This window comes from Scyliorhinus torazame, unplaced genomic scaffold (assembly GCF_047496885.1).
Source record: "Scyliorhinus torazame isolate Kashiwa2021f unplaced genomic scaffold, sScyTor2.1 scaffold_398, whole genome shotgun sequence".
In the NCBI taxonomy this organism is placed as follows: domain Eukaryota; kingdom Metazoa; phylum Chordata; class Chondrichthyes; order Carcharhiniformes; family Scyliorhinidae; genus Scyliorhinus; species Scyliorhinus torazame.
Genome location: NW_027308125.1, coordinates 98,987 through 171,075, shown reverse-complemented (window position 1 = coordinate 171,075; position 72,089 = coordinate 98,987).

Below are 72,089 nucleotides of genomic sequence, written 5' to 3'. Positions count from 1 at the left end.
CTCTGCCGCTCGCTCTCTCTCCCCCTCTGCCGTTCGCTCTCTCCCCCTCTGCCGTTCGCTCTCTCACCCTCTGCCGCGCACTCTCCCACCTCTGCCGCACGCTCTCCCCCTCTGCCGCGCACTCTCTCCCCCTCTGCCGCTCGCTCTCCCCCTCTGCCGCTCGCTCTCCCCCTCTGCCGCTCGCTCTCTCCCCCTCTGCCGCTCCCTCTCCCCCTCTGCCGCTCGCTCTCTCTGCCTCTGCCGCGCACTCTCCCACCTCTGCCGCACGCTCTCCCCCTCTGCCACACGCTCTCTCTCCCCCTCTGCCGCGCATTCTCCCACCTCTGCCGCACTCTCTCCCCCTCTGCCGCTCACTCTCCCCCTCTGCCGCTCCCTCTCCCCCCTCTGCCGCTCCCTCTCCCCCTCTGCCGCTCGCTCTCTCCCCTCTGCCGCGCGTTCTCTCCCCTTCTGCCACACGCTCTCCCCCCTCTGCCACTTGCTCTCCCCCCTCTGCCGCTCGCTCTCTCCACCTCTGCCGCGCTCTCTTCCCCCTCTGCCGCTCGCTCTCTCCCCCTCTGCCGCTCGCTCTCCCCCCCCCCTCTGCCGCTCGCTCTCTCCCCCTCTGCCGGTCGCTCTCTCCCCCTCTGCCGCTCGCTCTCTCCCCCTCTGCCGCTCGCTCTCTCTCCCTCTGCCGCTCGCTCTCTCCCCCCTGCCGCTCGCTCTCTCTCCCCCCTGCCGCTCGCTCTCTCTCCCCCCTGCCGCTCGCTCACTCCCCCTCTGCCGCTCGCTCTCTCCTCCTCTGCCGCTCGCTCTCTCCTCCTCTGCCACACCCTCTCCCCCCTCTGCCGCTCGCTCTCTCCCCCTCTGCCGGTCGCTCTCTCCCCCTCTGCCGCTCGCTCTCTCCCCTTCTGCCATTCGCTCTCTCCACCTCTGCCGCTCGCTCTCTCCCCCTCTGCCGCGCTCTCTCCCTCTCTGCCGCTCGCTCTCTCCCCCTCTGCCGCTCGCTCTCTCCCCCTCTGCCGCTCGCTCTCTACCCCTCTGCCGCTCGCTCTCTACCCCTCTGCCGCGCTCTCTCCCCCTCTGTCGCTCGCTCTCAGGGAGATATCTGTACACTGACTGGTGTCTCTCAGTCCCTCTCTCAGGGAGATATCTGTACACTGAATGGTGTCTCTCAGTCTCTCTCTCAGGGAGATATCTGTACACTGACTGGTGTCTCTCAGTCCCCCTCTCAGGGAGATATCTGTACACTGACTGGTGTCTCTCAGTCTCTCTCTCAGGGTGATATCTGTAAACTGACTGGTGTCTCTCAGTCCCTCTCAGGGAGATATCTGTACACTGACTGGTGTCTCTCAGTCCCTCTCTCAGCGAGATAACTTTACACTGACTGGTGTCTCTCAGCCTCTCTCTCAGGGAGATATCTGTACACTGACTGGTGTCTCTCAGTCCCTCTCTCAAGGAGATATCTGTACACTGACTGGTGTCTCTCAGTCCCTCTCTCAGCGAGATAACTTTACACTGACTTGTGTCTCTCATTCTCTCTCTCAGGGAGATATCTGTACACTGACTGGTGTCTCCCAGTCCCTCTCTCTGAGGGAGATATCTGTACACTGACTGGTGTCTCTCAGTCCCTCTCTCTCAGGGAGATATGTGGACACTGACTGGTGTCTCTCAGTCCCTCTCTCTCAGGGAGATATCTGTACACTGACTGGTGTCTCAGTCTCTCTCAGGGAGATACCTGTACACTGACTGGTGTCTCTGAGTCCCTCTCTCTCAGGGAGATATCTGTACACTGACTGGTGTCTCTCAGTCCCTCTCTCAGGGAGATATCTGTACACTGACTGGTGACTCTCAGTCTCTCTCTCAGGGAGATATCTGTACACTGACTGGTGTCTCTCAGTCTCTCTCTCTCAGGGAGATATCTGTACACTGACTGGTGTCTCTCAGTCCCCCTCTCAGGGAGATATCTGTACACTGACTGGTGTCTCTCAGTATCTCTCTCAGGGAGATATCTGTACACTGACTGGTGTCTCTCAGTCCCTCTCTCTCAGGGAGATATCTGTACACTGACTGGTGTCTCTCAGTCCCTCTCTCAGGGAGGTATCTGTACACTGAATGGTGTCTCTCAGTCTCTCTCTCAGGGAGATATCTGTACACTGACTGGTGTCTCTCAGTCCCCCTCTCAGGGAGATATCTGTACACTGACTGGTGTCTCTCAGTCTCTCTCTCAGGGTGATATCTGTACACTGACTGGTGTCTCTCAGTCCCTCTCTCTCAGGGAGATATCTGTACACTGACTGCTGTCTCTCAGTCCCCTCTCTCAGGGAGATATCTGTACACTGACTGGTGTCTCTCTGTTCCTCTCTCAGGGAGATATCTACACTGACTGGTGTCTCAGTCCCTATCTCAGGGAGATATCTGTACACTGACTTCTGTCTATCAAACTCTCTCCCTCAGAGAGATATCTGTACACTGACTGGTGTCTCTCAGTCACTCTCTGTCAGGGAGATATCTGTACACTGACTGGTGTCTCTCAGTCTCTCTCTCAGGGAGATATCTGTTCACTGACTGGTGTCTCTCAGTCCCTCTGTCTCAGGGGGATACCTGTACACTGACTGGTGTCTCTCAGTCTCTCTCAGGCAGATATCTGTATACTGCCTGGTGTCTCTGTCCCTCTCTCTCAGGGAGATATCTGTACACTGACTGGTGTCTCTCAGTCCCTCTCTCATGAAGGATATCTGTACACTGACTGGTGTCTCTCCGCCCCTCTCTCTCAGGGAGATATCTGTACACTGACTGTTGTCTCTCAGTCCCTCTCTCTCAGGGAGATATCTGTACACTGACTGGTGTCTCTCTGTCCCTCTCTCTCAGGGTGACATCTGTACACTGACTGGTGTCTCTCAGTCCCTCTCTCTCAGGGAGATATCTGTACACTGACTGGTGTCTCTCAGTCTCTCTCTCTCAGGGTGATATCTGTACACTGACTGCTGTCCCTCAGTCCCTCCCTCACAGAGATATCTGTACACTGACTGGTGTCTCTCAGTCTCTCTCTCACAGAGATATCTGTACCCTGACTGGTGTCTCCCAGTCTCTCTCTCAGCGAGATAACTTTACACTGACTGGTGTCTCTCAGTCTCTCTCTCAGGGAGATATCTGTACACTGACTGGTGTCTCTCAGTCCCTCTCTCTGAGGGAGATATCTGTACACTGACTGGTGTCTCTCAGTCCCCCTCTCAGGGAGATATCTGTACACTGACTGGTGTCTCTCAGTATCTCTCTCAGGGAGATATCTGTACACTGACTGGTGTCTCTCAGTCCCTCTCTCTCAGGGAGATATCTACACTGACTGGTGTCTCAGTCCCTCTCTCAGGGAGATATCTGTACACTGGCTGGTGTCTCTCAGTCCCCCTCTCTCTGGGAGATATCTGTACACTGACTGGTGTCTCTCAGTCCCCCTCGCTCAGGGAGATATCTGTACACTGACTGGTGTCTCTCAGTCCCCCTCTCACAGAAAGATATCTGTACACTGACTGGTGTCTCTCAGTCCCTCTCTGTCAGGGAGATATCTGTCCACTGACTGGTGTCTCTCAGTCTCTCTCTCAGGGAGATATCTGTACACTGACTGGTGTCTCTCAGTCCCCCTCTCGCTGGGCGATATCTGTACAGTGACTGGTGTCTCTCAGTCCCTCTCTCTCAGGGTGATATCTGTCCAATGACTGGTGTCTCTCAGTCTCTCTCTCAGGGTGATATCTGTACAATGACTGGTGTCTCTCAGTCCCTCTCTCAGGGAGATATCTGTACACTGACTGGTGTCTCTCAGTCCCCCTCTCGCTGGGAGATATCTGTACACTGACTGGTGTCTCTCAGTCCCTCTCTCTCAGGGAGATATCTGTGCACTGACTGGTGTCTCTCAGCCCCCCTCTCTCAGGGAGATATCTGTACACTGACTGGTGTCTCTCAGTCCCTCTCTCTCAGGGAGATATCTGTACACTGACTGGTGTCTCTCCGTCTCTCTCTGACAGAGATATCTGTACACTGACTGGTGTCTCTCAGTCCCTCTCTCAGGGAGATATCTGTACACTGACTGGTGTCTCTCAGTCTCTCTCTCAGGGAGATATCTGTACACTGACTGGTGTCTCTCAGTCCCCCTCTCGCTGGGAGATATCTGTACAGTGACTGGTGTCTCTCAGTCCCTCTCTCTGAGGGAGATATCTGTACACTGACTGGTGTCTCTCAGTCCCTCTCTCTCACGGAGATATGTGGACACTGACTGGTGTCTCTCAGTCCCTCTCTCTCAGGGAGATATCTGTACACTGACTGGTGTCTCAGTCTCTCTCAGGGAGATACCTGTACACTGACTGGTGTCTCTGAGTCCCTCTCTCTCAGGGAGATATCTGTACACTGACTGGTGTCTCTCAGTCCCTCTCTCAGGGAGATATCTGTACACTGACTGGTGTCTCAGTCTCTCTCTCAGGGAGATATCTGTACACTGACTGGTGTCTCTCAGTCTCTCTCTCAGGGAGATATCTGTACACTGACTGGTGTCTCTCAGTCCCCCTCTCAGGGAGATATCTGTACACTGACTGGTGTCTCTCAGTCCCTCTCTCTCAGGGAGATATCTGTACACTGACTGGTGTCTCTCAGTCCCTCTCTCAGGGAGATATCTGTACACTGACTGGTGTCTCTCAGTCTCTCTCTCAGGGAGATATCTGTACACTGACTGGTGTCTCTCAGTCCCCCTCTCAGGGAGATATCTGTACACTGACTGGTGTCTCTCAGTCTCTCTCTCAGGGAGATATCTGTACACTGACTGGTGTCTCTCAGTCCCTCTCTCTCAGGGAGATATCTATAGACTGACTGGAGTCTCTCAGTCCCTCTCTCTCTGGGAGATATATGTACACTGACTGGTGTCTCTCAGTCCCTCTCCCTCAGGAAGATATCTGTACAATGACTGGTGTCTCCCAGTCTCTCTCTCAGGGAGATATCTGTACACTGACTGGTGTCTCTCTGTTCCTCTCTCAGGGAGATATCTACACTGACTGGTGTCTCAGTCCCTATCTCAGAGAGATATCTGTACACTGACTTCTGTCTCTCTGTCCCTCTCTCTCAGGGTGACATCTGTACACTGACTGGTGTCTCTCAGTCCCTCTCTCTCAGGGAGATATCTGTACACTGACTGGTGTCTCTCAGTCTCTCTCTCTCAGGGTGATATCTGTACACTGACTGCTGTCCCTCAGTCCCTCCCTCACAGAGATATCTGTACACTGACTGGTGTCTCTCAGTCTCTCTCTCAGGTAGATATCTGTACACTGACTGGTGTCTCTCAGTCCCCCTCTCGCTGGGAGATATCTGTACAGTGACTGGTGTCTCTCAGTCCCTCTCTCTGAGGGAGATATCTGTACACTGACTGGTGTCTCTCAGTCCCTCTCTCTCACGGAGATATGTGGACACTGACTGGTGTCTCTCAGTCCCTCTCTCTCAGGGAGATATCTGTACACTGACTGGTGTCTCAGTCTCTCTCAGGGAGATACCTGTACACTGACTGGTGTCTCTGAGTCCCTCTCTCTCAGGGAGATATCTGTACACTGACTGGTGTCTCTCAGTCCCTCTCTCAGGGAGATATCTGTACACTGACTGGTGTCTCAGTCTCTCTCTCAGGGAGATATCTGTACACTGACTGGTGTCTCTCAGTCTCTCTCTCAGGGAGATATCTGTACACTGACTGGTGTCTCTCAGTCCCCCTCTCAGGGAGATATCTGTACACTGACTGGTGTCTCTCAGTCTCTCTCTCAGGGAGATATCTGTACACTGACTGGTGTCTCTCAGTCCCTCTCTCTCAGGGAGATATCTGTACACTGACTGGTGTCTCTCAGTCCCTCTCTCAGGGAGATATATGTACACTGACTGGTGTCTCTCAGTCTCTCTCTCAGGGAGATATCTGTACACTGACTGGTGTCTCTCAGTCCCCCTCTCAGGGAGATATCTGTACACTGACTGGTGTCTCTCAGTCTCTCTCTCAGGGAGATATCTGTACACTGACTGGTGTCTCTCAGTCCCTCTCTCTCAGGGAGATATCTATAGACTGACTGGAGTCTCTCAGTCCCTCTCTCTCTGGGAGATATATGTACACTGACTGGTGTCTCTCAGTCCCTCTCCCTCAGGAAGATATCTGTACAATGACTGGTGTCTCTCAGTCTCTCTCTCAGGGTGATATCTGTACAATGACTGGTGTCTCTCAGTCCCTCTCTGTCGGGGAGATATCTGTCCACTGACTGGTGTCTCTCAGTCTCTCTCTCAGGGAGATATCTGTACACTGACTGGTGTCTCTCAGTCCCCCTCTCGCTGGGAGATATCTGTACACTGACTGGTGTCTCTCAGTCCCTCTCTCTCAGGGAGATATCTGTGCACTGACTGGTGTCTCTCAGCCCCCCTCTCTCAGGGAGATATCTGTACACTGACTGGTGTCTCTCAGTCCCTCTCTCTCAGGGAGATATCTGTACACTGACTGGTGTCTCTCCGTCTCTCTCTCAGGGAGATATCTGTACACTGACTGGTGTCTCTCAGTCTCTCTCTCAGGGAGATATCTGTACACTGACTGGTGTCTCTCAGTCCCCCTCTCGCTGGGAGATATCTGTACACTGACTGGTGTCTCTCAGTCCCTCTCTCTGAGGGAGATATCTGTACACCGACTGGTGTCTCTCAGTCCCTCTCTCTCACGGAGATATGTGGACACTGACTGGTGTCTCTCAGTCCCTCTCTCTCAGGGAGATATCTGTACACTGACTGGTGTCTCTGAGTCCCTCTCTCTCAGGGAGATACCTGTACACTGACTGGTGTCTCTGAGTCCCTCTCTCTCAGGGAGATATCTGTACACTGACTGGTGTCTCTCAGTCCCTCTCTCAGGGAGATATCTGTACACTGACTGGTGTCTCAGTCTCTCTCTCAGGGAGATATCTGTACACTGACTGGTGTCTCTCAGTCTCTCTCTCAGGGAGATATCTGTACACTGACTGGTGTCTCTCAGTCCCCCTCTCAGGGAGATATCTGTACACTGACTGGTGTCTCTCAGTCTCTCTCTCAGGGAGATATCTGTACACTGACTGGTGTCTCTCAGTCCCTCTCTCTCAGGGAGATATCTGTACACTGACTGGTGTCTCTCAGTCCCTCTCTCAGGGAGATATCTGTACACTGACTGGTGTCTCTCAGTCTCTCTCTCAGGGAGATATCTGTACACTGACTGGTGTCTCTCAGTCCCCCTCTCGCTGGGAGATATCTGTACAGTGACTGGTGTGTCTCAGTCCCTCTCTCTGAGGGAGATATCTGTACACTGACTGGTGTCTCTCAGTCCCTCTCTCTCACGGAGATATGTGGACACTGACTGGTGTCTCTCAGTCCCTCTCTCTCAGGGAGATATCTGTACACTGACTGGTGTCTCTGAGTCCCTCTCTCTCAGGGAGATACCTGTACACTGACTGGTGTCTCTGAGTCCCTCTCTCTCAGGGAGATATCTGTACACTGACTGGTGTCTCTCAGTCCCTCTCTCAGGGAGATATCTGTACACTGACTGGTGTCTCAGTCTCTCTCTCAGGGAGATATCTGTACACTGACTGGTGTCTCTCAGTCTCTCTCTCAGGGAGATATCTGTACACTGACTGGTGTCTCTCAGTCCCCCTCTCAGGGAGATATCTGTACACTGACTGGTGTCTCTCAGTCTCTCTCTCACGGAGATATCTGTACACTGACTGGTGTCTCTCAGTCCCTCTCTCTCAGGGAGATATCTGTACACTGACTGGTGTCTCTCAGTCCCTCTCTCAGGGAGATATCTGTACACTGACTGGTGTCTCTCAGTCTCTCTCTCAGGGAGATATCTGTACACTGACTGGTGTCTCTCAGTCCCCCTCTCAGGGAGATATCTGTACACTGACTGGTGTCTCTCAGTCTCTCTCTCAGGGAGATATCTGTACACTGACTGGTGTCTCTCAGTCCCTCTCTCTCAGGGAGATATCTGTACACTGACTGGTGTCTCTCAATCCCCTCTCTCAGGGGGATATCTGTACACTGACTGGTGTCTCTCAGTCTCTCTCTCAGGGAGATATCTATAGACTGACTGGAGTCTCTCAGTCCCTCTCTCTCTGGGAGATATATGTACACTGACTGGTGTCTCTCAGTCCCTCTCCCTCAGGAAGATATCTGTACAATGACTGACTGGTGTCTCCCAGTCTCTCTCTCAGGGAGATATCTGTACACTGACTGGTGTCTCTCTGTTCCTCTCTCAGGGAGATATCTACACTGACTGGTGTCTCAGTCCCTATCTCAGAGAGATATCTGTACACTGACTTCTGTCTATCAAACTCTCTCTCTCAGAGAGATACCTGTACACTGACTGGTGTCTCTCAGTCACTCTCTGTCAGGGAGATATCTGTACACTGACTGGTGTCTCTCAGTCTCTCTCTCAGGGAGATATCTGTCCACTGACTGGTGTCTCTCAGTCCCTCTCTCTGAGGGAGATATCTGTACACTGACTGGTGTCTCTCAGTCCCTCTCTCTCACGGAGATATGTGGACACTGACTGGTGTCTCTCAGTCCCTCTCTCTCAGGGAGATATCTGTACACTGACTGGTGTCTCTGAGTCCCTCTCTCTCAGGGAGATACCTGTACACTGACTGGTGTCTCTGAGTCCCTCTCTCTCAGGGAGATATCTGTACACTGACTGGTGTCTCTCAGTCTCTCTCTCTCAGGGTGATATCTGTACACTGACTGCTGTCCCTCAGTCCCTCCCTCACAGAGATATCTGTACACTGACTGGTGTCTCTCAGTCTCTCTCTCAGGTAGATATCTGTACACTGACTGGTGTCTCTCAGTCCCCCTCTCGCTGGGAGATATCTGTACAGTGACTGGTGTCTCTCAGTCCCTCTCTCTGAGGGAGATATCTGTACACTGACTGGTGTCTCTCAGTCCCTCTCTCTCACGGAGATATGTGGACACTGACTGGTGTCTCTCAGTCCCTCTCTCTCAGGGAGATATCTGTACACTGACTGGTGTCTCAGTCTCTCTCAGGGAGATACCTGTACACTGACTGGTGTCTCTGAGTCCCTCTCTCTCAGGGAGATATCTGTACACTGACTGGTGTCTCTCAGTCCCTCTCTCAGGGAGATATCTGTACACTGACTGGTGTCTCAGTCTCTCTCTCAGGGAGATATCTGTACACTGACTGGTGTCTCTCAGTCCCCCTCTCAGGGAGATATCTGTACACTGACTGGTGTCTCTCAGTCTCTCTCTCAGGGAGATATCTGTACACTGACTGGTGTCTCTCAGTCCCTCTCTCTCAGGGAGATATCTATAGACTGACTGGAGTCTCTCAGTCCCTCTCTCTCTGGGAGATATATGTACACTGACTGGTGTCTCTCAGTCCCTCTCCCTCAGGAAGATATCTGTACAATGACTGGTGTCTCTCAGTCTCTCTCTCAGGGTGATATCTGTACAATGACTGGTGTCTCTCAGTCCCTCTCTGTCGGGGAGATATCTGTCCACTGACTGGTGTCTCTCAGTCTCTCTCTCAGGGAGATATCTGTACACTGACTGGTGTCTCTCAGTCCCCCTCTCGCTGGGAGATATCTGTACACTGACTGGTGTCTCTCAGTCCCTCTCTCTCAGGGAGATATCTGTGCACTGACTGGTGTCTCTCAGCCCCCCTCTCTCAGGGAGATATCTGTACACTGACTGGTGTCTCTCAGTCCCTCTCTCTCAGGGAGATATCTGTACACTGACTGGTGTCTCTCCGTCTCTCTCTCAGGGAGATATCTGTACACTGACTGGTGTCTCTCAGTCTCTCTCTCAGGGAGATATCTGTACACTGACTGGTGTCTCTCAGTCCCCCTCTCGCTGGGAGATATCTGTACACTGACTGGTGTCTCTCAGTCCCTCTCTCTGAGGGAGATATCTGTACACTGACTGGTGTCTCTCAGTCCCTCTCTCTCACGGAGATATGTGGACACTGACTGGTGTCTCTCAGTCCCTCTCTCTCAGGGAGATATCTGTACACTGACTGGTGTCTCTGAGTCCCTCTCTCTCAGGGAGATACCTGTACACTGACTGGTGTCTCTGAGTCCCTCTCTCTCAGGGAGATATCTGTACACTGACTGGTGTCTCTCAGTCCCTCTCTCAGGGAGATATCTGTACACTGACTGGTGTCTCAGTCTCTCTCTCAGGGAGATATCTGTACACTGACTGGTGTCTCTCAGTCTCTCTCTCAGGGAGATATCTGTACACTGACTGGTGTCTCTCAGTCCCCCTCTCAGGGAGATAGCTGTACACTGACTGGTGTCTCTCAGTCTCTCTCTCAGGGAGATATCTGTACACTGACTGGTGTCTCTCAGTCCCTCTCTCTCAGGGAGATATCTGTACACTGACTGGTGTCTCTCAGTCCCTCTCTCAGGGAGATATCTGTACACTGACTGGTGTCTCTCAGTCTCTCTCTCAGGGAGATATCTGTACACTGACTGGTGTCTCTCAGTCCCCCTCTCGCTGGGAGATATCTGTACAGTGACTGGTGTGTCTCAGTCCCTCTCTCTGAGGGAGATATCTGTACACTGACTGGTGTCTCTCAGTCCCTCTCTCTCACGGAGATATGTGGACACTGACTGGTGTCTCTCAGTCCCTCTCTCTCAGGGAGATATCTGTACACTGACTGGTGTCTCTGAGTCCCTCTCTCTCAGGGAGATACCTGTACACTGACTGGTGTCTCTGAGTCCCTCTCTCTCAGGGAGATATCTGTACACTGACTGGTGTCTCTCAGTCCCTCTCTCAGGGAGATATCTGTGCACTGACTGGTGTCTCAGTCTCTCTCTCAGGGAGATATCTGTACACTGACTGGTGTCTCTCAGTCTCTCTCTCAGGGAGATATCTGTACACTGACTGGTGTCTCTCAGTCCCCCTCTCAGGGAGATATCTGTACACTGACTGGTGTCTCTCAGTCTCTCTCTCACGGAGATATCTGTACACTGACTGGTGTCTCTCAGTCCCTCTCTCTCAGGGAGATATCTGTACACTGACTGGTGTCTCTCAGTCCCTCTCTCAGGGAGATATCTGTACACTGACTGGTGTCTCTCAGTCTCTCTCTCAGGGAGATATCTGTACACTGACTGGTGTCTCTCAGTCCCCCTCTCAGGGAGATATCTGTACACTGACTGGTGTCTCTCAGTCCCCCTCTCAGGGAGATATCTGTACACTGACTGGTGTCTCTCAGTCTCTCTCTCACGGAGATATCTGTACACTGACTGGTGTCTCTCAGTCCCTCTCTCTCAGGGAGATATCTGTACACTGACTGGTGTCTCTCAGTCCCTCTCTCAGGGAGATATCTGTACACTGACTGGTGTCTCTCAGTCTCTCTCTCAGGGAGATATCTGTACACTGACTGGTGTCTCTCAGTCCCCCTCTCAGGGAGATATCTGGACACTGACTGGTGTCTCTCAGTCTCTCTCTCAGGGAGATATCTGTACACTGACTGGTGTCTCTCAGTCCCTCTCTCTCAGGGAGATATCTGTACACTGACTGGTGTCTCTCAATCCCCTCTCTCCGGGGGATATCTGTACACTGACTGGTGTCTCTCAGTCTCTCTCTCAGGGAGATATCTATAGACTGACTGGAGTCTCTCAGTCCCTCTCTCTCAGGGAGATATCTGTACACTGACTGGTGTCTCTCAGTCCCTCTCTCAGGGAGATATCTGTACACTGACTGGTGTCTCTCAGTCTCTCTCTCAGGGAGATATCTGTACACTGACTGGTGTCTCTCAGTCCCCCTCTCAGGGAGATATCTGTACACTGACTGGTGTCTCTCAGTCTCTCTCTCAGGGAGATATCTGTACACTGACTGGTGTCTCTCAGTCCCTCTCTCTCAGGGAGATATCTGTACACTGACTGGTGTCTCTCAATCCCCTCTCTCAGGGGGATATCTGTACACTGACTGGTGTCTCTCAGTCTCTCTCTCAGGGAGATATCTATAGACTGACTGGAGTCTCTCAGTCCCTCTCTCTCTGGGAGATATATGTACACTGACTGGTGTCTCTCAGTCCCTCTCCCTCAGGAAGATATCTGTACAATGACTGACTGGTGTCTCCCAGTCTCTCTCTCAGGGAGATATCTGTACACTGACTGGTGTCTCTCTGTTCCTCTCTCAGGGAGATATCTACACTGACTGGTGTCTCAGTCCCTATCTCAGAGAGATATCTGTACACTGACTTCTGTCTATCAAACTCTCTCTCTCAGAGAGATACCTGTACACTGACTGGTGTCTCTCAGTCACTCTCTGTCAGGGAGATATCTGTACACTGACTGGTGTCTCTCAGTCTCTCTCTCAGGGAGATATCTGTCCACTGACTGGTGTCTCTCAGTCCCTCTCTCTGAGGGAGATATCTGTACACTGACTGGTGTCTCTCAGTCCCTCTCTCTCACGGAGATATGTGGACACTGACTGGTGTCTCTCAGTCCCTCTCTCTCAGGGAGATATCTGTACACTGACTGGTGTCTCTGAGTCCCTCTCTCTCAGGGAGATACCTGTACACTGACTGGTGTCTCTGAGTCCCTCTCTCTCAGGGAGATATCTGTACACTGACTGGTGTCTCTCAGTCCCTCTCTCAGGGAGATATCTGTACACTGACTGGTGTCTCAGTCTCTCTCTCAGGGAGATATCTGTACACTGACTGGTGTCTCTCAGTCTCCCTCTCAGGGAGATATCTGTACACTGACTGGTGTCTCTCAGTCCCCCTCTCAGGGAGATATCTGTACACTGACTGGTGTCTCTCAGTCTCTCTCTCACGGAGATATCTGTACACTGACTGGTGTCTCTCAGTCCCTCTCTCTCAGGGAGATATCTGTACACTGACTGGTGTCTCTCAGTCCCTCTCTCAGGGAGATATCTGTACACTGACTGGTGTCTCTCAGTCTCTCTCGCAGGGAGATATCTGTACACTGACTGGTGTCTCTCAGTCCCCCTCTCAGGGAGATATCTGGACACTGACTGGTGTCTCTCAGTCTCTCTCTCAGGGAGATATCTGTACACTGACTGGTGTCTCTCAGTCCCACTCTCTCAGGGAGATATCTGTACACTGACTGGTGTCTCTCAATCCCCTCTCTCAGGGGGATATCTGTACACTGACTGGTGTCTCTCAGTCTCTCTCTCAGGGAGATATCTATAGACTGACTGGAGTCTCTCAGTCCCTCTCTCTCTGGGAGATATATGTACACTGACTGGTGTCTCTCAGTCCCTCTCCCTCAGGAAGATATCTGTACAATGACTGACTGGTGTCTCCCAGTCTCTCTCTCAGGGAGATATCTGTACACTGACTGGTGTCTCTCTGTTCCTCTCTCAGGGAGATATCTACACTGACTGGTGTCTCAGTCCCTATCTCAGAGAGATATCTGTACACTGACTTCTGTCTATCAAACTCTCTCTCTCAGAGAGATACCTGTACACTGACTGGTGTCTCTCAGTCACTCTCTGTCAGGGAGATATCTGTACACTGACTGGTGTCTCTCAGTCTCTCTCTCAGGGAGATATCTGTCCACTGACTGGTGTCTCTCAGTCCCTCTCCCTCAGGAAGATATCTGTACAATGACTGACTGGTGTCTCCCAGTCTCTCTCTCAGGGAGATATCTGTACACTGACTGGTGTCTCTCTGTTCCTCTCTCAGGGAGATATCTACACTGACTGGTGTCTCAGTCCCTATCTCAGAGAGATATCTGTACACTGACTTCTGTCTATCAAACTCTCTCTCTCAGAGAGATACCTGTACACTGACTGGTGTCTCTCAGTCACTCTCTGTCAGGGAGATATCTGTACACTGACTGGTGTCTCTCAGTCTCTCTCTCAGGGAGATATCTGTCCACTGACTGGTGTCTCTCAGTCCCTCTCTCTGAGGGAGATATCTGTACACTGACTGGTGTCTCTCAGTCCCTCTCTCTCACGGAGATATGTGGACACTGACTGGTGTCTCTCAGTCCCTCTCTCTCAGGGAGATATCTGTACACTGACTGGTGTCTCTGAGTCCCTCTCTCTCAGGGAGATACCTGTACACTGACTGGTGTCTCTGAGTCCCTCTCTCTCAGGGAGATATCTGTACACTGACTGGTGTCTCTCAGTCCCTCTCTCAGGGAGATATCTGTACACTGACTGGTGTCTCAGTCTCTCTCTCAGGGAGATATCTGTACACTGACTGGTGTCTCTCAGTCTCCCTCTCAGGGAGATATCTGTACACTGACTGGTGTCTCTCAGTCCCCCTCTCAGGGAGATATCTGTACACTGACTGGTGTCTCTCAGTCTCTCTCTCACGGAGATATCTGTACACTGACTGGTGTCTCTCAGTCCCTCTCTCTCAGGGAGATATCTGTACACTGACTGGTGTCTCTCAGTCCCTCTCTCAGGGAGATATCTGTACACTGACTGGTGTCTCTCAGTCTCTCTCTCAGGGAGATATCTGTACACTGACTGGTGTCTCTCAGTCCCCCTCTCAGGGAGATATCTGGACACTGACTGGTGTCTCTCAGTCTCTCTCTCAGGGAGATATCTGTACACTGACTGGTGTCTCTCAGTCCCTCTCTCTCAGGGAGATATCTGTACACTGACTGGTGTCTCTCAATCCCCTCTCTCAGGGGGATATCTGTACACTGACTGGTGTCTCTCAGTCTCTCTCTCAGGGAGATATCTATAGACTGACTGGAGTCTCTCAGTCCCTCTCTCTCTGGGAGATATATGTACACTGACTGGTGTCTCTCAGTCCCTCTCCCTCAGGAAGATATCTGTACAATGACTGACTGGTGTCTCCCAGTCTCTCTCTCAGGGAGATATCTGTACACTGACTGGTGTCTCTCTGTTCCTCTCTCAGGGAGATATCTACACTGACTGGTGTCTCAGTCCCTATCTCAGAGAGATATCTGTACACTGACTTCTGTCTATCAAACTCTCTCTCTCAGAGAGATACCTGTACACTGACTGGTGTCTCTCAGTCACTCTCTGTCAGGGAGATATCTGTACACTGACTGGTGTCTCTCAGTCTCTCTCTCAGGGAGATATCTGTCCACTGACTGGTGTCTCTCAGTCCCTCTCTCTCAGGGGGATATCTGTACACTGACTGGTGTCTCTCAGTCTCTCTCAGGCAGATATCTGTACACTGCCTGGTGTCTCTCAGTCCCTCTCTCTCAGGGAGATATCTGTACACTGACTGGTGTCTCTCAGTCCCTCTCTCACAGAAGGATATCTGTACACTGACTGGTGTCTCTCAGCCCCTCTCTCTCAGGGAGATATCTGTACACTGACTGTTGTCTCTCAGTCCCTGTCTCTCAGGGAGATATCTGTACACTGACTGGTGTCTCTCAGTTCCTCTCTCTCAGGGAGATATCTGTACACTGACTGTTGTCTCTCAGTTCCTCTCTCTCAGGGAGATATCTGTACACTGACTGGTGTCTCTCAGTCCCTCTCTCTCAGGGAGATATCTGTACACTGACTGGTGTCTCTCAGTCCCTCTCTCTCAGGGTGACATCTGTACACTGACTGGTGTCTCTCAGTCCCTCTCTCTCAGGGAGATATCTGTACACTGATTGGTGTCTCTCAGTCTCTCTCTCACAGAGATATCTGTACACTGACTGGTGTCTCTCAGTCCCTCCCTCTCAGGGAGATATCTGTACACTGACTGTTGTCTCTCAGTCTCTCTCTCAGGGAGATATCTGTACACTGACTGGTGTCTCCGTCCCTCTCTCAGGGAGATAACTACACTGACTGGTGTCTCTCAGTCTCTCCCTTAGGGAGATATCTGTACACTGACTGGTGTCTCTCTGTCCCTCTCTCGGAGATATCTACACTGACTGGTGTCTCAGTCCCTCTCTCAGGGAGATATCTGTACACTGACTTCTGTCTCTCAATCTCTCTCTCTCAGGGAGATATCTGTACACTGACTGGTGTCTCTCAGTCACTCTCTCTCAGGGTGATATCGGTACGCTGACTGGTGTCTCTCAGTCCCCCTCTCTGGGGAGATATCTGTACACTGTCTGGTGTCTCTCTGTCCCCCTCTCTCTGGGAGATATCTGTACACTGACTGGTGTCTCTCAGTCTCTCTCTCTCTCAGGGAGTTATCTGTACACTGACTGGTGTCTCTCAGTCTCTCTCTCAGAGAGATATCTGTACACTGACTGGTGTCTCTCAGTCTCTCTCTTTCAGGGAGATATCTGTACACTGACTGGTGTCTCTCAGTCCCTCTCTCCGGGAGATATCTGTACACTGACTGGTGTCTCTCAGTCTCTCTCTCAGAGAGATATCTGTACACTGACTGGTGTCTCTCAGTCCCTCTCTCTCAGGGAGATATCTGTACACTGACTGGTGTCTCTCAGTCTCTCTCTCAGGGTGATATCTGTACACTGACTGGTGTCTCTCAGTCTCTCTCTCAGGGTGATATCTGTACACTGACTGGTGTCTCTCTGTCTGTCTCTCTCTCTCTCTCAGGGAGATATCTGTACACTGACTGGTGTCTCTCATTCCCTCTCTCTCAGGGAGATATCTGTACACTGACTGGTGTCTCTCAGTCCCTCTCACAGGGAGATATCTGTACACTGACTGGTGTCTCTCAGTCACTCTCTCTCAGGGAGATATCTGTACACTGACTGGTGTCTCTCTGTCTGTCTCTCTCTCTCTCTCTCAGGGAGATATCTGTACACTGACTGGTGTCTCTCATTCCCTCTCAGGGAGATATCTGTACACTGACTGGTGTCTCTCAGTCTCTCTCTCTCAGGGAGATATCGGTACACTGACTGGTGTCTCTCAGTCCCTCAGGGAGATATCTGTACACTGACTGCTGTCTCTCAGTCCCTCTATCTCAGGGAGATATCTGTACACTGACTGGTGTCTCTCAGTCACTCTCTCAGGGAGATATCTGTACACTGACTGGTGTCTCTCAGTCTCTCTCTCAGGGAGATATCTGCACACTGACTGGTGTCTCAGTCCCTCTCTCAGGGAGATATCTACACTGACTGGTGTCTCTCAGTCTCTCTCTCAGCGAGATATCTGTACACTGACTGGTGTCTCTCAGTCCCTCTCTCAGCGAGATAACTTTACACTGACTGGTGTCTCTCAGTCTCTCTCTCAGGGAGATATCTGTACACTGACTGGTGTCTCTCAGTCCCTCTCTCAAGGAGATATCTGTACACTGACTGGTGTCTCTCAGTCCCTCTCTCAGCGAGATAACTTTACACTGACTGGTGTCTCTCAGTCTCTCTCTCAGGGAGATATCTGTACACAGACTGGTGTCACTCAGTCTCTCTCTCAGGGAGATATCGGTACACTGACTGGTGTCTCTCAGTCTCTCTCTCAGGGTGATATCTGTACACTGACTGGTGTCTCCCAGTCTCTCTCTCAGGGAGATATCTGAACACTGACTGGTGTCTCTCAGTCCCTCTCTCTCAGGGAGATATCTGTACACTGACTGGTGTCTCTCAGTCCCCCTCTCGCTGGGAGATATCTGTACACTGACTGGTGTCTATCAGTCCCTCTCTCTCAGGGAGATATCTGTACACTGACTGGTGTCTCTCCGTCTCTCTCTGACAGAGATATCTGTACACTGACTGGTGTCTCTCAGTCCCTCTCTCAGGGAGATATCTGTACACTGACTGGTGTCTCTCAGTCTCTCTCTCAGGGAGATATCTGTACACTGACTGGTGTCTCTCAGTCCCCCTCTCGCTGGGAGATATCTGTACAGTGACTGGTGTCTCTCAGTCCCTCTCTCTGAGGGAGATATCTGTACACTGACTGGTGTCTCTCAGTCCCTCTCTCTCAGGGAGATATGTGGACACTGACTGGTGTCTCTCAGTCCCTCACTCTCAGGGAGATATCTGTACACTGACTGGTGTCTCTCAGTCCCTCTCAGGGAGATACCTGTACACTGACTGGTGTCTCTCAGTCCCTCTCTCAGGGAGATATCTGTAGACTAACTGATGTCTCTCAGTCCCTCTCTCAGGGAGATATCTGTACACTGACTGGTGTCTCTCAGTCCCTCTCTCTCAGGGAGATATCTGTACACTGACTGGTGTCTCTCAGTCCCTCTCTCTCAGGGAGATATCTGTACACTGACATGTCTCTCAGTCTCTCTCTCTCAGGGAGATATCTGTACACTGACTGGTGTCTCTCAGTCCCTCTCTCAGGGAGATATCTGTACACTGACTGGTGTCTCTCAGTCCCTCTCTCAGGCAGATATCTGTACACTGACTGGTGTCTCTCAGTCCCTCTCTCTCAGGGTGACATCTGTACACTGACTGGTGTCTCTCAGTCCCTCTCTCTCAGGGAGATATCTGTACACTGACTGGTGTCTCTCAGTCTCTCTCTCTCAGGGTGATATCTGTACACTGACTGGTGTCTCTCAGTCCCTCTCTCTCAGGGAGATATCTGTACACTGACTGGTGTCTCTCAGTCCCTCTCTCTCAGGGAGATATCTGTACACTGACGTGTCTCTCAGTCTCTCTCTCTCAGGGAGATATCTGTACACTGACTGGTGTCTCTCAGTCCCTCTCTCAGGGAGATATCTGTACACTGACTGGTGTCTCTCAGTCCCTCTCTCAGGCAGATATCTGTACACTGACTGGTGTCTCTCAGTCCCTCTCTCTCAGGGTGACATCTGTACACTGACTGGTGTCTCTCAGTCCCTCTCTCTCAGGGAGATATCTGTACACTGACTGGTGTCTCTCAGTCTCTCTCTCTCAGGGTGATATCTGTACACTGACTGGTGTCCCTCAGTCCCTCCCTCACAGAGATATCTGTACACTGACTGGTGTCTCTCAGTCTCTCTCTCACTGAGATATCTGTACACTGACTGGTGTCTCTCAGTCCCTCCCTCTCAGGGAGATATCTGTACACTGACTGGTGTCTCTCAGTCCCTCTCTCAGGGAGATATCTGTACACTGACTGGTGTCTCTCTGTCCCTCTCTCGGAGTTATCTACACTGACTGGTGTCTCAGTCCCTCTCTCAGGGAGATATCTGTACATTGACTTCTGTCTCTCAATCTCTCTCTCTCAGGGAGATATCTGTACACTGACTGGTGTCTCTCAGTCACTCTCTCTCAGGGTGATATCGGTACGCTGACTGGTGTCTCTCAGTCCCCCTCTCTGGGGAGATATCTGTACAGTGACTGGTGTCTCTCAGTCCCTCTCTCTCAGGGAGATATCTGTACACTGACTGGTGTCTCTCAGTCTCTCTCGCAGGGAGATATCTGTACACTGTCTGGTCTCTCTCTCTCTCTCTCTCAGGGAGATATCTGTACACTGACTGGTGTCTCTCATTCCCCCTCTCTCAGGGAGATATCTGTACACTGACTGGTGTCTCTCAGTCCCTCTCTCTCAGAGAGACATCTGTAAACTGACTGGTGTCTCTCAGTCTCTCTCTCAGGGTGATATCTGTACACTGACTGGTGTCTCTCAGTCTCTCTCTCAGGGTGATATCTGTACACTGACTGGTGTCTCTCTGTCTGTCTCTCTCTCTCTCTCTCAGGGAGATATCTGTACACTGACTGGTGTCTCTCATTCCCCCTCTCTCAGGGAGATATCTGTACACTGACTGGTGTCTCTCAGTCCCTCTCTCTCAGGGAGATATCTGTACACTGACTGGTGTCTCTCAGTCGCTCTCACAGGGTGATATCTGTACACTGACTGGTGTCTCTCAGTCACTCTCTCTCAGGGAGATATCTGTACACTGACTGGTGTCTCTCAGTCCCTCTCTCTCAGTGAGATATCTGTACACTGACTGGTGTCTCTCAGTCTCACTCTCTCAGGGAGATATCTGTACACTGACTGGTGTCTCTCAGTCTCTCTCTCAGAGAGATATCTGTACACTGACTGGTGTCTCTCAGTCTCTCTCACAGGGAGATATCTGTACACTGACTGGTGTCTCTCAGTCACTCTCTCTCCGGGAGATATCTGTACACTGACTGGTGTCTCTCAGTCCCTCTCTCTCAGGGAGATATCTGTACACTGACTGGTGTTTCTCTGTCTCTCTCTCAGGGTGATATCTGTACACTGACTGGTGTCTCTCAGTCCCTCTCTCTCAGGGAGATATCTGTACACTGACTGGTGTCTCTCAGTCCCTCTCTCAGGGAGATATCTGTACACTGACTGGTGTCTCTCAGTCTCTCTCTCAGAGAGATATCTGTACACTGACTGGTGTCTCTCATTCCTCCTCTCTCAGGGAGATATCTGTACACTGACTGGTGTCTCTCAGTCCCTCTCTCTCAGGGAGACATCTGTACACTGACTGGTGTCTCTCAGTCTCTCTCTCAGGGTGATATCTGTACACTGACTGGTGTCTCTCAGTCTCTCTCTCAGGGTGATATCTGTACACTGACTGGTGTCTCTCTGTCTGTCTCTCTCTCTCTCTCTCAGGGAGATATCTGTACACTGACTGGTGTCTCTCATTCCCCCTCTCTCAGGGAGATATCTGTACACTGACTGGTGTCTCTCAGTCCCTCTCTCTCAGGGAGATATCTGTACACTGACTGGTGTCTCTCAGTCCCTCTCTCAGGGAGATATCTGTACACTGACTGGTGTCTCTCAGTCCCTCTCTCAGGCAGATATCTGTACACTGACTGGTGTCTCTCAGTCCCTCTCTCTCAGGGTGACATCTGTACACTGACTGGTGTCTCTCAGTCCCTCTCTCTCAGGGAGATATCTGTACACTGACTGGTGTCTCTCAGTCTCTCTCTCTCAGGGTGATATCTGTACACTGACTGGTGTCTCTCAGTCCCTCTCTCTCAGGGAGATATCTGTACACTGACTGGTGTCTCTCAGTCCCTCTCTCTCAGGGAGATATCTGTACACTGACGTGTCTCTCAGTCTCTCTCTCTCAGGGAGATATCTGTACACTGACTGGTGTCTCTCAGTCCCTCTCTCAGGGAGATATCTGTACACTGACTGGTGTCTCTCAGTCCCTCTCTCAGGCAGATATCTGTACACTGACTGGTGTCTCTCAGTCCCTCTCTCTCAGGGTGACATCTGTACACTGACTGGTGTCTCTCAGTCCCTCTCTCTCAGGGAGATATCTGTACACTGACTGGTGTCTCTCAGTCTCTCTCTCTCAGGGTGATATCTGTACACTGACTGGTGTCCCTCAGTCCCTCCCTCACAGAGATATCTGTACACTGACTGGTGTCTCTCAGTCTCTCTCTCACTGAGATATCAGTACACTGACTGGTGTCTCTCAGTCCCTCCCTCTCAGGGAGATATCTGTACACTGACTGGTGTCTCTCAGTCCCTCTCTCAGGGAGATATCTGTACACTGACTGGTGTCTCTCTGTCCCTCTCTCGGAGTTATCTACACTGACTGGTGTCTCAGTCCCTCTCTCAGGGAGATATCTGTACATTGACTTCTGTCTCTCAATCTCTCTCTCTCAGGGAGATATCTGTACACTGACTGGTGTCTCTCAGTCCCTCTCTCAGGGTGATATCGGTACGCTGACTGGTGTCTCTCAGTCCCCCTCTCTGGGGAGATATCTGTACAGTGACTGGTGTCTCTCAGTCCCTCTCTCTCAGGGAGATATCTGTCCACTGACTGGTGTCTCTCAGTCTCTCTCTCTCAGGGTGATATCTGTACACTGACTGGTGTCTCTCAGTCCCTCTCTCTCAGGGAGATATCTGTACACTGACTGGTGTCTCTCAGTCCCTCTCTCTCAGGGAGATATCTGTACACTGACGTGTCTCTCAGTCTCTCTCTCTCAGGGAGATATCTGTACACTGACTGGTGTCTCTCAGTCCCTCTCTCAGGGAGATATCTGTACACTGACTGGTGTCTCTCAGTCCCTCTCTCAGGCAGATATCTGTACACTGACTGGTGTCTCTCAGTCCCTCTCTCTCAGGGTGACATCTGTACACTGACTGGTGTCTCTCAGTCCCTCTCTCTCAGGGAGATATCTGTACACTGACTGGTGTCTCTCAGTCTCTCTCGCAGGGAGATATCTGTACACTGGTCTCTCTCTCTCTCTCTCTCAGGGAGATATCTGTACACTGACTGGTGTCTCTCTGTCTGTCTCTCTCTCTCTCTCTCAGGGAGATATCTGTACACTGACTGGTGTCTCTCATTCCCCCTCTCTCAGGGAGATATCTGTACACTGACTGGTGTCTCTCAGTCCCTCTCTCTCAGGGAGATATCTGTACACTGACTGGTGTCTCTCAGTCGCTCTCACAGGGTGATATCTGTACACTGACTGGTGTCTCTCAGTCACTCTCTCTCAGGGAGATATCTGTACACTGACTGGTGTCTCTCAGTCCCTCTCTCTCAGTGAGATATCTGTACACTGACTGGTGTCTCTCAGTCTCACTCTCTCAGGGAGATATCTGTACACTGACTGGTGTCTCTCAGTCTCTCTCTCAGAGAGATATCTGTACACTGACTGGTGTCTCTCAGTCTCTCTCTTTCAGGGAGATATCTGTACACTGACTGGTGTCTCTCAGTCCCTCTCTCCGGGAGATATCTGTACACTGACTGGTGTCTCTCAGTCCCTCTCTCTCAGGGAGATATCTGTACACTGACTGGTGTCTCTCAGTCTCTCTCTCAGGGTGATATCTGTACACTGACTGGTGTCTCTCTATCTGTCTCTCTCTCTCTCTCTCAGGGAGATATCTGTACACTGACTGGTGTCTCTCATTCCCTCTCTCTCAGGGAGATATCTGTACACTGACTGGTGTCTCTCAGTCCCTCTCTCTCAGGGAGGTATCTGTACACTGACTGGTGTCTCTCTGTCTCTCTCTCAGGGTGATATCTGTACACTGACTGGTGTCTCTCAGTCCCTCTCTCTCAGGGAGATATCTGTACACTGACTGGTGTCTCTCATTCCCCCTCTCTCAGGGAGATATCTGTACACTGACTGGTGTCTCTCAGTCCCTCTCTCTCAGGGAGATATCTGTACACTGACTGGTGTCTCTCTGTCTCTCTCTCAGGGTGATATCTGTACACTGACTGGTGTCTCTCAGTCCCTCTCTCTCAGGGAGATATCTGTACACTGACTGGTGTCTCTCAGTCCCTCTCTCAGGGTGATATCTGTACACTGACTGGTGTCTCTCCGTCTCTCTCTCAGGGTGATATCTGTACACTGACTGGTGTCTCTCTGTCTGTCTCTCTCTCTCTCTCTCAGGGAGATATCTGTACACTGACTGGTGTCTCTCATTCCCTCTCTCAGGGAGATATCTGTACACTGACTGGTGTCTCTCAGTCCCTCTCTCAGGGAGATATCTGTACACTGACTGGTGTCTCTCAGTCCCTCTCTCCGGGAGATATCTGTACACTTACTGGTGTCTCTCAGTCTCTCTCTCAGGGTGATATCTGTACACTGACTGGTGTCTCTCTGTCTGTCTCTCTCTCTCTCTCTCTCTCTCAGGGAGATATCTGTACACTGACTGGTGTCTCTCATTCCCCCTCTCTCAGGGAGATATCTGTACACTGACTGGTGTCTCTCAGTCCCTCTCTCTCAGGGAGATATCTGTACACTGACTGGTGTCTCTCAGTCGCTCTCACAGGGAGATATCTGTACACTGACTGGTGTCTCTCAGTCACTCTCTCTCCGGGAGATATCTGTACACTGACTGGTGTCTCTCAGTCCCTCTCTCTCAGGGAGATATCTGTACACTGACTGGTGTCTCTCAGTCTCACTCTCTCAGGGAGATATCTGTACACTGACTGGTGTCTCTCAGTCCCTCTCTCTCAGGGAGGTATCTGTACACTGACTGCTGTCTCTCAGTCCCTCTCTCTCTGGGAGATATCTGTACACTGACTGGTGTCTCTCAGTCCCTCTCTCTCAGGGAGATATCTGTACACTGACTGGTGTCTCTCAGTCCCTCTCTCAGGGAGATATCTGTACACTGACTGGTGTCTCTCAGTCTCTCTCTCAGAGAGATATCTGTACACTGACTGGTGTCTCTCAGTCCCACTCTCTCAGGGAGATATCTGTACACTGACTGGTGTCTCTCAGTCTCTCTCTCAGGGTGATATCTGTACACTGACTGGTGTCTCTCTCTCTCTCTCTCTCTCAGGAAGATATCTGTACACTGACTGGTGTCTCTCATTCCTCCTCTCTCAGGGAGATATCTGTACACTGACTGGTGTCTCTCAGTCCCTCTCTCTCAGGGAGACATCTGTACACTGACTGGTGTCTCTCAGTCTCTCTCTCAGGGTGATATCTGTACACTGACTGGTGTCTCTCAGTCTCTCTCTCAGGGTGATATCTGTACACTGACTGGTGTCTCTCTGTCTATCTCTCTCTCTCTCTCTCAGGGAGATATCTGTACACTGACTGGTGTCTCTCATTCCCCCTCTCTCAGGGAGATATCTGTACACTGACTGGTGTCTCTCAGTCCCTCTCTCTCAGGGAGATATCTGTACACTGACTGGTGTCTCTCAGTCGCTCTCACGGAGATATCTGTACACTGACTGGTGTCTCTCAGTCACTCTCTCTCAGGGAGATATCTGTACACTGACTGGTGTCTCTCAGTCCCTCTCTCTCAGTGAGATATCTGTACACTGACTGGTGTCTCTCAGTCTCACTCTCTCAGGGAGATATCTGTACACTGACTGGTGTCTCTCAGTCCCTCTCTCTCAGGGAGGTATCTGTACACTGACTGCTGTCTCTCAGTCCCTCTCTCTCTGGGAGATATCTGTACACTGACTGGTGTCTCTCAGTCTCTCTCTCTCAGGGAGATATCTGTACACTGACTGGTGTCTCTCAGTCTCTCTCTCTCAGGGAGATATCTGTACACTGACTGGTGTCTCTCAGTCTCTCTCTCAGAGAGATATCTGTACACTGACTGGTGTCTCTCAGTCTCTCTCTTTCAGAGAGATATCTGTACACTGACTGGTGTCTCTCAGTCCCTCTCTCTCAGGGAGATATCTGTACACTGACTGGTGTCTCTCAGTCCCTCTCTCAGGGAGATATCTGTACACTGACTGGTGTCTCTCAGTCCCTCTCTCAGGCAGATATCTGTACACTGACTGGTGTCTCTCAGTCCCTCTCTCTCAGGGTGACATCTGTACACTGACTGGTGTCTCTCAGTCCCTCTCTCTCAGGGAGATATCTGTACACTGACTGGTGTCTCTCAGTCTCTCTCTCTCAGGGTGATATCTGTACACTGACTGGTGTCTCTCAGTCCCTCTCTCTCAGGGAGATATCTGTACACTGACTGGTGTCTCTCAGTCCCTCTCTCTCAGGGAGATATCTGTACACTGACGTGTCTCTCAGTCTCTCTCTCTCAGGGAGATATCTGTACACTGACTGGTGTCTCTCAGTCCCTCTCTCAGGGAGATATCTGTACACTGACTGGTGTCTCTCTGTCCCTCTCTCGGAGTTATCTACACTGACTGGTGTCTCAGTCCCTCTCTCAGGGAGATATCTGTACATTGACTTCTGTCTCTCAATCTCTCTCTCTCAGGGAGATATCTGTACACTGACTGGTGTCTCTCAGTCCCTCTCTCAGGGTGATATCGGTACGCTGACTGGTGTCTCTCAGTCCCCCTCTCTGGGGAGATATCTGTACAGTGACTGGTGTCTCTCAGTCCCTCTCTCTCAGGGAGATATCTGTACACTGACTGGTGTCTCTCAGTCTCTCTCGCAGGGAGATATCTGTACACTGGTCTCTCTCTCTCTCTCTCTCAGGGAGATATCTGTACACTGACTGGTGTCTCTCATTCCCCCTCTCTCAGGGAGATATCTGTACACTGACTGGTGTCTCTCAGTCCCTCTCTCTCAGGGAGACATCTGTAAACTGACTGGTGTCTCTCAGTCTCTCTCTCAGGGTGATATCTGTACACTGACTGGTGTCTCTCAGTCTCTCTCTCAGGGTGATATCTGTACACTGACTGGTGTCTCTCTGTCTGTCTCTCTCTCTCTCTCTCAGGGAGATATCTGTACACTGACTGGTGTCTCTCATTCCCCCTCTCTCAGGGAGATATCTGTACACTGACTGGTGTCTCTCAGTCCCTCTCTCTCAGGGAGATATCTGTACACTGACTGGTGTCTCTCAGTCGCTCTCACAGGGTGATATCTGTACACTGACTGGTGTCTCTCAGTCACTCTCTCTCAGGGAGATATCTGTACACTGACTGGTGTCTCTCAGTCCCTCTCTCTCAGTGAGATATCTGTACACTGACTGGTGTCTCTCAGTCTCACTCTCTCAGGGAGATATCTGTACACTGACTGGTGTCTCTCAGTCTCTCTCTCAGAGAGATATCTGTACACTGACTGGTGTCTCTCAGTCTCTCTCTTTCAGGGAGATATCTGTACACTGACTGGTGTCTCTCAGTCCCTCTCTCCGGGAGATATCTGTACACTGACTGGTGTCTCTCAGTCCCTCTCTCTCAGGGAGATATCTGTACACTGACTGGTGTCTCTCAGTCTCTCTCTCAGGGTGATATCTGTACACTGACTGGTGTCTCTCTATCTGTCTCTCTCTCTCTCTCTCAGGGAGATATCTGTACACTGACTGGTGTCTCTCATTCCCCCTCTCTCAGGGAGATATCTGTACACTGACTGGTGTCTCTCAGTCCCTCTCTCTCAGGGAGATATCTGTACACTGACTGGTGTCTCTCTGTCTCTCTCTCAGGGTGATATCTGTACACTGACTGGTGTCTCTCAGTCCCTCTCTCTCAGGGAGATATCTGTACACTGACTGGTGTCTCTCATTCCCCCTCTCTCAGGGAGATATCTGTACACTGACTGGTGTCTCTCAGTCCCTCTCAGGGAGATATCTGTACACTGACTGGTGTCTCTCTGTCTCTCTCTCAGGGTGATATCTGTACACTGACTGGTGTCTCTCAGTCCCTCTCTCTCAGGGAGATATCTGTACACTGACTGGTGTCTCTCAGTCCCTCTCTCAGGGTGATATCTGTACACTGACTGGTGTCTCTCCGTCTCTCTCTCAGGGTGATATCTGTACACTGACTGGTGTCTCTCTGTCTGTCTCTCTCTCTCTCTCTCAGGGAGATATCTGTACACTGACTGGTGTCTCTCATTCCCTCTCTCAGGGAGATATCTGTACACTGACTGGTGTCTCTCAGTCCCTCTCTCAGGGAGATATCTGTACACTGACTGGTGTCTCTCAGTCCCTCTCTCCGGGAGATATCTGTACACTTACTGGTGTCTCTCAGTCTCTCTCTCAGGGTGATATCTGTACACTGACTGGTGTCTCTCTGTCTGTCTCTCTCTCTCTCTCTCTCAGGGAGATATCTGTACACTGACTGGTGTCTCTCATTCCCCCTCTCTCAGGGAGATATCTGTACACTGACTGGTGTCTCTCAGTCCCTCTCTCTCAGGGAGATATCTGTACACTGACTGGTGTCTCTCAGTCGCTCTCACAGGGAGATATCTGTACACTGACTGGTGTCTCTCAGTCACTCTCTCTCCGGGAGATATCTGTACACTGACTGGTGTCTCTCAGTCCCTCTCTCTCAGGGAGATATCTGTACACTGACTGGTGTCTCTCAGTCTCACTCTCTCAGGGAGATATCTGTACACTGACTGGTGTCTCTCAGTCCCTCTCTCTCAGGGAGGTATCTGTACACTGACTGCTGTCTCTCAGTCCCTCTCTCTCTGGGAGATATCTGTACACTGACTGGTGTCTCTCAGTCCCTCTCTCTCAGGGAGATATCTGTACACTGACTGGTGTCTCTCAGTCCCTCTCTCAGGGAGATATCTGTACACTGACTGGTGTCTCTCAGTCTCTCTCTCAGAGAGATATCTGTACACTGACTGGTGTCTCTCAGTCCCACTCTCTCAGGGAGATATCTGTACACTGACTGGTGTCTCTCAGTCTCTCTCTCAGGGTGATATCTGTACACTGACTGGTGTCTCTCTCTCTCTCTCTCTCTCTCAGGAAGATATCTGTACACTGACTGGTGTCTCTCATTCCTCCTCTCTCAGGGAGATATCTGTACACTGACTGGTGTCTCTCAGTCCCTCTCTCTCAGGGAGACATCTGTACACTGACTGGTGTCTCTCAGTCTCTCTCTCAGGGTGATATCTGTACACTGACTGGTGTCTCTCAGTCTCTCTCTCAGGGTGATATCTGTACACTGACTGGTGTCTCTCTGTCTATCTCTCTCACTCTCTCTCAGGGAGATATCTGTACACTGACTGGTGTCTCTCATTCCCCCTCTCTCAGGGAGATATCTGTACACTGACTGGTGTCTCTCAGTCCCTCTCTCTCAGGGAGATATCTGTACACTGACTGGTGTCTCTCAGTCGCTCTCACGGAGATATCTGTACACTGACTGGTGTCTCTCAGTCACTCTCTCTCAGGGAGATATCTGTACACTGACTGGTGTCTCTCAGTCCCTCTCTCTCAGTGAGATATCTGTACACTGACTGGTGTCTCTCAGTCTCACTCTCTCAGGGAGATATCTGTACACTGACTGGTGTCTCTCAGTCCCTCTCTCTCAGGGAGGTATCTGTACACTGACTGCTGTCTCTCAGTCCCTCTCTCTCTGGGAGATATCTGTACACTGACTGGTGTCTCTCAGTCTCTCTCTCTCAGGGAGATATCTGTACACTGACTGGTGTCTCTCAGTCTCTCTCTCTCAGGGAGATATCTGTACACTGACTGGTGTCTCTCAGTCTCTCTCTCAGAGAGATATCTGTACACTGACTGGTGTCTCTCAGTCTCTCTCTTTCAGAGAGATATCTGTACACTGACTGGTGTCTCTCAGTCCCTCTCTCCGGGAGATACCTGTACACTGACTGGTGTCTCTCAGTCTCTCTCTCAGAGAGATATCTGTACACTGACTGGTGTCTCTCAGTCCCTCTCTCTCAGGGAGATATCTGTACACTGACTGGTGTCTCTCAGTCTCTCTCTCAGGGTGCTATCTGTACACTGACTGGTGTCTCTCAGTCTCCCTCTCAGGGTGATATCTGTACACTGACTGGTGTCTCTCTGTCTGTCTCTCTCTCTCTCTCTCTCTCTCTCTCTCAGGGAGATATCTGTACTCTGACTGGTGTCTCTCATTCCCCCTCTCTCAGGGAGATATCTGTCCACTGACTGGTGTCTCTCAGTCCCTCTCTCTCAGGGAGATATCTGTACACTGACTGGTGTCTCTCTGTCTGTCTCTCTCTCTCTCTCTCAGGGAGATATCTGTACACTGACTGGTGTCTCTCATTCCCTCTCTCTCAGAGAGATATCTGTACACTGACTGGTGTCTTTCAGTCTCTCTCACAGGGAGATATCTGTACACTGACTGGTGTCTCTCAGTCCCTCTCTCTCAGGGAGATATCTGTGCACTGACTGGTGTCTCTCAGTCCCTCTCTCTCAGTGAGATATCTGTACACTGACTGGTGTCTCTCAGTCTCACTCTCAGGGAGCTATCTGTACACTTACTGGTGTCTCTCAGTCACTCTCTCTCTCAGGGAGATATCTGTACACTGACTGGTGTCTCTCAGTCTCAATCTCAGGGAGATATCTGTACACTGACTGGTGTCTCTCAGTCACTCTCTCTCAGGGAGATATCTGTACACTGACTGGTGTCTCTCAGTCCCTCTCTCTCAGGGAGATCTCTGTACACTGACTGGTGTCTCTCAGTCCCCCTCTCTCAGGGAGATATCTGTACACTGACTGGTGTCTCTCAGTTCCTCTCTCTCCGGGAGATATCTGTACACTGACTGGTATCTCTCAGTCCCACTCTCTCAGTGAGATATCTGTACACTGACTGGTGTCTCTCAGTTCTCCTCTTTCAGGGAGAAAACTGTACACTGACTGTTGTCTCTCAGTCCCTCCCTCTCAGCGAGATATCTGTACACTGACTGGTGTCTCTCAGTCCCTCTCTCTCAGGGAGATATCTGTACACTGACTGGTGTCTCTCAGTCTCTCTCTCAGGGAGATATCTGTACACTGACTGGTGTCTCTCAGTCCCCCTCTCTCAGGGAGATATCTGTACACTGACTGGTGTCTCTCTGTCTGTCTCTCTCTCTCTCTCTCTCTCAGTGAGATATCTGTACACTGACTGGTGTCTCTCATTCCCCCTCTCTCAGGGAGATATCTGTACACTGACTGGTGTCTCTCAGTCCCTATCTCTCAGGGAGATATCTGTTCACTGACTGGTGTCTCTCAGTCCCTCTCTCTCTGGGAGATATCTGTACACTGACTGGTGTCTCTCAGTCCCTCTCTCTGTGGGAGATATCTGTACACTGACTGGTGTCTCTCAGTCTCTCTCTCTCAGGGAGATATCTGTACACTGACTGGTGTCTCTCAGTCCCTCTCTCAGGGAGATATCTGTACACTGACTGGTGTCTCTCAGTCTCTCTCTCAGAGAGATATCTGTACACTGACTGGTGTCTCTCAGTCTCTCTCTCAGAGAGATATCTGTACACTGACTGGTGTCTCTCAGTCTCTCTCTCTCAGGGAGATATCTGTACACTGACTGATGTCTCTCAGTCCCTCTCTCAGGGAGGTATCTGTACACTGACCGGTGTCTCTCAGTCCCTCTCTCAGGGAGATATCTGTACACTGACTGGTGTCTCTCAGTCTCTCTCTCAGGGAGATATCTGTACACTGACTGGTGTCTCTCAGTCCCTCTCTCAGGGTGATATCTGTACACTGACTGGTGTCTCTCCGTCTCTCTCTCAGGGTGATATCTGTACACTGACTGGTGTCTCTCTGTCTGTCTCTCTCTCTCTCTCTCAGGGAGATATCTGTACACTGACTGGTGTCTCTCATTCCCTCTCTCTCAGGGAGATATCTGTACACTGACTGCTGTCTCTCAGTCCCTCTCTCTCAGAGAGATATCTGTACACCGACTGGTGTCTCTCAGTCTCTCTCACAGGGAGATATCTGTACACTGACTGGTGTCTCTCAGTCCCTCTCTCTCAGGGAGATATCTGTGCACTGACTGGTGTCTCTCAGTCCCTCTCTCTCAGGGAGATATCTGTACACTGACTGGTGTCTCTCAGTCTCACTCTCAGGGAGCTATCTGTACACTTACTGGTGTCTCTCAGTCACTCTCTCTCTCAGGGAGATATCTGTACACTGACTGGTGTCTCTCAGTCTCACTCTCAGGGAGATATCTGTACACTGACTGGTGTCTCTCAGTCACTCTCTCTCAGGGAGATATCTGTACACTGACTGGTGTCTTTCAGTCCCTCTCTCTCAGGGAGATATCTGTGCACTGACTGGTGTCTCTCAGTCCCCCTCTCTCAGGGAGATATCTGTACACTGACTGGTGTCTCTCAGTTCCTCTCTCTCTGGGAGATATCTGTACACTGACTGTTGTCTCTCAGTCCCTCTCTCTTAGGGAGATATCTATACACTGACTGGTGTCTCTCAGTCCCTCCCTCTCAGGGAGATATCTGTACACTGACTGGTGTCTCTCAGTCCCTCTCTCTCAGGGAGATATCTGTACACTGACTGGTGTCTCTCAGTCCCCCTCTCTCAGGGAGATATCTGTACACTGACTGGTGTCTCTCTGTCTGTCTCTCTCTCTCTCTCTCAGGGAGATATCTGTACACTGACTGGTGTCTCTCATTCCCTCTCTCAGGGAGATATCTGTACACTGACTGGTGTCTCTCAGTCCCTCTCTCAGGGAGATATCTGTACACTGACTGGTGTCTCTCAGTCCCTCTCTCCGGGAGATATCTGTACACTTACTGGTGTCTCTCAGTCTCTCTCTCAGGGTGATATCTGTACACTGACTGGTGTCTCTCTGTCTGTCTCTCTCTCTCTCTCTCTCAGGGAGATATCTGTACACTGACTGGTGTCTCTCATTCCCCCTCTCTCAGGGAGATATCTGTACACTGACTGGTGTCTCTCAGTCCCTCTCTCTCAGGGAGATATCTGTACACTGACTGGTGTCTCTCAGTCGCTCTCACAGGGAGATATCTGTACACTGACTGGTGTCTCTCAGTCACTCTCTCTCCGGGAGATATCTGTACACTGACTGGTGTCTCTCAGTCCCTCTCTCTCAGGGAGATATCTGTACACTGACTGGTGTCTCTCAGTCTCACTCTCTCAGGGAGATATCTGTACACTGACTGGTGTCTCTCAGTCCCTCTCTCTCAGGGAGGTATCTGTACACTGACTGCTGTCTCTCAGTCCCTCTCTCTCTGGGAGATATCTGTACACTGACTGGTGTCTCTCAGTCCCTCTCTCTCAGGGAGATATCTGTACACTGACTGGTGTCTCTCAGTCCCTCTCTCAGGGAGATATCTGTACACTGACTGGTGTCTCTCAGTCTCTCTCTCAGAGAGATATCTGTACACTGACTGGTGTCTCTCAGTCCCACTCTCTCAGGGAGATATCTGTACACTGACTGGTGTCTCTCAGTCTCTCTCTCAGGGTGATATCTGTACACTGACTGGTGTCTCTCTCTCTCTCTCTCAGGAAGATATCTGTACACTGACTGGTGTCTCTCATTCCTCCTCTCTCAGGGAGATATCTGTACACTGACTGGTGTCTCTCAGTCCCTCTCTCTCAGGGAGACATCTGTACACTGACTGGTGTCTCTCAGTCTCTCTCTCAGGGTGATATCTGTACACTGACTGGTGTCTCTCAGTCTCTCTCTCAGGGTGATATCTGTACACTGACTGGTGTCTCTCTGTCTATCTCTCTCTCTCTCTCTCAGGGAGATATCTGTACACTGACTGGTGTCTCTCATTCCCCCTCTCTCAGGGAGATATCTGTACACTGACTGGTGTCTCTCAGTCCCTCTCTCTCAGGGAGATATCTGTACACTGACTGGTGTCTCTCAGTCGCTCTCACGGAGATATCTGTACACTGACTGGTGTCTCTCAGTCACTCTCTCTCAGGGAGATATCTGTACACTGACTGGTGTCTCTCAGTCCCTCTCTCTCAGTGAGATATCTGTACACTGACTGGTGTCTCTCAGTGTCACTCTCTCAGGGAGATATCTGTACACTGACTGGTGTCTCTCAGTCCCTCTCTCTCAGGGAGGTATCTGTACACTGACTGCTGTCTCTCAGTCCCTCTCTCTCTGGGAGATATCTGTACACTGACTGGTGTCTCTCAGTCTCTCTCTCTCAGGGAGATATCTGTACACTGACTGGTGTCTCTCAGTCTCTCTCTCTCAGGGAGATATCTGTACACTGACTGGTGTCTCTCAGTCTCTCTCTCAGAGAGATATCTGTACACTGACTGGTGTCTCTCAGTCTCTCTCTTTCAGAGAGATATCTGTACACTGACTGGTGTCTCTCAGTCCCTCTCTCCGGGAGATACCTGTACACTGACTGGTGTCTCTCAGTCTCTCTCTCAGAGAGATATCTGTACACTGACTGGTGTCTCTCAGTCCCTCTCTCTCAGGGAGATATCTGTACACTGACTGGTGTCTCTCAGTCTCTCTCTCAGGGTGCTATCTGTACACTGACTGGTGTCTCTCAGTCTCTCTCTCAGGGTGATATCTGTACACTGACTGGTGTCTCTCTGTCTGTCTCTCTCTCTCTCTCTCTCTCTCTCAGGGAGATATCTGTACTCTGACTGGTGTCTCTCATTCCCCCTCTCTCAGGGAGATATCTGTCCACTGACTGGTGTCTCTCAGTCCCTCTCTCTCAGGGAGATATCTGTACACTGACTGGTGTCTCTCTGTCTGTCTCTCTCTCTCTCTCTCAGGGAGATATCTGTACACTGACTGGTGTCTCTCATTCCCTCTCTCTCAGAGAGATATCTGTACACTGACTGGTGTCTTTCAGTCTCTCTCACAGGGAGATATCTGTACACTGACTGGTGTCTCTCAGTCCCTCTCTCTCAGGGAGATATCTGTGCACTGACTGGTGTCTCTCAGTCCCTCTCTCTCAGTGAGATATCTGTACACTGACTGGTGTCTCTCAGTCTCACTCTCAGGGAGCTATCTGTACACTTACTGGTGTCTCTCAGTCACTCTCTCTCTCAGGGAGATATCTGTACACTGACTGGTGTCTCTCAGTCTCACTCTCAGGGAGATATCTGTACACTGACTGGTGTCTCTCAGTCACTCTCTCTCAGGGAGATATCTGTACACTGACTGGTGTCTCTCAGTCCCTCTCTCTCAGGGAGATCTCTGTACACTGACTGGTGTCTCTCAGTCCCCCTCTCTCAGGGAGATATCTGTACACTGACTGGTGTCTCTCAGTTCCTCTCTCTCCGGGAGATATCTGTACACTGACTGGTATCTCTCAGTCCCACTCTCTCAGTGAGATATCTGTACACTGACTGGTGTCTCTCAGTTCTCCTCTTTCAGGGAGAAAACTGTACACTGACTGTTGTCTCTCAGTCCCTCCCTCTCAGCGAGATATCTGTACACTGACTGGTGTCTCTCAGTCCCTCTCTCTCAGGGAGATATCTGTACACTGACTGGTGTCTCTCAGTCTCTCTCTCAGGGAGATATCTGTACACTGACTGGTGTCTCTCAGTCCCCCTCTCTCAGGGAGATATCTGTACACTGACTGGTGTCTCTCTGTCTGTCTCTCTCTCTCTCTCTCTCTCAGTGAGATATCTGTACACTGACTGGTGTCTCTCATTCCCCCTCTCTCAGGGAGATATCTGTACACTGACTGGTGTCTCTCAGTCCCTCTCTCTCAGGGAGATATCTGTTCACTGACTGGTGTCTCTCAGTCCCTCTCTCTCTGGGAGATATCTGTACACTGACTGGTGTCTCTCAGTCCCTCTCTCTGTGGGAGATATCTGTACACTGACTGGTGTCTCTCAGTCTCTCTCTCTCAGGGAGATATCTGTACACTGACTGGTGTCTCTCAGTCCCTCTCTCAGGGAGATATCTGTACACTGACTGGTGTCTCTCAGTCTCTCTCTCAGAGAGATATCTGTACACTGACTGGTGTCTCTCAGTCTCTCTCTCAGAGAGATATCTGTACACTGACTGGTGTCTCTCAGTCTCTCTCTCTCAGGGAGATATCTGTACACTGACTGATGTCTCTCAGTCCCTCTCTCAGGGAGGTATCTGTACACTGACCGGTGTCTCTCAGTCCCGCTCTCAGGGAGATATCTGTACACTGACTGGTGTCTCTCAGTCTCTCTCTCAGGGAGATATCTGTACACTGACTGGTGTCTCTCAGTCCCTCTCTCAGGGTGATATCTGTACACTGATTGGTGTCTCTCCGTCTCTCTCTCAGGGTGATATCTGTACACTGACTGGTGTCTCTCTGTCTGTCTCTCTCTCTCTCTCTCAGGGAGATATCTGTACACTGACTGGTGTCTCTCATTCCCTCTCTCTCAGGGAGATATCTGTACACTGACTGCTGTCTCTCAGTCCCTCTCTCTCAGAGAGATATCTGTACACCGACTGGTGTCTCTCAGTCTCTCTCACAGGGAGATATCTGTACACTGACTGGTGTCTCTCAGTCCCTCTCTCTCAGGGAGATATCTGTGCACTGACTGGTGTCTCTCAGTCCCTCTCTCTCAGGGAGATATCTGTACACTGACTGGTGTCTCTCAGTCTCACTCTCAGGGAGCTATCTGTACACTTACTGGTGTCTCTCAGTCACTCTCTCTCTCAGGGAGATATCTGTACACTGACTGGTGTCTCTCAGTCTCACTCTCAGGGAGATATCTGTACACTGACTGGTGTCTCTCAGTCACTCTCTCTCAGGGAGATATCTGTACACTGACTGGTGTCTTTCAGTCCCTCTCTCTCAGGGAGATATCTGTGCACTGACTGGTGTCTCTCAGTCCCCCTCTCTCAGGGAGATATCTGTACACTGACTGGTGTCTCTCAGTTCCTCTCTCTCTGGGAGATATCTGTACACTGACTGTTGTCTCTCAGTCCCTCTCTCTTAGGGAGATATCTATACACTGACTGGTGTCTCTCAGTCCCTCCCTCTCAGGGAGATATCTGTACACTGACTGGTGTCTCTCAGTCCCTCTCTCTCAGGGAGATATCTGTACACTGACTGGTGTCTCTCAGTCCCCCTCTCTCAGGGAGATATCTGTACACTGACTGGTGTCTCTCGGTCCCTCTCTCAGGGAGATATCTGTACACTGAGTGGTGTCTCTCAGTCCCTCTCTCAGGGAGATATCTGTACACTGACTGGTGTCTCTCAGTCCCTCTCTCTCAGGGAGATATCTGTACACTGACTGGTGTCTCTCATTCTCTCTCTCTCAGGGAGATATCTGTACACTGACTGGTGTCTCTCAGTCCGTCTCTCTCAGGGTGATATCTGTACACTGACTGGTGTCTCTCAGTCCCTCTCTCAGGGAGATATCTGTACACTGACTGGTGTCTCTCAGTCCCTCTCTCAGGGAGATATCTGTAGACTAACTGATGTCTCTCAGTCCCTCTCTCAGGGAGATATCTGTACACTGACTGGTGTCTCTCAGTCCCTCTCTCTCAGGGAGATATCTGTACACTGACTGGTGTCTCTCAGTCCCTCTCTCTCAGGGAGATATCTGTACACTGACTGGTGTCTCTCAGTCTCTCTCTCTCAGGGAGATATCTGTACACTGACTGGTGTCTCTCAGTCCCTCTCTCTCAGGGAGATATCTATACACTGACTGGTGTCTCTCAGTCCCTCCCTCTCAGGGAGATATCTGTACACTGACTGGTGTCTCTCAGTCCCTCACTCTGGGAGATATCTGTACACTGACTGGTGTCTCTCAGTCTCTCTCTCTCAGGGAGATATCTGTACACTGACTGGTGTCTCTCAGTCTCTCTCTCAGAGAGATATCTGTACACTGACTGGTGTCTCTCAGTCTCCCTCTTTCAGGGAGATATCTGTACACTGACTGGTGTCTCTCAGTCCCTCTCTCCGGGAGATACCTGTACACTGACTGGTGTCTCTCAGTCTCTCTCTCAGAGAGATATCTGTACACTGACTGGTGTCTCTCAGTCCCTCTTTCTCAGGGAGATATCTGTACACTGACTGGTGTCTCTCAGTCGCTCTCACAGGGAGATATCTGTACACTGACTGGTGTCTCTCAGTCACTCTCTCTCAGGGAGATATCTGTACACTGACTGGTGTCTCTCAGTCTCACTCTCTCAGGGAGATATCTGTACACTGACTGGTGTCTCTCAGTCCCTCTCTCTCAGGGAGATATCTGTACACTGACTGGTGTCTCTCAGTCCCTCTCTCTCTCAGGGAGATATCTGTGCACTGACTGGTGTCTCTCAGTCCCCCTCTCTAAGGGAGATATCTGTACACTGACTGGTGTCTCTCAGTTCCTCTCTCTCAGGGAGATAGCTGTACACTGACTGGTGTCTCTCAGTCCCACTCTCTCAGTGAGATATCGGTACACTGACTGGTGTCTCTCAGTTCTCCTCTTTCAGGGAGAAAACTGTACACTGACTGTTGTCTCTCAGTCCCTCTCTCTCAGGGAGATATCTATACACTGACTGGTGTCTCTCAGTCCCTCCCTCTCAGGGAGATATCTGTACACTGACTGGTGTCTCTCAGTCCCTCTCTCTCAGGGAGATATCTGTACACTGACTGGTGTCTCTCAGTCTCTCTCTCTCAGGGAGATATCTTGTACACTGACTGGTGTCTCTCAGTCCCTCTCTCAGGGAGATATCTGTACAATGACTGGTGTCTCTCAGTCTCTCTCTCAGAGAGATATCTGTACACTGACTGGTGTCTCTCAGTCCCTCTCTCTCAGGGAGATATCTGTACACTGACTGGTGTCTCTCAGTCTCTCTCTCAGGGTGATATCTGTACACTGACTGGTGTCTCTCCATCTCTCTCTCAGGGTGATATCTGTACACTGACTGGTGTCTCTCTGTCTGTCTCTCTCTCTCTCTCTCGGGGAGATATCTGTACACTGACTGGTGTCTCTCATTCCCTCTCTCTCAGGGAGATATCTGTACACTGACTGGTGTCTCTCAGTCACTCTCTCTCAGGGAGATATCTGTACACTGACTGGTGTCTCTCAGTCTCACTCTCAGGGAGCTATCTGTACACTTACTGGTGTCTCTCAGTCACTCTCTCTCTCAGGGAGATATCTGTACACTGACTGGTGTCACTCAGTCTCACTCTCAGGGAGATATCTGTACACTGACTGGTGTCTCTCAGTCACTCTCTCTCAGGGAGATATCTGTACACTGACTGGTGTCTCTCAGTCTCTCGCTCAGGGAGATATCTGTACACTGACTGGTGTCTCTCAGTCCCTCTCTCTCTCATGGAGATATCTGTGCACTGACTGGTGTCTCTCAGTCCCCCTCTCTAAGGGAGATATCTGTACACTGACTGGTGTCTCTCAGTTCCTCTCTCTCAGGGAGATAGCTGTACACTGACTGGTGTCTCTCAGTCCCACTCTCTCAGTGAGATATCGGTACACTGACTGGTGTCTCTCAGTTCTCCTCTTTCAGGGAGAAAACTGTACACTGACTGTTGTCTCTCAGTCCCTCTCTCAGGGAGATATCTGTACACTGACTGGTGTCTCTCAGTCCCTCAATCAGGGAGATATCTGTACAATGACTGGTGTCTCTCAGTCCCTCTCTCAGGGAGATATCTGTACACTGACTGGTGTCTCTCAGTCTCTCTCTCTCAGGGAGATATCTGTACACTGACTGGTGTCTCTCAGTCCCTCTCTCTCAGGGTGATATCTGTACACTGACTGGTGTCTCTCAGTCCCTCTCTCAGGGAGATATCTGTACACTGACTGGTGTCTCTCAGTCCCTCTCTCTCAGGGAGATATCTTTACACTGACTGGTGTCTCTCAGTCCCTCTCTCTCAGGGAGATATCTGTACACTGACTGGTGTCTCTCAGTCTCTCTCTCTCAGGGAGATATCTGTACACTGACTGGTGTCTCTCAGTCCCTCTCTCAGGGAGATATCTGTACACTGACTGGTGTCTCTCAGTCCCTCTCTCAGGCAGATATCTGTACACTGACTGGTGTCTCTCAGTCCCTCTCTCAGGGAGATATCTGTACACTGACTGGTGTCTCTCAGTCTCTCTCTCAGGGTGATATCTGTACACTGACTGTTGTCTCTCCGTCTCTCTCTCAGGGTGATATCTGTACACTGACTGGTGTCTCTCTGTCTGTCTCTCTCTCTCTCTCAGGGAGGTATCTGTACACTGACTGGTGTCTCTCATTCCCTCTCTCTCAGGGAGATATCTGTACACTGACTGGTGTCTCTCAGTCCCTCTCTCTGGGAGATATCTGGACACTGACTGGTGTCTCTCATTCCCCCTCTCTCAGGGAGATATCTGTCCACTGACTGGTGTCTCTCAGTCCCTCTCTCTCAGGGAGATATCTGTACACTGACTGGTGTCTCTCTGTCTGTCTCTCTCTCTCTCTCTCAGGGAGATATCTGTACACTGACTGGTGTCTCTCATTCCCTCTCTCTCAGGGAGATATCTGTACACTGACTGCTGTCTCTCAGTCCCTCTCTCTCAGGGAGATATCTGTGCACTGGCTGGTGTCTCTCAGTCTCTCTCTCAGGGAGATATCTGTACACTGACTGGTGTCTCTCAGTCTCACTCTCAGGGAGCTATCTGTACACTTACTGGTGTCTCTCAGTCACTCTCTCTCTCAGGGAGATATCTGTACACTGACTGGTGTCTCTCAGTCTCACTCTCCAGGGAGATATCTGTACACTGACTGGTGTCTCTCAGTCACTCTCTCTCAGGGAGATAACTGTACACTGACTGGTCTCTCTCAGTCCCTCTCTCTCATGGAGATATCTGTGCACTGACTGGTGTCTCTCAGTCCCCCTCTCTCAGGGAGATATCTGTACACTGACTGGTGTCTCTCAGTTCCTCTCTCTCCGGGAGATATCTGTTCACTGACTGGTGTCTCTCAGTTCCTCTCTCTCAGTGAGATATCTGTACACTGACTGTTGTCTCTCAGTCTCTCTGTCAGGGAGATATCTGTACACTGACTGGTGTCTCTCAGTCTCTCTCTCAGGGAGATATCTGTACACTGACTGGTGTCTCTCAGTCCCCCTCTCTCAGGGAGATATCTGTACACTGACTGGTGTCTCTCTGTCTGTCTCTCTCTCTCTCTCTCTCAGGGAGATATCTGTACACTGACTGGTGTCTCTCATTCCCCCTCTCTCAGGGAGATATCTGTACACTGACTGGTGTCTCTCAGTCCCTCTCTCTCAGGGAGATATCTGTACACTGACTGGTGTCTCTCAGTCCCTCTCTCTCTGGGAGATATCTGTACACTGACTGGTGTCTCTCAGTCTCTCTCTCTCAGGGAGATATCTGTACACTGACTGGTGTCTCTCAGTCCCTCTCTCAGGGAGATATCTGTACACTGACTGGTGTCTCTCAGTCTCTCTCTCAGAGAGATATCTGTACACTGACTGGTGTCTCTCAGTCTCTCTCTCAGAGAGATATCTGTTCACTGACTGGTGTCTCTAAGTCTCTCTCTCAGGGAGATATCTGTACACTGACTGGTGTCTCTCAGTCCCCCTCTCTCAGGGAGATATCTGTACACTGACTGGTGTCTCTCAGTCCCTCTCTCAGGGAGATATCTGTACACTGACTGGTGTCTCTCAGTCCCTCTCTCAGGGAGATATCTGTACAATGACTGGTGTCTCTCAGTCCCTCTCTCAGGGAGATATCTGTACACTGACTGGTGTCTCTCAGTCTCTCTCTCAGGGTGATATCTGTACACTGACTGTTGTCTCTCCGTCTCTCTCTCAGGGTGATATCTGTACACTGACTGGTGTCTCTCTGTCTGTCTCTCTCTCTCTCTCAGGGAGGTATCTGTACACTGACTGGTGTCTCTCATTCCCTCTCTCTCAGGGAGATATCTGTACACTGACTGGTGTCTCTCAGTCCCTCTCTCTCAGGGAGATATCTGTACACTGACTGGTGTCTCTCATTCCCCCTCTCTCAGGGAGATATCTGTCCACTGACTGGTGTCTCTCAGTCCCTCTCTCTCAGGGAGATATCTGTACACTGACTGGTGTCTCTCTGTCTGTCTCTCTCTCTCTCTCTCAGGGAGATATCTGTACACTGACTGGTGTCTCTCATTCCCTCTCTCTCAGGGAGATATCTGTACACTGACTGGTGTCTCTCAGTCCCACTCTCTCAGTGAGATATCGGTACACTGACTGGTGTCTCTCAGTTCTCCTCTTTCAGGGAGAAAACTGTACACTGACTGTTGTCTCTCAGTCCCTCTCTCTCAGGGAGATATCTATACACTGACTGGTGTCTCTCAGTCCCTCCCTCTCAGGGAGATATCTGTACACTGACTGGTGTCTCTCAGTCCCTCTCTCTCAGGGAGATATCTGTACACTGACTGGTGTCTCTCAGTCTCTCTCTCTCAGGGAGATATCTTGTACACTGACTGGTGTCTCTCAGTCCCTCTCTCAGGGAGATATCTGTACAATGACTGGTGTCTCTCAGTCTCTCTCTCAGAGAGATATCTGTACACTGACTGGTGTCTCTCAGTCCCTCTCTCTCAGGGAGATATCTGTACACTGACTGGTGTCTCTCAGTCTCTCTCTCAGGGTGATATCTGTACACTGACTGGTGTCTCTCCATCTCTCTCTCAGGGTGATATCTGTACACTGACTGGTGTCTCTCTGTCTGTCTCTCCCTCTCTCTCTCGGGGAGATATCTGTACACTGACTGGTGTCTCTCATTCCCTCTCTCTCAGGGAGATATCTGTACACTGACTGGTGTCTCTCAGTCACTCTCTCTCAGGGAGATATCTGTACACTGACTGGTGTCTCTCAGTCTCGCTCTCAGGGAGCTATCTGTACACTTACTGGTGTCTCTCAGTCACTCTCTCTCTCAGGGAGATATCTGTACACTGACTGGTGTCTCTCAGTCTCACTCTCAGGGAGATATCTGTACACTGACTGGTGTCTCTCAGTCACTCTCTCTCAGGGAGATATCTGTACACTGACTGGTGTCTCTCAGTCTCTCGCTCAGGGAGATATCTGTACACTGACTGGTGTCTCTCAGTCCCTCTCTCTCTCATGGAGATATCTGTGCACTGACTGGTGTCTCTCAGTCCCCCTCTCTAAGGGAGATATCTGTACACTGACTGGTGTCTCTCAGTTCCTCTCTCTCAGGGAGATAGCTGTACACTGACTGGTGTCTCTCAGTCCCACTCTCTCAGTGAGATATCGGTACACTGACTGGTGTCTCTCAGTTCTCCTCTTTCAGGGAGAAAACTGTACACTGACTGTTGTCTCTCAGTCCCTCTCTCAGGGAGATATCTGTACACTGACTGGTGTCTCTCAGTCCCTCAATCAGGGAGATATCTGTACAATGACTGGTGTCTCTCAGTCCCTCTCTCAGGGAGATATCTGTACACTGACTGGTGTCTCTCAGTCTCTCTCTCTCAGGGAGATATCTGTACACTGACTGGTGTCTCTCAGTCCCTCTCTCTCAGGGTGATATCTGTACACTGACTGGTGTCTCTCAGTCCCTCTCTCAGGGAGATATCTGTACACTGACTGGTGTCTCTCAGTCCCTCTCTCTCAGGGAGATATCTTTACACTGACTGGTGTCTCTCAGTCCCTCTCTCTCAGGGAGATATCTGTACACTGACTGGTGTCTCTCAGTCTCTCTCTCTCAGGGAGATATCTGTACACTGACTGGTGTCTCTCAGTCCCTCTCTCAGGGAGATATCTGTACACTGACTTGTGTCTCTCAGTCCCTCTCTCAGGCAGATATCTGTACACTGACTGGTGTCTCTCAGTCCCTCTCTCAGGGAGATATCTGTACACTGACTGGTGTCTCTCAGTCTCTCTCTCAGGGTGATATCTGTACACTGACTGTTGTCTCTCCGTCTCTCTCTCAGGGTGATATCTGTACACTGACTGGTGTCTCTCTGTCTGTCTCTCTCTCTCTCTCAGGGAGGTATCTGTACACTGACTGGTGTCTCTCATTCCCTCTCTCTCAGGGAGATATCTGTACACTGACTGGTGTCTCTCAGTCCCTCTCTCTGGGAGATATCTGTACACTGACTGGTGTCTCTCATTCCCCCTCTCTCAGGGAGGTATCTGTCCACTGACTGGTGTCTCTCATTCCCTCTCTCTCAGGGAGATATCTGTACACTGACTGGTGTCTCTCATTCCCTCTCTCTCAGGGAGATATCTGTACACTGACTGCTGTCTCTCAGTCCCTCTCTCTCAGGGAGATATCTGTGCACTGGCTGGTGTCTCTCAGTCCCTCTCTCTCAGGGAGATATCTGTACACTGACTGGTGTCTCTCAGTCTCACTCTCAGGGAGCTATCTGTACACTTACTGGTGTCTCTCAGTCACTCTCTCTCTCAGGGAGATATCTGTACACTGACTGGTGTCTCTCAGTCTCACTCTCAGGGAGATATCTGTACACTGACTGGTGTCTCTCAGTCACTCTCTCTCAGGGAGATAACTGTACACTGACTGGTCTCTCTCAGTCCCTCTCTCTCATGGAGATATCTGTGCACTGACTGGTGTCTCTCAGTCCCCCTCTCTCAGGGAGATATCTGTACACTGACTGGTGTCTCTCAGTTCCTCTCTCTCCGGGAGATATCTGTTCACTGACTGGTGTCTCTCAGTTCCTCTCTCTCAGTGAGATATCTGTACACTGACTGTTGTCTCTCAGTCTCTCTGTCAGGGAGATATCTGTACACTGACTGGTGTCTCTCAGTCTCTCTCTCAGGGAGATATCTGTACACTGACTGGTGTCTCTCAGTCCCCCTCTCTCAGGGAGATATCTGTACACTGACTGGTGTCTCTCTGTCTGTCTCTCTCTCTCTCTCTCTCAGGGAGATATCTGTACACTGACTGGTGTCTCTCATTCCCCCTCTCTCAGGGAGATATCTGTACACTGACTGGTGTCTCTCAGTCCCTCTCTCTCAGGGAGATATCTGTACACTGACTGGTGTCTCTCAGTCCCTCTCTCTCTGGGAGATATCTGTACACTGACTGGTGTCTCTCAGTCTCTCTCTCTCAGGGAGATATCTGTACACTGACTGGTGTCTCTCAGTCCCTCTCTCAGGGAGATATCTGTACACTGACTGGTGTCTCTCAGTCTCTCTCTCAGAGAGATATCTGTACACTGACTGGTGTCTCTCAGTCTCTCTCTCAGAGAGATATCTGTTCACTGACTGGTGTCTCTAAGTCTCTCTCTCAGGGAGATATCTGTACACTGACTGGTGTCTCTCAGTCCCCCTCTCTCAGGGAGATATCTGTACACTGACTGGTGTCTCTCAGTCCCTCTCTCAGGGAGATATCTGTACACTGACTGGTGTCTCTCAGTCCCTCTCTCAGGGAGATATCTGTACAATGACTGGTGTCTCTCAGTCCCTCTCTCAGGGAGATATCTGTACACTGACTGGTGTCTCTCAGTCTCTCTCTCAGGGTGATATCTGTACACTGACTGTTGTCTCTCCGTCTCTCTCTCAGGGTGATATCTGTACACTGACTGGTGTCTCTCTGTCTGTCTCTCTCTCTCTCTCAGGGAGGTATCTGTACACTGACTGGTGTCTCTCATTCCCTCTCTCTCAGGGAGATATCTGTACACTGACTGGTGTCTCTCAGTCCCTCTCTCTCAGGGAGATATCTGTACACTGACTGGTGTCTCTCATTCCCCCTCTCTCAGGGAGATATCTGTCCACTGACTGGTGTCCCTCAGTCCCTCTCTCTCAGGGAGATATCTGTACACTGACTGGTGTCTCTCTGTCTGTCTCTCTCTCTCTCTCTCAGGGAGATATCTGTACACTGACTGGTGTCTCTCATTCCCTCTCTCTCAGGGAGATATCTGTACACTGACTGGTGTCTCTCAGTCCCTCTCTCTCAGAGAGATATCTGTACACTGACTGGTGTCTCTCAGTCTCTCTCACAGGGAGATATCTGTACACTGACTGGTGTCTCTCAGTCCCTCTCTCTCAGGGAGATATCTGTGCACTGACTGGTGTCTCTCAGTCCCTCTCTCTCAGGGAGATATCTGTACACTGACTGGTGTCTCTCAGTCCCCCTCTCTCAGGGAGATATCTGTACACTGACTGGTGTCTCTCGGTCCCTCTCTCAGGGAGATATCTGTACACTGAGTGGTGTCTCTCAGTCCCTCTCTCAGGGAGATATCTGTACACTGACTGGTGTCTCTCAGTCCCTCTCTCTCAGGGAGATATCTGTACACTGACTGGTGTCTCTCAGTCTCTCTCTCTCAGGGAGATATCTGTACACTGACTGGTGTCTCTCAGTCCCTCTCTCTCAGGGTGATATCTGTACACTGACTGGTGTCTCTCAGTCCCTCTCTCAGGGAGATATCTGTACACTGACTGGTGTCTCTCAGTCCCTCTCTCTCAGGGAGATATCTATACACTGACTGGTGTCTCTCAGTCCCTCCCTCTCAGGGAGATATCTGTACACTGACTGGTGTCTCTCAGTCCCTCTCTCTGGGAGATATCTGTACACTGACTGGTGTCTCTCAGTCTCTCTCTCTCAGGGAGATATCTGTACACTGACTGGTGTCTCTCAGTCTCTCTCTCAGAGAGATATCTGTACACTGACTGGTGTCTCTCAGTCTCCCTCTTTCAGGGAAATATCTGTACACTGACTGGTGTCTCTCAGTCCCTCTCTCCGGGAGATACCTGTACACTGACTGGTGTCTCTCAGTCTCTCTGTCAGAGAGATATCTGTACACTGACTGGTGTCTCTCAGTCCCTCTCTCTCAGGGAGATATCTGTACACTGACTGGTGTCTCTCAGTCGCGCTCACAGGGAGATATCTGTACACTGACTGGTGTCTCTCAGTCACTCTCTCTCAGGGAGATATCTGTACACTGACTGGTGTCTCTCAGTCTCACTCTCTCAGGGAGATATCTGTACACTGACTGGTGTCCCTCAGTCCCTCTCTCTCAGGGAGGTATCTGTACACTGACTGCTGTCTCTCAGTCCCTCTCTCTCTGGGAGATATCTGTACACTGACTGGTGTCTCTCAGTCCCTCTCTCTCTGGGAGATATCTGTACACTGACTGGTGTCTCTCAGTCTCTCTCTCTCAGGGAGATACCTTGTACACTGACTGGTGTCTCTCAGTCCCTCTCTCAGGGAGATATCTGTACAATGACTGGTGTCTCTCAGTCTCTCTCTCAGAGAGATATCTGTACACTGACTGGTGTCTCTCAGTCTCTCTCTCTCAGGGAGATATCTGTACACTGACTGGTGTCTCTCAGTCACTCTCTCAAGGTGATATCTGTACACTGACTGGTGTCTCTCCATCTCTCCCTCAGGGTGATATCTGTACACTGACTGGTGTCTCTCTGTCTGTCTGTCTCTCTCTCCCTCAGGGAGATATCTGTACACTGACTGGTGTCTCTCAGTCTCCCTCTTACAGGGAGATATCTGTACACTGACTGGTGTCTCTCAGTCCCTCTCTCCGGGAGATACCTGTACACTGACTGGTGTCTCTCAGTCTCTCTCTCAGAGAGATATCTGTACACTGACTGGTGTCTCTCAGTCCCTCTCTCTCAGGGAGATATCTGTACACTGACTGGTGTTCTCAGTCGCTCTCACAGGGAGATATCTGTACACTGACTGGTGTCTCTCAGTCACTCTCTCTCAGGGAGATATCTTGTACACTGACTGGTGTCTCTCAGTCCCTCTCTCAGGGAGATATCTGTACAATGACTGGTGTCTCTCAGTCTCTCTCTCAGAGAGATATCTGTACACTGACTGGTGTCTCTCAGTCCCTCTCTCTCAGGGAGATATCTGTACACTGACTGGTGTCTCTCAGTCTCTCTCTCTCAGGGAGATATCTGTACACTGACTGGTGTCTCTCATTCCCTCTCTCTCAGGGAGATATCTGTACACTGACTGGTGTCTCTCAGTCACTCTCTCTCAGGGAGATATCTGTACACTGACTGGTGTCTCTCAGTCTCACTCTCAGGGAGCTATCTGTACACTTACTGGTGTCTCTCAGTCACTCTCTCTCTCAGGGAGATATCTGTACACTGACTGGTGTCTCTCAGTCTCACTCTCAGGGAGATATCTGTACACTGACTGGTGTCTCTCAGTCACTCTCTCTCAGGGAGATATCTGTACACTGACTGGTGTCTCTCAGTCCCTCTCTCTCAGGGAGATATCTGTACACTGACTGGTGTCTCTCAGTCACTCTCTCTCAGGGAGATATCTGTACACTGACTGGTGTCTCTCAGTCCCTCTCTCTCAGGGAGATATCTGTGCACTGACTGGTGTCTCTCAGTCCCCCTCTCTAAGGGAGATATCTGTACACTGACTGGTGTCTCTCAGTTCCTCTCTCTCAGGGAGATAGCTGTACACTGACTGGTGTCTCTCAGTCCCACTCTCTCAGTGAGATATCGGTACACTGACTGGTGTCTCTCAGTTCTCCTCTTTCAGGGAGAAAACTGTACACTGACTGTTGTCTCTCAGTCCCTCTCTCTCAGGGAGATATCTATACACTGACTGGTTTCTCTCAGTCCCTCCCTCTCAGGGAGATATCTGTACACTGACTGGTGTCTCTCAGTCCCTCTCTCTCAGGGAGATATCTGTACACTGACTGGTGTCTCTCAGTCTCTCTCTCTCAGGGAGATATCTTGTACACTGACTGGTGTCTCTCAGTCCCTCTCTCAGGGAGATATCTGTACAATGACTGGTGTCTCTCAGTCTCTCTCTCAGAGAGATATCTGTACACTGACTGGTGTCTCTCAGTCCCTCTCTCTCAGGGAGATATCTGTACACTGACTGGTGTCTCTCAGTCTCTCTCTCAGGGTGATATCTGTACACTGACTGGTGTCTCTCCATCTCTCTCTCAGGGTGATATCTGTACACTGACTGGTGTCTCTCTGTCTGTCTCTCTCTCTCTCTCTCTCAGGGAGATATCTGTACACTGACTGGTGTCTCTCAGTCCCTCTCTCTCAGGGAGATATCTATACACTGACTGGTGTCTCTCAGTCCCTCCCTCTCAGGGAGATATCTGTACACTGACTGGTGTCTCTCAGTCCCTCTCTCTGGGAGATATCTGTACACTGACTGGTGTCTCTCAGTCTCTCTCTCTCAGGGAGATATCTGTACACTGACTGGTGTCTCTCAGTCTCTCTCTCAGAGAGATATCTGTACACTGACTGGTGTCTCTCAGTCTCCCTCTTTCAGGGAGATATCTGTACACTGACTGGTGTCTCTCAGTCCCTCTCTCCGGGAGATACCTGTACACTGACTGGTGTCTCTCAGTCTCTCTCTCAGAGAGATATCTGTACACTGACTGGTGTCTCTCAGTCCCTCTCTCTCAGGGAGATATCTGTACACTGACTGGTGTCTCTCAGTCGCTCTCACAGGGAGATATCTGTACACTGACTGGTGTCTCTCAGTCACTCTCTCTCAGGGAGATATCTTGTACACTGACTGGTGTCTCTCAGTCCCTCTCTCAGGGAGATATCTGTACAATGACTGGTGTCTCTCAGTCTCTCTCTCAGAGAGATATCTGTACACTGACTGGTGTCTCTCAGTCCCTCTCTCTCAGGGAGATATCTGTACACTGACTGGTGTCTCTCAGTCTCTCTCTCAGGGTGATATCTGTACACTGACTGGTGTCTCTCCATCTCTCTCTCAGGGTGATATCTGTACACTGACTGGTGTCTCTCTGTCTGTCTGTCTCTCTCTCCCTCAGGGAGATATCTGTACACTGACTGGTGTCTCTCATTCCCTCTCTCTCAGGGAGATATCTGTACACTGACTGGTGTCTCTCAGTCACTCTCTCTCAGGGAGATATCTGTACACTGACTGGTGTCTCTCAGTCTCACTCTCATGGAGCTATCTGTACACTTACTGGTGTCTCTCAGTCACTCTCTCTCTCAGGGAGATATCTGTACACTGACTGGTGTCTCTCAGTCTCACTCTCAGGGAGATATCTGTACACTGACTGGTGTCTCTCAGTCATTCTCTCTCAGGGAGATATCTGTACACTGACTGGTGTCTCTCAGTCCCACTCTCTCAGTGAGATATCGGTACACTGACTGGTGTCTCTCAGTTCCTCTCTCTCAGGGAGATATCTGTACACTGACTGGTGTCTCTCAGTCTCTCTCTCAGGGAGATATCAGTACACTGACTGGTGTCTCTCAGTCCCCCTCTCTCAGGGAGATATCTGTACACTGACTGGTGTCTCTCAGTTCCTCTCTCTCAGGGAGATAGCTGTACACTGACTGGTGTCTCTCAGTCCCACTCTCTCAGTGAGATATCGGTACACTGACTGGTGTCTCTCAGTCCCTCCCTCTCAGGGAGATATCTGTACACTGACTGGTGTCTCTCAGTTCTCCTCTTTCAGGGAGAAAACTGTACACTGACTGTTGTGTCTCAGTCCCTCTCTCTCAGGGAGATATCTATACACTGACTGGTGTCTCTCAGTCCCTCCCTCTCAGGGAGATATCTGTACACTGACTGGTGTCTCTTATTCCCTCTCTCTCGGGGAGATATCTGTTCACTGACTGGTGTCTCTCAGTCTCTCTCTCTCAGGGAGATATCTTGTACACTGACTGGTGTCTCTCAGTCCCTCTCTCAGGGAGATATCTGTACAATGACTGGTGTCTCTCAGTCTCTCTCTCAGAGAGATATCTGTACACTGACTGGTGTCTCTCAGTCCCTCTCTCTCAGGGAGATATCTGTACACTGACTGGTGTCTCTCAGTCTCTCTCTCAGGGTGATATCTGTACACTGACTGGTGTCTCTCCATCTCTCTCTCAGGGTGATATCTGTACACTGACTGGTGTCTCTCTGTCTGTCTCTCTCTCTCTCTCTCAGGGAGATATCTGTACACTGACTGGTGTCTCTCATTCCCTCTCTCTCAGGGAGATATCTGTACACTGACTGGTGTCTCTCAGTCACTCTCTCTCAGGGAGATATCTGTACACTGACTGGTGTCTCTCAGTCTCACTCTCAGGGAGCTATCTGTACACTTACTGGTGTCTCTCAGTCACTCTCTCTCTCAGGGAGATATCTGTACACTGACTGGTGTCTCTCAGTCTCACTCTCAGGGAGATATCTGTACACTGACTGGTGTCTCTCAGTCACTCTCTCTCAGGGAGATATCTGTACACTGACTGGTGTCTCTCAGTCCCTCTCTCTCTCAGGGAGATATCTGTGCACTGACTGGTGTCTCTCAGTCCCCCTCTCTCAGGGAGATATCTGTACACTGACTGGTGTCTCTCAGTTCCTCTCTCTCAGGGAGATAGCTGTACACTGACTGGTGTCTCTCAGTCCCACTCTCTCAGTGAGATATCGGTACACTGACTGGTGTCTCTCAGTTCTCCTCTTTCAGGGAGAAAACTGTACACTGACTGTTGTCTCTCAGTCCCTCTCTCTCAGGGAGATATCTATACACTGACTGGTGTCTCTCAGTCTCTCCCTCTCAGGGAGATATCTATACACTGACTGGTGTCTCTCAGTCCCTCTCTCTCAGGGAGATATCTGTACACTGACTGGTGTCTCTAAGTCTCTCTCTCAGGGAGATATCTGTACACTGACTGGTGTCTCTCAGTCCCTCTCTCTCAGGGAGATATCTATACACTGACTGGTGTCTCTCAGTCCCTCCCTCTCAGGGAGATATCTGTACACTGACTGGTGTCTCTCAGTCCCTCTCTCTCAGGGAGATATCTGTACACTGACTGGTGTCTCTCAGTCTCTCTCTCTCAGGGAGATATCTGTACACTGACTGGTGTCTCTCAGTCTCTCTCTCAGAGAGATATCTGTACACTGACTGGTGTCTCTCAGTCTCCCTCTTTCAGGGAGATATCTGTACACTGACTGGTGTCTCTCAGTCCCTCTCTCCGGGAGATACCTGTACACTGACTGGTGTCTCTCAGTCTCTCTCTCAGAGAGATATCTGTACACTGACTGGTGTCTCTCAGTCCCTCTCTCTCAGGGAGATATCTGTACACTGACTGGTGTCTCTCAGTCGCTCTCACAGGGAGATATCTGTACACTGACTGGTGTCTCTCAGTCACTCTCTCTCAGGGAGATATCTGTACACTGACTGGTGTCTCTCAGTTCCTCTCTCTCAGGGAGATAGCTGTACACTGACTGGTGTCGCTCAGTCCCACTCTCTCAGTGAGATATCGGTACACTGACTGGTGTCTCTCTGTTCTCCTCTTTCAGGGAGAAAACTGTACACTGACTGTTGTGTCTCAGTCCCTCTCTCTCAGGGAGATATCTATACACTGACTGGTGTCTCTCAGTCCCTCCCTCTCAGGGAGATATCTGTACACTGACTGGTGTCTCTTATTCCCTCTCTCTCGGGGAGATATCTGTTCACTGACTGGTGTCTCTCAGTCTCTCTCTCTCAGGGAGATATCTGTACACTGACTGGTGTCTCTCAGTCCCTCTCTCAGGGAGATATCTGTACAATGACTGGTGTCTCTCAGTCTCTCTCTCAGAGAGATATCTGTACACTGACTGGTGTCTCTCAGTCTCTCTCTCTCAGGGAGATATCTGTACACTGACTGGTGTCTCTCAGTCACTCTCTCAGGGTGATATCTGTACACTGACTGGTGTCTCTCCATCTCTCCCTCAGGGTGATATCTGTACACTGACTGGTGTCTCTCTGTCTGTCTGTCTCTCTCTCCCTCAGGGAGATATCTGTACACTGACTGGTGTCTCTCATTCCCTATCTCTCAGGGAGATATCTGTACACTGACTGGTGTCTCTCAGTCACTCTCTCTCAGGGAGATATCTGTACACTGACTGGTGTCTCTCAGTCTCACTCTCAGGGAGCTATCTGTACACTTACTGGTGTCTCTCAGTCACTCTCTCTCTCAGGGAGATATCTGTACACTGACTGGTGTCTCTCAGTCTCACTCTCAGGGAGATATCTGTACACTGACTGGTGTCTCTCAGTCACTCTCTCTCAGGGAGATATCTGTACACTGACTGGTGTCTCTCAGTCCCTCTCTCTCAGGGAGATATCTGTGCACTGACTGGTGTCTCTCAGTCCCCCTCTCTAAGGGAGATATCTGTACACTGACTGGTGTCTCTCAGTTCCTCTCTCTCAGGGAGATAGCTGTACACTGACTGGTGTCTCTCAGTCCCACTCTCTCAGTGAGATATCGGTACACTGATTGGTGTCTCTCAGTTCTCCTCTTTCAGGGAGAAAACTGTACACTGACTGTTGTCTCTCAGTCCCTCTCTCTCAGGGAGATATCTATACACTGACTGGTGTCTCTCAGTCCCTCCCTCTCAGGGAGATATCTGTACACTGACTGGTGTCTCTCAGTCTCTCTCTCTCAGGGAGATATCTTGTACACTGACTGGTGTCTCTCAGTCCCTCTCTCAGGGAGATATCTGTACAATGACTGGTGTCTCTCAGTCTCTCTCTCAGAGAGATATCTATACACTGACTGGTGTCTCTCAGTCCCTCCCTCTCAGGGAGATATCTGTACACTGACTGGTGTCTCTCAGTCCCTCTCTCTGGGAGATATCTGTACACTGACTGGTGTCTCTCAGTCTCTCTCTCTCAGGGAGATATCTGTACACTGACTGGTGTCTCTCCGTCTCTCTCTCAGAGAGATATCTGTACACTGACTGGTGTCTCTCAGTCTCCCTCTTTCAGGGAGATATCTGTACACTGACTGGTGTCTCTCAGTCCCTCTCTCCGGGAGATACCTGTACACTGACTGGTGTCTCTCAGTCTCTCTCTCAGAGATATATCTGTACACTGACTGGTGTCTCTCAGTCCCTCTCTCTCAGGGAGATATCTGTACACTGACTGGTGTCTCTCAGTCGCTCTCACAGGGAGATATCTGTACACTGACTGGTGTCTCTCAGTCACTCTCTCTCAGGGAGATATCTTGTACACTGACTGGTGTCTCTCAGTCCCTCTCTCAGGGAGATATCTGTACAATGACTGGTGTCTCTCAGTCTCTCTCTCAGAGAGATATCTGTACACTGACTGGTGTCTCTCAGTCCCTCTCTCTCAGGGAGATATCTGTACACTGACTGGTGTCTCTCAGTCTCTCTCTCAGGGTGATATCTGTACACTGACTGGTGTCTCTCCATCTCTCTCTCAGGGTGATATCTGTACACTGACTGGTGTCTCTCTGTCGGTCTGTCTCTCTCTCCCTCAGGGAGATATCTGTACACTGACTGGTGTCTCTCATTCCCTCTCTCTCAGGGAGATATCTGTACACTGACTGGTGTCCCTCAGTCACTCTCTCTCAGGGAGATATCTGTACACTGACTGGTGTCTCTCAGTCTCACTCTCATGGAGCTATCTGTACACTTACTGGTGTCTCTCAGTCACTCTCTCTCTCAGGGAGATATCTGTACACTGACTGGTGTCTCTCAGTCTCACTCTGAGGGAGATATCTGTACACTGACTGGTGTCTCTCAGTCACTCTCTCTCAGGGAGATATCTGTACACTGACTGGTGTCTCTCAGTCCCACTCTCTCAGTGAGATATCGGTACACTGACTGGTGTCTCTCAGTTCCTCTCTCTCAGGGAGATATCTGTACACTGACTGGTGTCTCTCAGTCTCTCTCTCAGGGAGATATCAGTACACTGACTGGTGTCTCTCAGTCCCCCTCTCTCAGGGAGATATCTGTACACTGACTGGTGTCTCTCAGTTCCTCTCTCTCAGGGAGATAGCTGTACACTGACTGGTGTCTCTCAGTCCCACTCTCTCAGTGAGATATCGGTACACTGACTGGTGTCTCTCAGTCCCTCCCTCTCAGGGAGATATCTGTACACTGACTGGTGTCTCTCAGTTCTCCTCTTTCAGGGAGAAAACTGTACACTGACTGTTGTGTCTCAGTCCCTCTCTCTCAGGGAGATATCTATACACTGACTGGTGTCTCTCAGTCCCTCCCTCTCAGGGAGATATCTGTACACTGACTGGTGTCTCTTATTCCCTCTCTCTCGGGGAGATATCTGTTCACTGACTGGTGTCTCTCAGTCTCTCTCTCTCAGGGAGATATCTTGTACACTGACTGGTGTCTCTCAGTCCCTCTCTCAGGGAGATATCTGTACAATGACTGGTGTCTCTCAGTCTCTCTCTCAGAGAGATATCTGTACACTGACTGGTGTCTCTCAGTCCCTCTCTCTCAGGGAGATATCTGTACACTGACTGGTGTCTCTCAGTCTCTCTCTCAGGGTGATATCTGTACACTGACTGGTGTCTCTCCATCTCTCTCTCAGGGTGATATCTGTACACTGACTGGTGTCTCTCTGTCTCTCTCTCTCTCTCTCAGGGAGATATCTGTACACTGACTGGTGTCTCTCATTCCCTCTCTCTCAGGGAAATATCTGTACACTGACTGGTGTCTCTCAGTCACTCTCTCTCAGGGAGATATCTGTACACTGACTGGTGTCTCTCAGTCTCACTCTCAGGGAGCTATCTGTACACTTACTGGTGTCTCTCAGTCACTCTCTCTCTCAGGGAGATATCTGTACACTGACTGGTGTCTCTCAGTCTCACTCTCAGGGAGATATCTGTACACTGACTGGTGTCTCTCAGTCACTCTCTCTCAGGGAGATATCTGTACACTGACTGGTGTCTCTCAGTCCCTCTCTCTCTCAGGGAGATATCTGTGCACTGACTGGTGTCTCTCAGTCCCTCTCTCTAAGGGAGATATCTGTACACTGACTGGTGTCTCTCAGTTCCTCTCTCTCAGGGAGATAGCTGTACACTGACTGGTGTCTCTCAGTCCCACTCTCTCAGTGAGATATCGGTACACTGACTGGTGTCTCTCAGTTCTCCTCTTTCAGGGAGAAAACTGTACACTGACTGTTGTCTCTCAGTCCCTCTCTCTCAGGGAGATATCTATACACTGACTGGTGTCTCTCAGTCTCTCCCTCTCAGGGAGATATCTATACACAGACTGGTGTCTCTCAGTCCCTCTCTCTCAGGGAGATATCTGTACACTGACTGGTGTCTCTAAGTCTCTCTCTCAGGGAGATATCTGTACACTGACTGGTGTCTCTCAGTCCCTCTCTCTCAGGGAGATATCTGTACACTGACTGGTGTCTCTCAGTCCCTCTCTCTCAGGGAGATATCTGTACACTGACTGGTGTCTCTCAGTCCCTCTCTCCGGGAGATACCTGTACACTGACTGGTGTCTCTCAGTCTCTCTCTCAGAGAGATATCTGTACACTGACTGGTGTCTCTCAGTCCCTCTCTCTCAGGGAGATATCTGTACACTGACTGGTGTCTCTCAGTCGCTCTCACAGGGAGATATCTGTACACTGACTGGTGTCTCTCAGTCACTCTCTCTCAGGGAGATATCTGTACACTGACTGGTGTCTCTCAGTTCCTCTCTCTCAGGGAGATAGCTGTACACTGACTGGTGTCGCTCAGTCCCACTCTCTCAGTGAGATATCGGTACACTGACTGGTGTCTCTCTGTTCTCCTCTTTCAGGGAGAAAACTGTACACTGACTGTTGTGTCTCAGTCCCTCTCTCTCAGGGAGATATCTATACACTGACTGGTGTCTCTCAGTCCCTCCCTCTCAGGGAGATATCTGTACACTGACTGGTGTCTCTCAGTCCCTCTCTCTCAGGGAGATATCTATACACTGACTGGTGTCTCTCAGTCCCTCCCTCTCAGGGAGATATCTGTACACTGACTGGTGTCTCTCAGTCCCTCTCTCTCAGGGAGATATCTGTACACTGACTGGTGTCTCTCAGTCTCTCTCTCTCAGGGAGATATCTGTACACTGACTGGTGTCTCTCAGTCTCTCTCTCAGAGAGATATCTGTACACTGACTGGTGTCTCTCAGTCTCCCTCTTTCAGGGAGATATCTGTACACTGACTGGTGTCTCTCAGTCCCTCTCTCCGGGAGATACCTGTACACTGACTGGTGTCTCTCAGTCTCTCTCTCAGAGAGATATCTGTACACTGACTGGTGTCTCTCAGTCCCTCTCTCTCAGGGAGATATCTGTACACTGACTGGTGTCTCTCAGTCGCTCTCACAGGGAGATATCTGTACACTGACTGGTGTCTCTCAGTCACTCTCTCTCAGGGAGATATCTGTACACTGACTGGTGTCTCTCAGTTCCTCTCTCTCAGGGAGATAGCTGTACACTGACTGGTGTCGCTCAGTCCCACTCTCTCAGTGAGATATCGGTACACTGACTGGTGTCTCTCTGTTCTCCTCTTTCAGGGAGAAAACTGTACACTGACTGTTGTGTCTCAGTCCCTCTCTCTCAGGGAGATATCTATACACTGACTGGTGTCTCTCAGTCCCTCCCTCTCAGGGAGATATCTGTACACTGACTGGTGTCTCTTATTCCCTCTCTCTCGGGGAGATATCTGTTCACTGACTGGTGTCTCTCAGTCTCTCTCTCTCAGGGAGATATCTGTACACTGACTGGTGTCTCTCAGTCCCTCTCTCAGGGTGATATCTGTACACTGACTGGTGTCTCTCCATCTCTCCCTCAGGGTGATATCTGTACACTGACTGGTGTCTCTCTGTCTGTCTGTCTGTCTCTCCCTCAGGGAGATATCTGTACACTGACTGGTGTCTCTCATTCCCTCTCTCTCAGGGAGATATCTGTACACTGACTGGTGTCTCTCAGTCACTCTCTCTCAGGGAGATATCTGTACACTGACTGGTGTCTCTCAGTCTCACTCTCAGGGAGCTATCTGTACACTTACTGGTGTCTCTCAGTCACTCTCTCTCTCAGGGAGATATCTGTACACTGACTGGTGTCTCTCAGTCTCACTCTCAGGGAGATATCTGTACACTGACTGGTGTCTCTCAGTCACTCTCTCTCAGGGAGATATCTGTACACTGACTGGTGTCTCTCAGTCACTCTCTCTCAGGGAGATATCTGTGCACTGACTGGTGTCTCTCAGTCCCCCTCTCTAAGGGAGATATCTGTACACTGACTGGTGTCTCTCAGTTCCTCTCTCTCAGGGAGATCGCTGTACACTGACTGGTGTCTCTCAGTCCCTCCCTCTCAGGGAGATATCTGTACACTGACTGGTGTCTCTCAGTCTCTCTCTCTCAGGGAGATATCTTGTACACTGACTGGTGTCTCTCAGTCCCTCTCTCAGGGAGATATCTGTACAATGACTGGTGTCTCTCAGTCTCTCTCTCAGAGAGATATCTGTACACTGACTGGTGTCTCTCAGTCCCTCTCTCTCAGGGAGATATCTGTACACTGACTGGTGTCTCTCAGTCTCTCTCTCAGGGTGATATCTGTACACTGACTGGTGTCTCTCCATCTCTCTCTCAGGGTGATATCTGTACACTGACTGGTGTCTCTCTGTCTGTCTCTCTCTCTCTCTCTCAGGGAGATATCTGTACACTGACTGGTGTCTCTCAGTCCCTCTCTCTCAGGGAGATATCTATACACTGACTGGTGTCTCTCAGTCCCTCCCTCTCAGGGAGATATCTGTACACTGACTGGTGTCTCTCAGTCCCTCTCTCTGGGAGATATCTGTACACTGACTGGTGTCTCTCAGTCTCTCTCTCTCAGGGAGATATCTGTACACTGACTGGTGTCTCTCAGTCTCTCTCTCAGAGAGATATCTGTACACTGACTGGTGTCTCTCAGTCTCCCTCTTTCAGGGAGATATCTGTACACTGACTGGTGTCTCTCAGTCCCTCTCTCCGGGAGATACCTGTACACTGACTGGTGTCTCTCAGTCTCTCTCTCAGAGATATATCTGTACACTGACTGGTGTCTCTCAGTCCCTCTCTCTCAGGGAGATATCTGTACACTGACTGGTGTCTCTCAGTCGCTCTCACAGGGAGATATCTGTACACTGACTGGTGTCTCTCAGTCACTCTCTCTCAGGGAGATATCTTGTACACTGACTGGTGTCTCTCAGTCCCTCTCTCAGGGAGATATCTGTACAATGACTGGTGTCTCTCAGTCTCTCTCTCAGAGAGATATCTGTACACTGACTGGTGTCTCTCAGTCCCTCTCTCTCAGGGAGATATCTGTACACTGACTGGTGTCTCTCAGTCTCTCTCTCAGGGTGATATCTGTACACTGACTGGTGTCTCTCCATCTCTCTCTCAGGGTGATATCTGTACACTGACTGGTGTCTCTCTGTCTGTCTGTCTCTCTCTCCCTCAGGGAGATATCTGTACACTGACTGGTGTCTCTCATTCCCTCTCTCTCAGGGAGATATCTGTACACTGACTGGTGTCTCTCAGTCACTCTCTCTCAGGGAGATATCTGTACACTGACTGGTGTCTCTCAGTCTCACTCTCATGGAGCTATCTGTACACTTACTGGTGTCTCTCAGTCACTCTCTCTCTCAGGGAGATATCTGTACACTGACTGGTGTCTCTCAGTCTCACTCTCAGGGAGATATCTGTACACTGACTGGTGTCTCTCAGTCACTCTCTCTCAGGGAGATATCTGTACACTGACTGGTGTCTCTCAGTCCCACTCTCTCAGTGAGATATCGGTACACTGACTGGTGTCTCTCAGTTCCTCTCTCTCAGGGAGATATCTGTGCACTGACTGGTGTCTCTCAGTCCCCCTCTCTCAGGGAGATATCTGTACACTGACTGGTGTCTCTCAGTTCCTCTCTCTCAGGGAGATAGCTGTACACTGACTGGTGTCTCTCAGTCCCACTCTCTCAGTGAGATATCGGTACACTGACTGGTGTCTCTCAGTCTCTCTCTCAGGGAGATATCTGTACACTGACTGTTGTGTCTCAGTCCCTCTCTCTCAGGGAGATATCTATACACTGACTGGTGTCTCTCAGTCCCTCCCTCTCAGGGAGATATCTGTACACTGACTGGTGTCTCTTATTCCCTCTCTCTCGGGGAGATATCTGTTCACTGACTGGTGTCTCTCAGTCTCTCTCTCTCAGGGAGATATCTTGTACACTGACTGGTGTCTCTCAGTCCCTCTCTCAGGGAGATATCTGTACAATGACTGGTGTCTCTCAGTCTCTCTCTCAGAGAGATATCTGTACACTGACTGGTGTCTCTCAGTCCCTCTCTCTCAGGGAGATATCTGTACACTGACTGGTGTCTCTCAGTCTCTCTCTCAGGGTGATATCTGTACACTGACTGGTGTCTCTCCATCTCTCTCTCAGGGTGATATCTGTACACTGACTGGTGTCTCTCTGTCTGTCTCTCTCTCTCTCTCTCAGGGAGATATCTGTACACTGACTGGTGTCTCTCATTCCCTCTCTCTCAGGGAGATATCTGTACACTGACTGGTGTCTCTCAGTCACTCTCTCTCAGGGAGATATCTGTACACTGACTGGTGTCTCTCAGTCTCACTCTCAGGGAGCTATCTGTACACTGACTGGTGTCTCTCAGTCCCTCTCTCTCAGGGAGATATCTGTACACTGACTGGTGTCTCTCAGTCTCTCTCTCAGGGTGATATCTGTACACTGACTGGTGTCTCTCCATCTCTCTCTCAGGGTGATATCTGTACACTGACTGGTGTCTCTCTGTCTGTCTCTCTCTCTCTCTCTCAGGGAGATATCTGTACACTGACTGGTGTCTCTCATTCCCTCTCTCTCAGGGAGATATCTGTACACTGACTGGTGTCTCTCAGTCACTCTCTCTCAGGGAGATATCTGTACACTGACTGGTGTCTCTCAGTCTCACTCTCAGGGAGATATCTGTACACTGACTGGTGTCTCTCAGTCACTCTCTCTCAGGGAGATATCTGTACACTGACTGGTGTCTCTCAGTCCCTCTCTCTCTCAGGGAGATATCTGTGCACTGACTGGTGTCTCTCAGTCCCCCTCTCTAAGGGAGATATCTGTACACTGACTGGTGTCTCTCAGTTCCTCTCTCTCAGGGAGATAGCTGTACACTGACTGGTGTCTCTCAGTCCCACTCTCTCAGTGAGATATCGGTACACTGACTGGTGTCTCTCAGTTCTCCTCTTTCAGGGAGAAAACTGTACACTGACTGTTGTCTCTCAGTCCCTCTCTCTCAGGGAGATATCTATACACTGACTGTTGTGTCTCAGTCCCTCTCTCTCAGGGAGATATCTATACACTGACTGGTGTCTCTCAGTCCCTCCCTCTCAGGGAGATATCTGTACACTGACTGGTGTCTCTTATTCCCTCTCTCTCGGGGAGATATCTGTTCACTGACTGGTGTCTCTCAGTCTCTCTCTCTCAGGGAGATATCTTGTACACTGACTGGTGTCTCTCAGTCCCTCTCTCAGGGAGATATCTGTACAATGACTGGTGTCTCTCAGTCTCTCTCTCAGAGAGATATCTGTACACTGACTGGTGTCTCTCAGTCCCTCTCTCTCAGGGAGATATCTGTACACTGACTGGTGTCTCTCAGTCTCTCTCTCAGGGTGATATCTGTACACTGACTGGTGTCTCTCCATCTCTCTCTCAGGGTGATATCTGTACACTGACTGGTGTCTCTCTGTCTCTCTCTCTCTCTCTCAGGGAGATATCTGTACACTGACTGGTGTCTCTCATTCCCTCTCTCTCAGGGAAATATCTGTACACTGACTGGTGTCTCTCAGTCACTCTCTCTCAGGGAGATATCTGTACACTGACTGGTGTCTCTCAGTCTCACTCTCAGGGAGCTATCTGTACACTTACTGGTGTCTCTCAGTCACTCTCTCTCTCAGGGAGATATCTGTACACTGACTGGTGTCTCTCAGTCTCACTCTCAGGGAGATATCTGTACACTGACTGGTGTCTCTCAGTCACTCTCTCTCAGGGAGATATCTGTACACTGACTGGTGTCTCTCAGTCCCTCTCTCTCTCAGGGAGATATCTGTGCACTGACTGGTGTCTCTCAGTCCCCCTCTCTAAGGGAGATATCTGTACACTGACTGGTGTCTCTCAGTTCCTCTCTCTCAGGGAGATAGCTGTACACTGACTGGTGTCTCTCAGTCCCACTCTCTCAGTGAGATATCGGTACACTGACTGGTGTCTCTCAGTTCTCCTCTTTCAGGGAGAAAACTGTACACTGACTGTTGTCTCTCAGTCCCTCTCTCTCAGGGAGATATCTATACACTGACTGGTGTCTCTCCATCTCTCTCTCAGGGTGATATCTGTACACTGACTGGTGTCTCTCTGTCTCACTCTCAGGGAGATATCTGTACACTGACTGGTGTCTCTCAGTCACTCTCTCTCAGGGAGAAAACTGTACACTGACTGTTGTCTCTCAGTCCCTCTCTCTCAGGGAGATATCTATACACTGACTGGTGTCTCTCAGTCCCTCCCTCTCAGGGAGATATCTGTACACTGACTGGTGTCTCTTATTCCCTCTCTCTCGGGGAGATATCTGTTCACTGACTGGTGTCTCTCAGTCTCTCTCTCTCAGGGAGATATCTTGTACACTGACTGTTGTCTCTCAGTCCCTCTCTCAGGGAGATATCTGTACAATGACTGGTGTCTCTCAGTCTCTCTCTCAGAGAGATATCTGTACACTGACTGGTGTCTCTCAGTCTCTCTCTCTCAGGGAGATATCTGTACACTGACTGGTGTCTCTCAGTCACTCTCTCAGGGTGATATCTGTACACTGACTGGTGTCTCTCCATCTCTCCCTCAGGGTGATATCTGTACACTGACTGGTGTCTCTCTGTCTGTCTGTCTCTCTCTCCCTCAGGGAGATATCTGTACACTGACTGGTGTCTCTCATTCCCTCTCTCTCAGGGAGATATCTGTACACTGACTGGTGTCTCTCAGTCACTCTCTCTCAGGGAGATATCTGTACACTGACTGGTGTCTCTCAGTCTCACTCTCAGGGAGCTATCTGTACACTTACTGGTGTCTCTCAGTCACTCTCTCTCTCAGGGAGATATCTGTACACTGACTGGTGTCTCTCAGTCTCACTCTCAGGGAGATATCTGTACACTGACTGGTGTCTCTCAGTCTCTCTCTCAGGGAGATATCTGTACACTTACTGGTGTCTCTCAGTCACTCTCTCTCTCAGGGAGATATCTGTACACTGACTGGTGTCTCTCAGTCCCTCTCTCTCAGGGAGATATCTGTGCACTGACTGGTGTCTCTCAGTCCCCCTCTCTAAGGGAGATATCTGTACACTGATTGGTGTCTCTCAGTTCTCCTCTTTCAGGGAGAAAACTGTACACTGACTGTTGTCTCTCAGTCCCTCTCTCTCAGGGAGATATCTATACACTGACTGGTGTCTCTCAGTCCCTCCCTCTCAGGGAGATATCTGTATACTGACTGGTGTCTCTCAGTCCCTCTCTCTCAGGGAGATATCTGTACACTGACTGGTGTCTCTCAGTCTCTCTCTCTCAGGGAGATATCTTGTACACTGACTGGTGTCTCTCAGTCCCTCTCTCAGGGAGATATCTGTACAATGACTGGTGTCTCTCAGTCTCTCTCTCAGAGAGATATCTGTACACTGACTGGTGTCTCTCAGTCCCTCTCTCTCAGGGAGATATCTGTACACTGACTGGTGTCTCTCAGTCTCTCTCTCAGGGTGATATCTGTACACTGACTGGTGTCTCTCCATCTCTCTCTCAGGGTGATATCTGTACACTGACTGGTGTCTCTCTGTCTGTCTCTCTCTCTCTCTCTCAGGGAGATATCTGTACACTGACTGGTGTCTCTCAGTCCCTCTCTCTCAGGGAGATATCTATACACTGACTGGTGTCTCTCAGTCCCTCCCTCTCAGGGAGATATCTGTACACTGACTGGTGTCTCTCAGTCCCTCTCTCTGGGAGATATCTGTACACTGACTGGTGTCTCTCAGTCTCTCTCTCTCAGGGAGATATCTGTACACTGACTGGTGTCTCTCAGTCTCTCTCTCAGAGAGATATCTGTACACTGACTGGTGTCTCTCAGTCTCCCTCTTTCAGGGAGATATCTGTACACTGACTGGTGTCTCTCAGTCCCTCTCTCCGGGAGATACCTGTACACTGACTGGTGTCTCTCAGTCTCTCTCTCAGAGAGATATCTGTACACTGACTGGTGTCTCTCAGTCCCTCTCTCTCAGGGAGATATCTGTACACTGACTGGTGTCTCTCAGTCGCTCTCACAGGGAGATATCTGTACACTGACTGGTGTCTCTCAGTCACTCTCTCTCAGGGAGATATCTTGTACACTGACTGGTGTCTCTCAGTCCCTCTCTCAGGGAGATATCTGTACAATGACTGGTGTCTCTCAGTCTCTCTCTCAGAGAGATATCTGTACACTGACTGGTGTCTCTCAGTCCCTCTCTCTCAGGGAGATATCTGTACACTGACTGGTGTCTCTCAGTCTCTCTCTCAGGGTGATATCTGTACACTGACTGGTGTCTCTCCATCTCTCTCTCAGGGTGATATCTGTACACTGACTGGTGTCTCTCTGTCTGTCTGTCTCTCTCTCCCTCAGGGAGATATCTGTACACTGACTGGTGTCTCTCATTCCCTCTCTCTCAGGGAGATATCTGTACACTGACTGGTGTCTCTCAGTCACTCTCTCTCAGGGAGATATCTGTACACTGACTGGTGTCTCTCAGTCTCACTCTCATGGAGCTATCTGTACACTTACTGGTGTCTCTCAGTCACTCTCTCTCTCAGGGAGATATCTGTACACTGACTGGTGTCTCTCAGTCTCACTCTCAGGGAGATATCTGTACACTGACTGGTGTCTCTCAGTCACTCTCTCTCAGGGAGATATCTGTACACTGACTGGTGTCTCTCAGTCCCACTCTCTCAGTGAGATATCGGTACACTGACTGGTGTCTCTCAGTTCCTCTCTCTCAGGGAGATATCTGTGCACTGACTGGTGTCTCTCAGTCCCCCTCTCTAAGGGAGATATCTGTACACTGACTGGTGTCTCTCAGTTCCTCTCTCTCAGGGAGATAGCTGTACACTGACTGGTGTCTCTCAGTCCCACTCTCTCAGTGAGATATCGGTACACTGACTGGTGTCTCTCAGTTCTCCTCTTTCAGGGAGAAAACTGTACACTGACTGGTGTCTCTCATTCCCTCTCTCTCAGGGAGATATCTATACACTGACTGGTGTCTCTCAGTCCCTCCCTCTCAGGGAGATATCTGTACACTGACTGGTGTCTCTTATTCCCTCTCTCTCGGGGAGATATCTGTTCACTGACTGGTGTCACTCAGTCTCTCTCTCTCAGGGAGATATCTTGACCACTGACTGGTGTCTCTCAGTCCCTCTCTCAGGGAGATATCTGTACACTGACTGGTGTCTCTCAGTCTCTCTCTCTCAGGGAGATATCTTGTACACTGACTGGTGTCTCTCAGTCCCTCTCTCAGGGAGATATCTGTACAATGACTGGTGTCTCTCAGTCCCTCCCTCTCAGGGAGATATCTGTACACTGACTGGTGTCTCTCAGTCTCTCTCTCTCAGGGAGATATCTTGTACACTGACTGGTGTCTCTCAGTCCCTCTCTCAGGGAGATATCTGTACAATGACTGGTGTCTCTCAGTCTCTCTCTCAGAGAGATATCTGTACACTGACTGGTGTCTCTCAGTCCCTCTCTCTCAGGGAGATATCTGTACACTGACTGGTGTCTCTCAGTCTCTCTCTCAGGGTGATATCTGTACACTGACTGGTGTCTCTCCATCTCTCTCTCAGGGTGATATCTGTACACTGACTGGTGTCTCTCTGTCTGTCTCTCTCTCTCTCTCTCAGGGAGATATCTGTACACTGACTGGTGTCTCTCATTCCCTCTCTCTCAGGGAGATATCTGTACACTGACTGGTGTCTCTCAGTCACTCTCTCTCAGGGAGATATCTGTACACTGACTGGTGTCTCTCAGTCTCACTCTCAGGGAGCTATCTGTACACTTACTGGTGTCTCTCAGTCACTCTCTCTCTCAGGGAGATATCTGTACACTGACTGGTGTCTCTCAGTCTCACTCTCAGGGAGATATCTGTACACTGACTGGTGTCTCTCAGTCACTCTCTCTCAGGGAGATATCTGTACACTGACTGGTGTCTCTCAGTCCCTCTCTCTCTCAGGGAGATATCTGTGCACTGACTGGTGTCTCTCAGTCCCCCTCTCTAAGGGAGATATCTGTACACTGACTGGTGTCTCTCAGTTCCTCTCTCTCAGGGAGATAGCTGTACACTGACTGGTGTCTCTCAGTCCCACTCTCTCAGTGAGATATCGGTACACTGACTGGTGTCTCTCAGTTCTCCTCTTTCAGGGAGAAAACTGTACACTGACTGGTGTCTCTCAGTCCCTCTCTCTCAGGGTGATATCTGTACACTGACTGGTGTCTCTCACTCTCTCTGTCTCAGGGAGATATCTGTACACTGACTGTTGTCTCTCAGTCCCTCTCTCTCAGGGAGATATCTATACACTGACTGGTGTCTCTCAGTCCCTCCCTCTCAGGGAGATATCTATACACTGACTGGTGTCTCTCAGTCCCTCTCTCTCAGGGAGATATCTGTACACTGACTGGTGTCTCTAAGTCTCTCTCTCAGGGAGATATCTGTACACTGACTGGTGTCTCTCAGTCCCTCTCTCTCAGGGAGATATCTATACACTGACTGGTGTCTCTCAGTCCCTCCCTCTCAGGGAGATATCTGTACACTGACTGGTGTCTCTCAGTCCCTCTCTCTCAGGGAGATATCTGTACACTGACTGGTGTCTCTCAGTCTCTCTCTCTCAGGGAGATATCTGTACACTGACTGGTGTCTCTCAGTCTCTCTCTCAGAGAGATATCTGTACACTGACTGGTGTCTCTCAGTCTCCCTCTTTCAGGGAGATATCTGTACACTGACTGGTGTCTCTCAGTCCCTCTCTCCGGGAGATACCTGTACACTGACTGGTGTCTCTCAGTCTCTCTCTCAGAGAGATATCTGTACACTGACTGGTGTCTCTCAGTCCCTCTCTCTCAGGGAGATATCTGTACACTGACTGGTGTCTCTCAGTCGCTCTCACAGGGAGATATCTGTACACTGACTGGTGTCTCTCAGTCACTCTCTCTCAGGGAGATATCTGTACACTGACTGGTGTCTCTCAGTCTCACTCTCTCAGGGAGATATCTGTACACTGACTGGTGTCTCTCAGTCCCTCTCTCTCAGGGAGGTATCTGTACACTGACTGCTGTCTCTCAGTCCCTCTCTCTCTGGGAGATATCTGTACACTGACTGGTGTCTCTCAGTCCCTCTCTCTCTGGGAGATATCTGTACACTGACTGGTGTCTCTCAGTCTCTCTCTCTCAGGGAGATATCTTGTACACTGACTGGTGTCTCTCAGTCCCTCTCTCAGGGAGATATCTGTACAATGACTGGTTTCTCTCCGTCTCTCTCTCAGAGAGATATCTGTACACTGACTGGTGTCTCTCAGTCCCTCTCTCTCAGGGAGATATCTGTACACTGACTGGTGTCTCTCAGTCTCTCTCTCAGGGTGATATCTGTACACTGACTGGTGTCTCTCCATCTCTCTCTCAGGGTGATATCTGTACACTGACTGGTGTCTCTCTGTCTGTCTGTCTCTCTCTCCCTCAGGGAGATATCTGTACACTGACTGGTGTCTCTCATTCCCTCTCTCTCAGGGAGATATCTGTACACTGACTGGTGTCTCTCAGTCACTCTCTCTCAGGGAGATATCTGTACACTGACTGGTGTCTCTCAGTCTCACTCTCAGGGAGCTATCTGTACACTTACTGGTGTCTCTCAGTCACTCTCTCTCAGGGAGATATCTGTACACTGACTGGTGTCTCTCAGTCCCACTCTCTCAGTGAGATATCGGTACACTGACTGGTGTCTCTCAGTTCCTCTCTCTCAGGGAGATATCTGTGCACTGACTGGTGTCTCTCAGTCCCCCTCTCTAAGGGAGATATCTGTACACTGACTGGTGTCTCTCAGTTCCTCTCTCTCAGGGAGATAGCTGTACACTGACTGGTGTCTCTCAGTCCCACTCTCTCAGGGAGATATCTGTACACTGACTGGTGTCTCTCAGTCCCTCTCTCTCAGGGAGATATCTATACACTGACTGGTGTCTCTCAGTCCCTCTCTCTCAGGGAGATATCTGTACACTGGCTGGTGTCTCTCAGTCACTCTCTCTCTCAGGGAGATATCTGTTCACTGACTGGTGTCTCTCAGTCCCTCTCTCTCAGGGAGATATCTGTACACTGACTGGTGTCTCTCAGTCCCTCTCTCTCGGGGAGATATCTGTTCACTGACTGGTGTCTCTCTGTCTCTCTCTCTCAGGGAGATATCTTGTACACTGACTGGTGTCTCTCAGTCACTCTCTCTCAGGGAGATATCTGTACACTGACTGGTGTCTCTCAGTCTCTCTCTCTCAGGGAGATATCTGTACACTGACTGGTGTCTCTCAGTCCCTCTCTCAGGGAGATATCTGTACAATGACTGGTGTCTCTCAGTCTCTCTCTCAGAGAGATATCTGTACACTGACTGGTGTCTCTCAGTCCCTCTCTCTCAGGGAGATATCTGTACACTGACTGGTGTCTCTCAGTCTCTCTCTCAGGGAGATATCTGTACACTGACTGGTGTCTCTCCATCTCTCTCTCAGGGTGATATCAGTACACTGACTGGTGTCTCTCTGTCTGTCTCTCTCTCTCTCTCAGGGAGATATCTGTACAATGACTGGTGTCTCTCAGTCTCTCTCTCAGAGAGATATCTGTACACTGACTGGTGTCTCTCATTCCCTCTCTCTCAGGGAGATATCTGTACACTGACTGGTGTCTCTCAGTCACTCTCTCTCAGGGAGATATCTGTACACTGACTGGTGTCTCTCAGTCTCACTCTCAGGGAGCTATCTGTACACTTACTGGTGTCTCTCAGTCACTCTCTCTCTCAGGGAGATATCTGTACACTGACTGGTGACTCTCAGTCCCTCTCTCTCAGGGAGATATCTGTACACTGACTGGTGTCTCTCAGTCTCACTCTTAGGGAGATATCTGTACACTGACTGGTGTCTCTCAGTCACTCTCTCTCAGGGAGATATCTGTACGCTGACTGGTGTCTCTCAGTCCCTCTCTCTCTCAGGGAGATATCTGTGCACTGACTGGTGTCTCTCAGTCCCCCTCTCTAAGGGAGATATCTGTACACTGACTGGTGTCTCTCAGTTCCTCTCTCTCAGGGAGATCGCTGTACACTGACTGGTGTCTCTCAGTCCCACTCTCTCAGGGAGATATCTGTACACTGACTGGTGTCTCTCAGTCCCACTCTCTCAGTGAGATATCGGTACACTGACTGGTGTCTCTCAGTTCTCCTCTTTCAGGGAGAAAACTGTACACTGACTGTTGTCTCTCAGTCCCTCTCTCTCAGGGAGATATCTATACACTGACTGGTGTCTCTCAGTCCCTCCCTCTCAGGGAGATATCTGTACACTGACTGGTGTCTCTCAGTCCCTCTCTCTCAGGGAGATATCTGTACACTGACTGGTGTCTCTAAGTCTCTCTCTCAGGGAGATACCTGTACACTGACTGTTGTCTCTCAGTCCCTCTCTCTCAGGGAGATATCTATACACTGACTGGTGTCTCTCAGTCCCTCCCTCTCAGGGAGATATCTGTACACTGACTGGTGTCTCTCAGTCCCTCTCTCTCAGGGAGATATCTGTACACTGACTGGTGTCTCTCAGTCTCTCTCTCTCAGGGAGATATCTGTACACTGACTGGTGTCTCTCAGTCTCTCTCTCAGAGAGATATCTGTACACTGACTGGTGTCTCTCAGTCTCCCTCTTTCAGGGAGATATCTGTACACTGACTGGTGTCTCTCAGTCCCTCTCTCCGGGAGATACCTGTACACTGACTGGTGTCTCTCAGTCTCTCTCTCAGAGAGATATCTGTACACTGACTGGTGTCTCTCAGTCCCTCTCTCTCAGGGAGATATCTGTACACTGACTGGTGTCTCTCAGTCGCTCTCACAGGGAGATATCTGTACACTGACTGGTGTCTCTCAGTCACTCTCTCTCAGGGAGATATCTGTACACTGACTGGTGTCTCTCAGTCTCACTCTCTCAGGGAGATATCTGTACACTGACTGGTGTCTCTCAGTCCCTCTCTCTCAGGGAGGTATCTGTACACTGACTGCTGTCTCTCAGTCCCTCTCTCTCTGGGAGATATCTGTACACTGACTGGTGTCTCTCAGTCCCTCTCTCTCTGGGAGATATCTGTACACTGACTGGTGTCTCTCAGTCTCTCTCTCTCAGGGAGATATCTTGTACACTGACTGGTGTCTCTCAGTCCCTCTCTCAGGGAGATATCTGTACAATGACTGGTGTCTCTCAGTCTCTCTCTCAGAGAGATATCTGTACACTGACTGGTGTCTCTCCATCTCTCTCTCAGGGTGATATCTGTACACTGACTGGTGTCTCTCTGTCTGTCTGTCTCTCTCTCCCTCAGGGAGATATCTGTACACTGACTGGTGTCTCTCATTCCCTCTCTCTCAGGGAGATATCTGTACACTGACTGGTGTCTCTCAGTCACTCTCTCTCAGGGAGATATCTGTACACTGACTGGTGTCTCTCAGTCTCACTCTCAGGGAGCTATCTGTACACTTACTGGTGTCTCTCAGTCACTCTCTCTCTCAGGGAGATATCTGTACACTGACTGGTGTCTCTCAGTCCCTCTCTCTCAGGGAGATATCTGTTCACTGACTGGTGTCTCTCAGTCTCTCTCTCTCAGGGAGATATCTTGTACACTGACTGGTGTCTCTCAGTCTCTCTCTCTCAGGGAGATATCTGTACACTGACTGGTGTCTCTCATTCCCCCTCTCTCAGGGAGATATCTGTACACTGACTGGTGTCTCTCAGTCTCTCTCTCAGGGAGATATCTGTACACTGACTGGTGTCTCTCAGTCACTCTCTCTCTCAGGGAGATATCTGTACACTGACTGGTGTCTCTCAGTCCCTCTCTCTCAGGGAGATATCTGTACACTGACTGGTGTTTCTCAGTCCCTCTCTCAGGGAGATATCTGTACAATGACTGGTGTCTCTCAGTCTCTCTCTCAGAGAGATATCTGTGCACTGACTGGTGTCTCTCAGTCCCTCTCTCTCAGGGAGATATCTGTACACTGACTGGTGTCTCTCTGTCTGTCTCTCTCTCTCTCTCTCAGGGAGATATCTGTACACTGACTGGTGTCTCTCATTCCCCCTCTCTCAGGGAGATATCTGTACACTGACTGGTGTCTCTCAGTCACTCCCTCTCAGGGAGATATCTGTACACTGACTGGTGTCTCTCAGTCTCACTCTCAGGGAGATATCTGTACACTGACTGGTGTCTCTCAGTCACTCTCTCTCAGGGAGATATCTGTACACTGACTGGTGTCTCTCAGTCCCTCTCTCTCTCAGGGAGATATCTGTGCACTGACTGGTGTCTCTCAGTCCCCCTCTCTAAGGGAGATATCTGTACACTGACTGGTGTCTCTCAGTTCCTCTCTCTCAGGGAGATAGCTGTACACTGACTGGTGTCTCTCAGTCCCACTCTCTCAGTGAGATATCGGTACACTGACTGGTGTCTCTCAGTTCTCCTCTTTCAGGGAGAAAACTGTACACTGACTGTTGTGTCTCAGTCCCTCTCTCTCAGGGAGATATCTGTACACTGACTGTTGTCTCTCAGTCCCTCTCTCTCAGGGAGATATCTATACACTGACTGGTGTCTCTCAGTCCCTCTCTCTCAGGGTGATATCTGTACACTGACTGGTGTCTCTCAGTCCCTCTCTCAGGGAGATATCTGCAGCACGGTAGCACAAATGATTAGCACTGTGGCTTCACAGCGCCAGGGTCCCAGGTTCGATTCCCCGCTGGGTCACTGTCTGTGCGGAGTTTGCACGTTCTCCCCGTGTGTGCGTGGGTTTCCTCCGGGTGCTCCGGTTTCCTCCCACAGTCCAAAGACGTGCAGGTTAGGTGGATTGGCCATGCTAAATTACCCGTAGTGTCCATAAGGGTTGGGAGGGGTTTTTGGGTTGCGGGGATAAGGTGGAAGTGAGGGATTAATGTGGGTCGGTGCAGACTCGATGGGCCGAATGGCCTCCTTCTGCACTGTATGTTCTATGTAATCTATGTAATCTGACTGGTGTCTCTCAGTCCCTCTCTCAGGGAGATATCTTTACACTGACTGGTGTCTCTCAGTCCCTCTCTCTCAGGGAGATATCTGTACACTGACTGGTGTCTCTCAGTCTCTCTCTCTCAGGGAGATATCTGTACACTGACTGGTGTCTCTCAGTCCCTCTCTCAGGGAGATATCTGTACACTGACTGGTGTCTCTCAGTCCCTCTCTCAGGCAGATATCTGTACACTGACTGGTGTCTCTCAGTCCCTCTCTCAGGGAGATATCTGTACACTGACTGGTGTCTCTCAGTCTCTCTCTCAGGGTGATATCTGTACACTGACTGTTGTCTCTCCGTCTCTCTCTCAGGGTGATATCTGTACACTGACTGGTGTCTCTGTCTGTCTCTCTCTTTCTCTCAGGGAGGTATCTGTACACTGACTGGTGTCTCTCATTCCCTCTCTCTCAGGGAGATATCTGTACACTGACTGGTGTCTCTCAGTCCCTCTCTCTCAGGGAGATATCTGTACACTGACTGGTGTCTCTCAGTCTCTCTCACAGGGAGATATCTGTACACTGACTGGTGTCTCTCAGTCCCTCTCTCTCAGGGAGATATCTGTGCACTGACTGGTGTCTCTCAGTCCCTCTCTCTCAGGGAGATTTCTGTACACTGACTGGTGTCTCTCAGTCTCACTCTCAGGGAGCTATCTGTACACTTACTGGTGTCTCTCAGTCACTCTCTCTCTCAGGGAGATATCTGTACACTGACTGGTGTCTCTCAGTCTCACTCTCAGGGAGATATCTGTACACTGACTGGTGTCTCTCAGTCACTCTCTCTCAGGGAGATATCTGTACACTGACTGGTGTCTCTCAGTCCCTCTCTCTCAGGGAGATATCTGTGCACTGACTGGTGTCTCTCAGTCACCCTCTCTCAGGGAGATATCTGTACACTGACTGGTGTCTCTCAGTTCCTCTCTCTCAGGGAGATATCTGTACACTGACTGGTGTCTCTCAGTCCCTCTCTCTCAGGGAGATATCTGTGCACTGACTGATGTCTCTCAGTCCCTCTCTCTCAGGGAGATATCTGTACACTGACTGGTGTCTCTCAGTCTCTCTCTCTCAGGGAGATATCTGTACACTGCCTGGTGTCTCTCAGTCCCTCTCTCAGGGAGATATCTGGACACTGACTGGTGTCTCTCAGTCCCTCTCTCAGGCAGATATTTGTACACTGACTGGTGTCTCTCAGTCCCTCTCTCTCAGGGAGATATCTGTACACTGACTGGTGTCTCTCAGTCCCTCTCTCAGGGAGATATCTGTACACTGACTGGTGTCTCTCAGTCCCTCTCTCAGGGAGATATCTGTACACTGACTGGTGTCTCTCGGTCCCTCTCT